Raw genomic sequence first — 58,500 nt, forward strand, 5'->3', positions numbered from 1 at the left:
ACGTTTTATGGATCCTTTGAAGATGAGCTTTTGAATATCTTGAATTGTTCCCTTCAGACGGGTACTATCCCTGCTGCCCTTAAAACAGCAGTAGTGAGACCCCTTTTGAAGAAGAACAATTTGGATCCTAATGTTCTTAATAACTACAGACCAGTGTCCAACTTACCATTTTTAAGTAAAATTTTAGAAAAAACTTGATTTTATTCAGTTGAATGATTTTTTAAATCGCCGCTCTGTTTTTGAGAAATTTCAATCTGGATTTAGGACGAACCACAGTACAGAGACTGCGCTACTGAAAATTGTTAATGATCTTAGGTGTAACTTGGACTCACACAAGCTTACAGTCCTTGTGCTACTGGATCTAAGTCCTGCTTTTGATACAGTTGATCACCCGTTTCTTTTAAATAGACTAAGACACCTGGTCAGTGGCGATTCTAGAGTCTGTGGGGGCCCCAAGCAAAAAAATTGTGGTAATAAATTTAAGTAATAATCCTAAGGAGAGATATGAAAGAGATGCTTAATTGTTCTGCTTTATATAGCTTTCATTCTTCATTGCATCAACGCATTCACTTAACGCTAGCTGCTATTCAATTCTGTCTCTCCTTTAGTTTACAAAGTATTTTTCAATAACAGTCATTTACTGTTAATGTTATGCTTAAATCATTATCTGCTCCACTTACCACTGTCTTTCTTTCTATTAGCTTCTTCTTATTTTTTCTCATTCTTTTCACTGCCAGATGGATAGGTCCTCTTCATTTTCCATCAGCTTATTTTCCGATTCAACGTCACTAACTGTCATTTTCGAAACTGTGAAGTTATCCGGGCTGGATTTTGACTGGGTAAAGCCAATGTCAATCAATCAACATCGAATCCAATCAGAATTTTGATATGCAGTCGCGTAGCGCTCTATGATCCTTGATAGGTTATCTACGTTGGCACTTGATATTCGCCTGTTGCTATTTATCTACCGGGTGTAGCTGGCCATCCAATAATAATTGTGTTCATTTAAAGATTCTTTGTGACAAGTAAAGCTGTTCATGATATCGATTTCATAATTATGGTTTTTATTTTCCACTAGCCTTGAATTTCCGGCGAACGTTGCCAACAATCGCAAACACTCTGAGGGGCTAGTTCTCCGCGAACATAGCCTACAGTGGAACTTGACGTGAGTTTGACGAAGTCAACAATGCAATTATGGAATTATAGAATGGCATGTTAACTAGACAATCTTTGACTAAATCATTTAAATTTAACTGTTCAAAGAAAACATGTTCACCACGAACGTTCGCCACTGTTTGAGACAGTTTATAAAGTAACTAGACAATCTTTGATTGAATGCACCTCAGCTCTCGGGGGCCCCCTTGTGGCTCGGGGCTCCAAGCAGTTGCCCGCCTTGCCTGTTGACAAGGTGCGCCTCTGCACCTGGTTGCCTCTCTGGTACTGCACTCCAATGGTTTAGTTCGATCTCACAGATCGAAAATTCCTCGTGAGTTTTAACACATGCTCCTCAAGGATCCATGAAATTAAATGTGGTTTGCCCCAAGGCTCAATTCTAAGCCCCATACTTTTTAATTTGTACATGCTCCCACTCGGAAATGTCATCAGGAGGCATGGTATCAATTTCCACAGCTATGCGGATGACACACAGCTATACATATCCATGTCTCCTGATGACACAGGGCCAATTGATGCGCTTTTTAAATGTATTTAAGACATCAATTCCTGGATGGCAGAAAACTTCTTACAGCTCAACCAGGACAAGACTGAGGTTTTAATTATCGATCCGATGGCTCAGAGAGAGAAACTTTTGTCAAAACTGCAAACACTGTCTTTAAATCCTTCCAATCAGGTAAAGAATCTGGGTGTTATCTTTGACTCTGAGCTCAACTTTATTCCACATATTAAGCAGTTAACAAAAACAGGATTTTATCACTTAAAGAATATAGCCAGAGTCCGCCCCTTTCTCTCTCGTGCTAACACAGAGACACTAATGCATGCTTTTATTTCAAGTCGTATTGACTACTGTAACGCCCTGCTTTCTGGTCTTCCAAAAAGAAACATTTCAGGTTTACAACTTTTACAGAACTCAGCAGCATGTGTGCTGACGAAAACCAGAAAGTGGGCCTTTGTAGTTTTATGTTCTTGTTCCATATTCCCAGTGTTTCTTCGGTGGGGGCCGTCTGTGCTGGGGGCTGTGATCGACTCTGGCTGGGATGTCTATAGCCCCTTTCACACTGCGACCCGCTACCTTAGCGGGTCCAAATTGCACCTTCGACCCGCGTCGAGCAATATGAACGCTTGGCGTGTTGGTGACCCGTGTTGCCTGAAGCCGAGTTCAGGGGGCGTTGCCTAGTGGCAGAGCGTCACACGAAACACATAAAATGCTGGGCGTGTACAATGACGTAGGCACAAGCCATGCGTCGGAGGTAGGGTTAAATACACCTTGAGGACTCGTTTTTGCAATTGTATATGCAGTTCATGGAGATGTTATTTTACGGGGTGTGGATGGTTACAACGTGGGATGCCGCCGAAGAACATATGCGGAGAATACAAGAGCACTATAGTCCCCGAAATGTGGCGGTAAATAACGTCCTCTGCTTGGAGGCTGAGGAGCTCGCGGACCTCCTTGTCTCCCCAGTTGGCCATATTAAAAAATGTCTCCAACTTGATGTAGGCTAAAACAGAGTAAAACTTGTCCTCACCTGTCGCTGTTGTTCTGAATCAGCTGTCTATTCTGTCTTTTAAACTCCTCACGTCACACCACGCCCACGTCCGACCCGCGTCGATTGCGTTCACACCAAACTCCACTCGGCAAAAAGACTAGGGTCCGACGCGGGTCGAAAGGCGAGTCGAGTTGACGCGGCAGCCCGGGTCAGCAGTGTGAATGCAACAGCGGACACGCTAAATTCGCGGATTAAACGCGGGTTATTCGGCAGTGTGAAAGGGGCTTCTGACTCGTGGTGAACATTGGCTTAGCCAGGTGGGGGGGTCTGCGGCAGTGCTCCACTGCTGTGGGAGAAGAGGCAGGCTCTTTGACTAACTAAGCCACAGCACCTTTGAACCCTTCTTCACCAGTTTTTGCTGCTGACTGTTGTTCTCAGGTAAGCACTGTTCCTCTGGCAACCGCCAAAGCCAGACTCTTCCATCAGATTGCCAGAAAAAGAAGCGTGATTCGTCACTCCAGAAAACATATCTCCACTGCTCCAGAGTCCAGTGGCAGCGTGCTTTACACCACGACATCCGACGATTTGCATTGCACTTGGTGATGTATGGCTTGCATGCAGCTGCTCAGCCATGGAAACCCATTCCATGGAGCTCTCTTCACACTATTCTTGAGCTAATCTGAGGACACATGAAGTTTGGAAGTCTGTAGTGATTGACTCTGCAGAAAGTTGGCGACCTCTGCGCCTCAGCATCCGCTGACCCCGCGCTGTCATTTTACGGGGCCTACCTCTTTGTGGCTGAGTTGCTGTCGTTCCCAATCGCTCCCACTTTGTTAAAACAGCACTGACAGTAGACTGTGGAATATTTTGTATCGATGATATTTCACGACTAGACTTGTTGCACAGGTGGCATCCTATCATGGTACCACGCTGGAATTCACTGAGTTCCTCAGAGCGACCCATTCTTTCACAAATTTTTGAAAAAGCAGTCTGCATGCCTAGGTGCTTGAATTTCTACACCTGTGGCCATGGAACACCGGAATTAACTTATTTGGATGGTTGAGTGAATATGTTTGGCAATATAGTGTATATAGAACTTTATTGATCCCTCAGTAGGTTCCTTTTGGGAAATTAAGGAAAAAGCTCTAAGGCACTGCTGGGATTTTAACCCAGGACCCCCTGTGTACTAGACAGGCACTTTGACCAACTAAGCCACAGCACCTTTAAACCTGTCCTGAACAGCTTTTGCTGCTGACTGTTGTTCTCTCACTTGAGCAGGTGTTGCCTCATCAATGGCAGACTGTATGTTCAATATTGTTAAGATCGGTATTTTCACCTGACTCCACAACAGGGCTCACGCTCCTCATACTGATGAAGTCAAAAAAATGAGGGTGTGCTGCCTTCAGGCAGATATAAATAATTTGGGACCTTTATTCAATGTGAAATGCATGTGACAGGAAGATAGACTTTTATTTTGACGAATATGTCTTAGTTAGAAACAGGAAGTGGGGAGTTGCTAGTTAGTTGGAGCAAGGCAAGCTGTTAAGATGCTGTGGAAAGGCTCATGAACAAAAGCGATTTCATTTACCCCAGCAGAGGCATCACTTGTTGGTATTCCTTTGGTAATGTTATTAGACTAAGTTGTAATTTGTAACTTCATAGTTTATGTCGAATTTATGTTCTTAAAAAGAGTTATAAAAGTAAATGGTGGATGATAGATTAAAAAAAACGATTTCTGAAGATGCTAAAATGTTAGCTAAATAGCTAGTTATAGGTCAGTTTAGGCACTGCTATTTACAGTGAATGTGAAGGTCATTAGCTTAGCTTGTTTAGTTGATGTATGTTAACCTTCTTAGCTTGTATAGAAACGAAGTAGATCCTAATTATCAATGGCGGTTCTACACGGGGGCCTGGGGTAGCCCGTGCCCCCGTAGACATGTCCCTGGCCACCCCTGTGGCCACCCCGTGCTGACCAAATAAAAAAATAAATATGAATTTATTATGATTTTACACCCGAGCACCAAAAGTGGAACTAATGCGACGCGACGTTCTACAAGCGTAATAGGAGGGTTTCACTTGACGTCACTTCCGTATTTTCTAAGCGCGCAAACCTAAGTGGTGGGCAACTGAAGCTGGATCCCATTGAAAACACTGTGTTTTGTCTGCCACTTTTTGCCCAAAATACCTCAGTTTTGTGCCGTTTTTGGATGTAGCAATCAGTCTAACCGAGAGAAGGGAAAGGGTTACTATCGAGTACCTAAGGTAATCGCCCATAGAGGTGAGAAATGGAAAAAAATAATAAAACAACGCCGCAAAAAGTGGATAGCTAACCTACGTTTACAGACTGGAGGAGCCGAATCTGCAAATGCTCGTGTCTGCGGCGACCACTTCGTCAAAGGTATGTGCGAAATCTAACTGTTTAGTAGTAGTAGTGCAGTAAAGTATTATGTTGTTAAATGCCAATCAACAGTAATGTAATACGGGCTACGTTTGGGCTTTGTTTTGAAGGCTGTCCCAGCGCGTTGTTAGCTACTGAGTCAATGGACTGGGCTCCGACGGTCAAGCTGGGTTACCAAAACACAGAGCTAAGACACCGTCATCGGTGTTTCATGCGATCTCTGAGAGTGGTTGATCTAAACAAAACAAATTTGTCACGTCGTCACAATCTTCACGTTTCAGTAGTATCCACGAAGTGCTTAAGTGCTAACAGGGCACATTAGCTCCCAAGTTCTTGACAACAGAATCGCTCGCTCGCTCTCTCTCTGCCTTGTGCATTAGGCTAACAAAGACACAATGTTAGCATTTGGATATTTGGATCTCGGCATTTTATCAAAACATAAACATTTTTTATTGTTATTTGAGTGCCAACATTCACAGCTCGCATTCAACATTTTAAGTTCTGCTTTACTGCCCAGCCCTGCACTACACACTGCATTTTCCATTGGGATAATGCACCATAAACAACACAGAAAACAAACTTACCCTGGCGAACACCAAAACACAATAATTCTGTAGAAGTTTTACTCCGAGTTTGCTGATCCATCCGCTGTGATAATACTTGTATGCCTCCAAACTTTTGTGGGCCTTCATCTGTTGCTTGGTATAGTAAGAAGTCTTAATATTCGGCAAATCGTTCCGGTCTTGCGAAAAATCGGACACTTTCATTAAAGGAGAACTCCGGGGCATTGGAAGCGCAATCCCATCGCTAGAAGTTGTCAAATACTGACAGTAGGACACAGACTGGTGCAAATCGGCGCTCCCTGTGCGGCGATTGCGCTGTTTGCGCAGCCTGTCATGCTAGCCAAATACGTGGTGGCCAAGGGGCAAATTCTAAACCTTCCATGTAAAACAACAACTTGCACACTGCAGAAACGTCACACCACTTTATAAACCATCCGACAATAAAGTCACAAGCCTTACCATCAAAACCATATGCATGGTTCTCACATTACTGGCATGGGGACGTTACAAAACAACTTTATGAACAGCATGTCACTTACCTGTTGTTGGTATGCGCGCGCATGTGAAAGCCCAAAACAGTCAATGGACGATACTCCCATATACAAAGCAATTATCTTCTCTAGAAAAACTGCGTTCAAGTATTTAACGACAATACCATATACTGCTAGGTTAGCATTACTTCATGTTGTTTCATGCCCAGTAATATTGTTGTAATGTTTTAAATAGTTTATCATGGCTGTTCTAGAGAAGATAATTGCTTTAAGTATGGGTCTCGCCCAATGTATTTCCCTTCTAACGCCAAATACCTTTGCCGGCTCCAAACCACTACAATATTCACTCATCTCCATGTTGTTGCTATGCTGTATTCAAGCTTCCTGCCCACCAAGTTAAATTTGCGCGCTCCCGTGATGACGTAACTGAAACCCAGCTATAAAACTGGGGCACCCAAGCACTGTAGTCTGTCACGTTTTTGGCTCGTGGTGAATAACAGTGCAGCAAGTAGCCTACTATTGGGGAGAGGAGCGACGATTTCTCCTGTTGCAAGAGTCGGTAAGGTAAGCAAAACGATTTCATCTCAAGTGACTTGATGTTCTTGCACTTAACCGTGTTACTCTTGTTCTTCACACTGATAACGAAATCAAGTTTGTAAATGTCTGGTCTCGATATGTTTAGAAACTAAATCATATTTTAGCAAACACATCAAAACAGAAGCTAATATCCAAACGTCAGTAGCCTATCCTTGCTGTCTGCACAATCTGCCCGTGTTAAGTAGGGAAGGATGGTTAGGCAACGAAATGTAATGCATGCCCCAACGGGTTTTTCTTCTAATTCTAGTTATCATGAAACAAGGACGGGACATAGCGTCCTTTTTTGCCCCAGTAAACAAAAGAGTGAGAGAAACAAATCAAGGTGTTGAGAGCTGAGGAGCAGGAAGACGGAGAGCCAGAGGAGTCGGTGGAGGTTGGAGTGAGAGCATGTGATGAAACTGAGGGCTCTGACACAGAGAGGGAAATTCCAGAGGGTGAGGAGCATGAGGAAGAGGGTGAGGAGCATGAGGAAGAGGGTGAGGAGCATGAAGAAGAGGGTGAGGAGCATGAGGAAGAGGGTGAGGAGCATGAGGAAGAGGGTGAGGAGCATGAGGAAGAGGGTGAGGAGCATGAAGAAGAGGGTGAGGAGCATGAAAACATACAGGGACAGAGAGAAGAACAGCCAGAGGGACAGCAAGTGCATCCATGTGGATCAAGTACTGCACCATCAGATTTGTGATTAAGAAGGTTCTTACTATTTGCATAGCAGTGCAATTACAATTTCATTGTAGGTATTCTGCTGCAAATTATTTTTTGTGTCAATATGGCTCTAACGTTTCTTTTTTTTTTAAGTAAATACTTGGCCTACATTTTGAAATATATGCAGATATGCATGCATAAGCAGGGCTCTCAAGTTTTCAAGTTTGCTTGGAGTGAGATTAGGGCGGGGCAGGGGCCGGGCCGTGTGCGCGGGGGGGGGGGGCTCTTCCACCTCCAGCTCGTCTACAACCTCTGCACGTGTGCTTGCCGCTGAAAGCTATTTCAGACCTCATCCGGCAACAAGAAATTCTATTTTGTGATTTGCTGATGGGTTTCTAAATCAAGACAGCTGTACCAGAGCTGGGTTCTGAGCTGTACGAGCGCACAGTAACCTGCCATTGACTCGTTTATAGTATCGACCATTAGAATTTCTGTGCGACGAAGTTGATCATTTCTCAGCGTGAGAAATGGCATGTGTGGCGTGTGAGCGTGTGAACTTGTTGAAATGCGTGTGTCTCACGCTCATTGCGTGAGACTTGAGAGCCCTGTGCATAAGTAAAGACATGTTGTGGTTGTGCCTTATGTGTACTGTACATCTTCCTACAGATATCAGCAAGTCCAAGAATGATGTACCAGTACAGCCCAAATTGAATATGTTCCCCACCACGTTGATGGGGGACAGAAGGCGGAGCTTCAGGCCAATCTGGTATACTCTTCATCCATGGCTTGAGTATTCTGTCATGATGGACTGTACATACTGCTATGCATGTAGACATTTTAGCACACCAAATGCCCCAGACACTGTTTTTGTTTCATCACCTGGTTTTAGAAACTGGAAAAAAGCAACTATGAGAGATGCAGGGTTTTCAGTACATGCAAAATCTGATCGACACAAGTGTGCAATGATAGCTTGGCGGGATTATCAGAGAGCTATTAAAACGGATGCAACACTAGCAAATCTCCTTGACAAAGAACACACAAAACAAGTACAAGAAAATTGGGCATACATTAAAACAGTTGGGGAAGTGCTGTTACTTACCGCTACACAAAACATAGCACAAAGAGGACATGATGAATCTGATGCCTCCAATAACAAAGGAAACTTCAGGGAAATTCTTAGCACAGTTGCTAACCACGATCCACTTGTTAAGAGAAGATTGAATTCCATCCATAATGCAAAGTACACTAGCAAGATCATCCAGAATGAGGTTTTGGGTTGTTTGGCAGAAATGGTTAGGTCTGAAATCATTGAAGAAGTGAAGAACAGTGAAGTTTTTAGTATTATGGCTGATGAAACAAAGGATATTTCCAAAAAAGAGCAGATTTCTTTCACACTCAGGTACTATTATAATGGGGCCATTAAGGAGAGTTTTCTCCATTTTGAATCTGCAGAGAGGTTAGATGCAGCAGGGCTCACTGGACAAATAGTGCACTTGCTAGAACGTTATGGCCTGAACTACAAAAATAACCTCATAGGCCAAGCGTACGATGGCGCTGCTGTTATGAGCGGTAAGCATTCAGGGGTTCAGGCAAGGATCAGAGAACAGGCTAAATTTGCCTTCTACATCCATTGCAGTGCACATTGTCTGAATTTAGTGCTAGTTGATGTAGTCAAAAGTGTCCCAGAAACAGAGGAGTTTTTTTCTTTGTTACAGAGTCTTTATATTTTTACCTCTGCCTCAAGTGTACATCCAAAATGGCTGTCTCTCCAAAGAGAAATGTTTGACAGAACAAGAGAGCTGCAACGTTTAAGTGACACACGTTGGGCATGCCGATATCTAGCTCTACGTACTATTTTGGACACCCTACCTGCCCTTAAACGACTACTGCAAGAAATTGCTCTTGAACGCCATGGTGATAAAACTGTTGAGGCCAGAGGTCTTCTGGCTCAAATTGACCTGGAATGTGCGTCTGGTTACTCTACGTAACTTGTTTGGGGAGACAAAGCTACTGTCTGACATGTTACAGTCACAAACTGTTGACCTGTCAAGAGCTGTTGACTTAGTAAATGCTTTAGTCCAGACATTGAAAGACCACAGGCAGGAGTCATTCTTTGATAAGTTGTGGGATGAAGCATTGAATGTTTGTGAGCAGTGTGATTCTGCAACGACGTCAGTGGGGAAACGTCAGAGAAGTCTGAGCTCTAGACTCAGTGGCTACTGCACACTAAGCACTGTTGGTCAGAGGGAGGTAGAACGTGACAAAGATATGTTTCGCACGTCATTTTTCTATCCTGTAATTGACAGCATATTCAATGAGTTGGACAGGCGTTTCTCCAATACCAACTGTGAGCTCATGAGAAGCTTACAGTCTCTCAGCCCCCAGAGTGATTCCTTTTTAAAGGAGAGCAATGTTTTTTTCATTTGGCCGTTTGTACAATGCAGATATTGATGATTTAGGGCATGAGCTCCATCAATTCAAGAGAGTTTTGGACAGAAAGGTACAGAGTTGTGAAGTTAAAAGGCCATGCAGTACAGTTGAGCTGATTTGTTTTATGGAGCCATACAGGGAGGTTTTCTTTGAGCTCTTCAGACTGTGCAAGATTGCTGTAACCCTTCCTGTAAGCTCAGCCTCTTGCGAACGCAGTTTCTCCACACTGAAACTGATAAAAACCTTCCTGCGGTCCACCACTACTGATGAGAGACTCAGTGATCTTGGTGTCCTGAGCATAGAGTCCAGAAGGGCCAAGGCTCTGGATCAAAAATGGTCTAGAACCACCACTGCTAATTATATTCATTGTTGTTTTATTTTTAGTTTCACTTTCCTGACTTTGTGATTGAGGATTCTACATGTGAAGGATTTCAATAAAACTTTTCATCACGGATAAAGGAAAGTTTAACTTACTGTCTAGCCTGGTTCCTACACCATAGTGAGGACAGTACAGAGGGTGTCCAGGAGTGTATGGTTCTGGGAAATTGGCAATAGATAATTTAAACTGTGTTGGTTGGGGGTCTTTGAGGATCCCCACAAATGTTTTCACATCTTGTCACATTTGGTATCTGCCTTAGACTCCTTGTGGAGCTCTTTAGATAGACAGTTAGAACTTTTTTGAACTCTCAGGTGGTTCCCTATGTGAAATCAAGGAAGAAGCTTTCAGGTATTGCTGGGATTTGAACCCAGGATCTCCTGTTTACTAGACAGTCACTTTGACCAACTAAGCCACAGTGCCTTTGAAACCTTGCTGATCAGTTTTTGCTGCTGGCTGTTGTTCTCTCACTTGAGCAGGCGTTGCCTCATCAATGGCAGACTGCATGTTCTTCCAGCAATGGATTTGGCATCTCTCACTAAGTGACACTGCAAATTTGACTGGGGACTTATCAAAGAATGGAAACCTTTCAACTTTTCAATCTTTCATAATGTGCCTGTTCAATAATGAACTTTTCTGTCCTTTCTGGTTGAACAAAAACACTTTTATTCTGTCATTTTAACTACATTATTTTTCTCATTCTCATTAACTTTCTTTTTAAAAATCCATCATGAAGGACATGATTAACCTGCAAAAGATAAATGGCAGATCGTTTTCTAAATATTTTCATTTGTATATAGCACAACTTCAAATAAGCACGATGGAAATAATGTAATGATAAAGGCTCTTAAAACACCTGAAGACTAATTGATCATTTGATATCAAATCATTTCAGCATTTGCTGATTAACAAAGCGATCGATACATTAAAGCTGTATCTGTGTTATTGCAGTCTTAACTCATACTGTATGTTTAGCAATACCTGAAATCCCAGTTGACCTGTGTGATTGCACAATACTACAACCATACTGTCAATAAAAAAGAGGATGAATAGTCTATATGTGTTGAAGGTTATGCTTTACAACAGGACTCTTCAAATCTCTGTTTAATCTACCACGTCAGAAGTTTCCCAATGAAAGGTATAAACTTAAAGAAGGAATCAGCAGAGATACTTTAATTCATGATCATTTTTTACCATGATTTCCCTTTAAATGATAATATGATCTCTTACTTTGGCTTACAGGACAGTATATTTCATAAAGCAGTATTTTTTATAACATTTGTGCGGTTTAAATCTGTAAAACATGTTCTGCAGCTGATACTAAACAACATGTTTTTTTTGTTTGTTTTTTCCTTGTCCTGTCCAGCATTATGGCAGCAGAATTGTAATCTGAATACCATTTATGCTAAACACATTTGCTATGTCAAGGGAAGCTTTATGAATGTAAAGCTCCCCTTGACGCCCATCAACTCCTCATTTTTATTTATTTATTTTTGTTACAATATTTAACATGATATGATAATAGTGCCGAACCGGACCGGGGGACAGAGAGAGAGGGAAAGCGAAGAAGAGAAAAAAAGAACAGAAACATGAAGAGACAAACATAAAAAACAATGAAAAATCCGACAACCAGCTGCTACACCTGTAAAAACAAAACTGAAGACGATTCACGGCTTTTGTGGGGAATCCAACCTTAGAAGCACCAGGAGCACCTGTAAGCAGACAAGCAGAGAACAAACACACAAACAAAAAAACACAAGCAGCAACAATCTCATATAATACACAGGTGACCTAAAACCACAGGACAGCACAACAACTGCTTAGTGAGCATAGTGAGCATGCTACTGGGCTAATGAATGTGTGAGTGTGTGTGTGAGTGTGTGTGTGTGCGCGTGTGTGTGTGTGTGTGTGTGTGCGTGTGTGTGTGTGTGTGTGTGTGTGTGTGTGTGTGTGTGTGTGTGTGTGTGTGTGTGTGCATGAACATGCAATACACATAGATGGTCCCACATAATAACCATGCTTAAATATCAGTGTATAGTGTCACAATCCCCCCCCCCCCAGCAATCAGAAGCAGGCCGAGAGGGCCCCCAGACCCAGGCCACCAACAGCCCCCAAGGAGCACAGAACCCCGGAAGCCCACCATAGGGACAACCACGCATCCCCCCAGAAGACAGCAGAGGAAGCTCCCGGACAGAGTCCCCACAAGCATCGGGCAGAGCCCCCCCGGCGACCAGAGGCGGCAGCCTACCAGCCCCGCCAGGCCCCCACCACCCAGACATGGGCCGCTCGCCGGAACCGGCCCCTGCGAGCCCGAGCGCCACCAAAACCCCCCGTCAGGGGCCCCGCCCAACACCCGAGAGGGCCAGGCGCCCCAGACAGCCAACCGCAGTGGGCCAGCGCCTGCCCCAGTGCCCCTGGGCAAGCGCCCCGGGCAAGACGTGCCCACAGGTGGATGAGGCCGCGAGCAGCGGGGAGAAGCAATGCCCCCCCCAATCAGGAACAGCACAAGCAGGCCAGAGGACAGCAGGACCCAGACCCAGACCCAGTCACCCCCATAAATCGTATAAGAGAAAAAATAAAATAAAATAAAATAATAATAATAATAATAATAATAAAATAAATAAATAAATAAATACATACATACATACATAAAGAAAAAAAAAAAAAAACACATCCACAAACACTCGCACGGCACATGCATCCATCCCCCACCTCTGCTGGAGTGTGGCAAAGCGGGCACATCCAGGGGCCAGCAGCCCCCCAGCCACCACAGACCCCGAACCAGCAGGACAACTCCTCCTCCTGGCCCCAGGCAGCAACCAGGCAACAGGGGTGCGGAAAGACCCCTCCCCTCTCCCCTCTGGCTCTTTGATATTTTCTAATAGTGAGCATTTAAAATTGAGGGGCAAGCAACCTTGTGGAACTGGGAGCGTGGCCCTCCGGGCAGCCTACATACCCAAAGAGCCCCGCCCACCAGATACCACTCAGTGCTATCGCCCCCCAAAACCTAACGTGTGTGTGCGTGTGTCTCATGATTAGTAATGTCTAAGGTGTAATTAAAACAAGGGCGGGGGGCTGCAGAGTGCAGCAAAGGGGACCACCTACGTGGACCCATCCGCTGCCCCCCACAGAACATACCCGCCCTCAAACCCTATGTGTGTGAATGTGTGCTGTGTACAGGAGCCAGAAGGGAGAGGGGTATGGGGATCTAGAAGACCGGGGGGGAGAGGCTCCCCCGGAGAGGGCAGCCAAGGAATGGCTGCAACAGGCACCCCTGTTTCCTGGGATCCGCCACAGAGCAGGAGGGCTCGATGTTCACCAGGTCCAGGGCCCGCAGCGTATTCGGGGAGCCACTTGGCAACCCGAAGGCACCCACCCGCCCCACCCAAGACGGCCCCTACAAATAAAGAAAAGAACAAAACAAAACAAACAAAACAGAACACAACAAACAAACACAAAACTAAACAACATGTTTAATATAGAAAATCAAATGAACAGCCAGTTCTCTGAGAGTTTTGAAACGTTTCTTACAGTGGCATTCCATAATAAGTCAACCAGCGAAAATTATTCAAAGCATTTCAGGACTTTCATTTTTTCTTTTTTTCTTTTTTAATATATAAGATAGAGAAATATTAAATATTGGTGCTAAGATAGAATTATCCATCAAGTTACAGCATGGTGTAACTACAAACTAGAAATGCATTATGCCCTTATTCTGAATTTCTGTCTGAATTCTCAGAGTTTTTATCCCAGTTAGTGCTGAGTACAGATAAAGTCATTGTAGTGGGTGACTTTAATATTCATGTAGATGTTGAAAATGACAGCCTGAATATGAACTTTAATTCTATATTGGACTCTATTGGATTTTCTCAGAGTGTTCACGGACCGACTCACTGCCTTAATCACACCCTTGATCTTGTGCTGACTTATGGCATTGAGAGTGAACAGTTAACAGTGTTCCCTCATAACCCTGTCTTATCTGACCATTTTCTGATAACCTTTGAGTTTACATTACTTGACTATACAGTTTCTGAGAAGAAATTTACGTATAGAAGGTGTCTATCAGAGGATGCTGTAACCAGATTTAAAGAATTAATTCCATCATCCTTTTCTTCACTGCCATGTGCAGATATGACAGAGGACGACTACCTAAACTTTACTCCAGCAGCACTTGACTCTCTTGTTGACAGCACTATAGTTTCAATGCGTACAGCACTGGACAATGTTGCCCCTCTGAAAAGGAAGGTAATCAGTCAGAAGAGGTTGGCTCCTTGGTATAATTCACAGCTGCGTGCTTTAAGGCAGACTGCAAGAAAGCTGGAGAGACAGTGGCGTTCCTCTAATTTAGAAGAGTCAGTTAGTCTGGAAAGATAGTTTAACAATGTATAAGAAAGCCCTTCGTAAAGCTAGAACTGCTTATTATTCATCATTGATAGAAGAGAATAAGAATAATCCCAGGTTTCTTTTCAGCACTGTAGCCAGTCTGACTAAGAGTCCGAGCTCTGCTGAGCCAGTTATTCCTTTAACTCTCAGCAGTGATGATTTCATGAGCTTCTTTATTAATAAAATTGTTTCTATCAGAGAGAAGATTGATGGAGTCCTTCCCACTATTATCAGTGATGTATCATCAAGTACAGCAGCTTTAGAAGTATCTTTAGAACCTGATTTGTATTTAGACGGCTTCTGCCCAGTTGATCTCTCTGAACTAACAACAGCAATAGTCTCTTCTAAACCATCAACTTGTGTTTTAGACCCAATCCCAGCCAGACTGTTCAAGGAGGTTTTCCCATTAATTGACACTTCCATATTGGATTTGATCAATCTGTCTTTGTTGACAGGATATGTACCTCAGACTTATAAGGTTGCTGTAATTAAACCTTTACTTAAAAAACCTACTCTTGATTCAGAAGTGTTGGCTCATTATAGACCTATATCCAATCTCCCTTTTATGTCTAAAGTTCTTAAAAAAATAGTTGCAGCTCAGCTTTGTGATCACTTACACAGAAATAATCTGTTTGAAGAGTTTCAGTCAGGATTCAGAGTGCATCATAGCACAGAAACTGCACTGCTGAAAGTTACCAATGATCTCCTCTTAGCCTCTGATAGCGGACTTGTGTCTGTGCTTGTCCTGTTGGATCTCAGTGCTGCATTTGATACGGTCGATCACAGTATCTTATTACACAGACTTGAACATGTTATTGGGATTAAAGGAACTGCATTAGGCTGGTTTAAGTCATATTTATCTGATAGATTTCAGTTTGTTCTTGTAAATGAAGAATCTTCCTCACACACCAGAGTAAGTCATGGAGTTCCCCAGGGTTCTGTGCTTGGACCGATTCTTTTCACTTTATACATGCTTCCATTAGGTAACATTATTAGACAGCATGGCATAAATTTCCATTGCTATGCTGATGATACTCAGCTGTACTTCTCTATAAAACCAGATGAACCCAATAGGTTGGTCAGACTACTAGCATGTCTTAAAGACATAAAGACCTGGATGACTCAGAACTGTCTGCTTCTAAATTCAGACAAAACTGAAGTCGTTATCTTTGGACCTGAGCGTTTCAGGGAGAAATTGTCTAGCTATATAGTTACTCTAGATGGTATTTCCTTGGCTTCTAGTTCTACAGTGAGGAACCTTGGAGTTATTTTTGACCAGAACTTATCATTTGACTCGCATATAAAACAGGTTTCTAGGACTGCCTTCTTTCATCTTCGTAATATTGTTAAAATCAGGAACATCTTGTCTCAGAGTGATGCAGAAAAACTAATTCATGCATTTGTTACTTCAAGATTGGACTACTGTAATTCTTTATTATTGGGCTGTCCCACATATTCTCTGAAAAGCCTTCAGTTGATCCAAAATGCTGCAGCCAGAGTTTTGATGAGAACTAACAGGAGAGATCATATTTCTCCAGTTTTAGCTTCTCTTCATTGGCTCCCTGTTAAATTCAGAATAGAATTTAAGATTCTTCTCCTTACATATAAAGCTCTTAATGACCGAGCTCCATCATATCTTAAAGATCTCATTGTAAGATATTTTCCTAACAGAGCACTTCGTTCCCAAACTGCAGGTTTACTTGAGGTTCCCAGAGTTTCTAAAAGTAGAATGGGAGGCAGAGCCTTCAGTTATCAGGCCCCTCTCTTGTGGAATAAGCTGCCAGTAAATGTCCGGGAAGCAGACACCCTTTCCACTTTTAAGACCAGGCTTAAAACTTTCCTTTTTTATAAAGCTTATAGTTAGGTCTGTTGAATCTGATAGTGTGTCTGCTAGTGTGTCTTGTTCTGCCTCCACCTCTGGCACCCTCTATACTTTCATTACCCCCTACCCGAACCAGGGTTTGAATCCCATTCCCGCTTATCTTACCTCTTTTATTTCTCCCCCTACCCGAACCAGGGTTTGCATCCCCACCCCGCTGTGACTGGTGTGCAGTTGGTGAGAGGCTGAGGTAGCTTGTGGCTGTAAAAAGATGGTTGTTGTGGTGTGAGGAGCAGATCTATATAGGGAGTATAGGGAATTACTCTCTGAGTCTGGTCCTTTATTTTATTATTTATTTTTTCGTTAGCACAAGTTTCTTGTGTTTACCTTGAATAGGGATGGCTCAGGTAATCCTGAAACATCCCATAGTTAAGCTGCTATAGGCCTAGACTGCTGGGGGCCTCATCTGTCACACCTTTCCTCACTTTACTCTCTTTATGTATATGTGATATTATTGTAGTCATTAACTCGTGTTTCCCTGTTCCAACAGATATCCTTTGAATGGTGTTACAGTGCCACCGCCGCTGCGGCCCTCCCCCCCTTTCTGTCTTCTCAAACCCCAGCTGGTCGAGGCGGATGGCCACCCTTCCTGAGTCTGGTTCTGCCAGAGGTTTCTTCCTGTTAAAAGGGAGTCGTTTTTCTCATCAGTCACCTCAGGCACGCTCAGGCCGGGAGATTTGACCGAAATACAAAAAGTTTTCAGTGCAATCTGTTGGTTTTCTTAGCTAGGAAATTGTTTTTGAATTGGCTCTATATGAACGAATTGGATTATTTTATGAATTATGATTATTATTAATTAATTGAATTCCAATTGGCTTGAATTGGACTTACTATCTAAGTGCCTTGAGATGACATTTGTTGTATTTGGCGCTATATAAATAAAAATGAATTGAATTGAATTGAATAAACAGGAAAAATATGCCAATTTTTCTTTTTACTAAACGAACACTAAATAATCTTTTCGATGTAGGAAATCTCGTCACACAGCAAGATGATGTGTTTTTCTCATATTTGTAACTGAACTAAGAAATGTATAAAGTGTTTCAGACATCAAGTCCTCCAACTGAAATGATCATATGAGTTGTTTGTTCATACCTTTCAATAAGAAATATAACAATGTCCCTTAACGTATCGTCCTTACAAATGGTAGAAGTGTATCCTCATCAGAGCAGATGTTATTATTGTTCAAATGAGCCAATAAAGTCCTCACAAGGGAAAGGAGGGAGGGTGGATGGAGCAGTCGAGCACCGTGCTTTCAAACATGATCTTTTGTGTGATCAAAGACTGAGACCAACATACGTTCCATTAATAACACGACAACAGTTTAATGAAGCACTTTTATCACTTGCTGCTTGAGTTTAGGATATAACATGACTTGGTTATGATGAGGAAACGACTACTTCCACGCTTTTTTTGTTAGTAAGATTGAACTTTTTTGAGCAAACACTCTGTAGCATCTGCAGATATTTAGCAGAGTTGGGATGATTCACTCAGAACATGAATTGCAATGTGCATAAATCCACTCACATCCTCAGATATTTACAACCACAACAACAATTCTAATAAACAAAGGGCTTTATTAAAACTTTTTCAACAAATAAAAGTCTTGTGATTGTTGAAGGAGCTCCAGGCTGATGCAGGACTCCTCAGAAATCGCAGCAGACACCACAACCACTCATGCCGCAGCAGTTACAGCAAAATTTGCATTTAGCAGCAGCGAGGCGCTTCTGTCTGATTCCATACGGCATCTGTGTGGGACAAGAAGAAGGTTTTCATCACAGTGTGATCAGTCACTCTCCTTCTCCTCTTTATGAAACAACAGAGCACCAGGACTCTTCACAGTAACAACCCATTCATTCACATTATAGATGATATTTCAATTCATTCATTGGGTTAACTAAAGATGCCTTCCAAAATTCCACTGGCATCTCCTGATTTCCAGCAACTGGACTGTCCTCGGCCATCTCCTCCACCCTATCATGCACCTGTTAAAGAACGTGTCAGATTCAGGAATAAAGTCTTGACATGTTGAAAACATTTTCATTGCACTGAAAGGGTTTAAATCGAGCTCTTACTTCAGAGCTCGGAGCAGCAGAGCTCTCCTGAATACAGATAAATGTGAGCACGACGGCCACTGCAACTGCAACGCTGAATGTCTTCATCTTAGGAGGGTTTAAGATCCTGAAAAAAGCAGATTTCTTCTGATCTTGATGACTTTTGGGAGCTCCTTCGACTGATGCTGTCTGATAGTAGAATGTGAGAAATGTGCTGGTATTTATACTAACTTGGACAGCTGTTGCCTCATCACTGTCAGCAAATACTGAATTCACTGGGAAAATCTCTCTGTGTAATGCTGGGAGTGTGAGTGGGAAATTTCAAAAGAATGGAGAATTCAGAGTCCTTGGATGTGTTTTTTCATCTCAATGCCAGTCAAATCATTAACTTGTTCTTTCCTCATGGTTTAGAAAGAACATGGTGCAGTGGCAGACCCTGTCAGCTGCTGAATATGCACAGTGTTCTCTCAAAGTGATCAAAGATATTTCCCAAATCAGAGCACAGTTTCTTGTCTTTTTAAGCTATATGGATGGTATTTTTGAGGTGATGAAGGCCTGGTAATGCTGTATGCAGTTTTAATTGACTTTACATTTTTATTGTTAATGTAGGGATATCAAACACTTTCAAACAATGGTGGTGCTACCACCATGTGATGCAGAGTTGAAGATCTCAGTTGTTTATATATCTTAGAAAGACCAGGGGCCTGTGGTAAAAAGTAGGATGACTGTATTAAACAAGATTCTAAATGTTGTTACTGTTGACATTATACTGACAAAATTGAATTGAATCAAATTATTACATTACATTACATCACATTCCGGTCATTTTGCAGACGCTTTTATCCAAAGCGACTTACAATAAGTGCGTTCTACATCGCTAGGCAAAAGAACTTCAGGTCACAAGAAATCACTAGTGGATTTTTTTCCAAAACCAAACAGCTAAGAGCATAACTAGTGCTAGAGTAAGTGCGATAAGTCAGGTACCTAGACACATGGGAAGACAATTTAGAAAACAAAGACAATTTAGGAAACAAATAAGTGCGTAAGGAACTAGGACGAAGCAGGTGATGTCCTAAGAGGGCGGATCAGGGTAGTACTGTTTCCTGAAGAGATGGGTTTTCAGCCTGTGGCGAAAGATGGGCAGCGACTCAGCTGTCCTGACATCAGTCGGGAGATCGTTCCAGAACAGAGAAAAGCCGTGACCGTGTCGATCGTGCGCAGGGACCACTGAGTGGGGGAGCAGCCAGGCGCCTGGAGGCCGCAGAGCGAAGTGGTCGGGCGGGGGTGTAGGGCTTGACCATAGCCTGGAAGTATGAAGGAGCTGTTCCTTCCACTGCCCTGTAGGCTAGCACCAGAGTCTTAAACTGGATGCGATGGATGCCTCCACTTGGGTGTCAGAAGGGGGAAAAGACAGAATCAGCTGGGTGTCGTCTGCATAGCAGTGGTAGGAAAAGTTATGGGAGTGGATAACAGAACCAAGAGATGATGTGTAGAGGGAGAAAAGAAGAGGACCCAAGACCGAACCTTGGGGAACCCCAGTGGTGAGCCTACGTGGCTTCGACACAGACCCTCTCAGTGTAACCTGGTAGGAGCGATCTGTCAGGTAGGATGAGAACATGGAGAGTGCAGAGCCAGAAACACCCATTCCCTCCAGGGTAGAGAAAAGGATGTGGTGGTTCACTGTGTCAAATGCGGCAGACAGGTCCAGGAGAATCAAGACAGAGGAGAGAGAGTTAGCTCGAGCAGTTTGGAGTGACTCAGTTACTGCAAGGAGGGCCGTGTCAGTTGAGTGGCCCACCTTGAACCCGGACTGGTAGGGATCCAAGAGGTTGTTTTGGTGGAGGTATGAGGACAGTTGTTTAAAGACAGCACGTTCAAGAGTTTTTGGACAGAACGGGTAGAAGGGATACCGGTCTGTAATTCTTGATCTCTGAACGGTCAAGAGCTGGTTTCTTTAGAAGAGGAGTGACTCTGGCACTCTTGAAAGCAGAAGGAAAAGAGCCTGATGTCAAAGATGTGTTATTGAGGTGGGTCAGGTAAGGAAGAAGAAGATCAGGTGCAGCAGAATGAAGGAGAGGGGAAGGGACTGGGTCAAGGGAACATGTGGTGGGGCGGCTAGATGTCACAAGGTGAAGGACCTCATTTGCAGAGATTGGATATGAAGAAGTAAGAAGATCATTGGACGACAATACCACCCTTTTTAAACCCTTTTTTTATCTATCCATTTAAACATTTACACATTTTGCTTGAGTTTTGTTTCTGGACCCTGTATTGTGAGTATTTATACAAATAGAAATGCCATTTATCTTTTGTTTGTTAATCATGTCCTTAATAATGGATTTTTTAAAAGAAAGCTAATGAGAATGAGAAACAAATGTAGTTAAAATGACAGAATAAAAGTGTTTTCTGTTCAAGCAGGAAGGACAGAAAAGTTCATCATTGAACAGGCACATTATGAAAGATTGAAAAGTTGAAAGGTTTCCATTCTTTTATAAGTCCCCAGTCACATTTGCAGTGTCAGTTAGTGAGAGATGCCAAATCCATTGCTGGAAGAACATGCAGTCTGCCATTGATGAGGCAACACGTACTCAAGTGAGAGATCAACAGTCAGCAGCAAAAGCTGTTCAGGAAGGGTTCAAAGGTGCTGTTGCTTAGTTGGTCAAAGTGCCTGTCTAGTAAACAGGAGATCCTGGGTTCAAATCCAAGGAGTGCCTGGGAGCTTTTTCCATAATTTCCCAGAGGAAATCACCCGAGGGATCAATAAAGTTATAACTGTCTATCTAAAGAACTCAGCAAGGAGTCTGAGGCAGTCACCTGGCTTCCAAACTCACAGATACCAGATGATCAGGCAGCTGTGAATTATAACAAGAAGCATGCTTCTTCTGACTTATTGCCTTGATTTTCAGAGGGGCAACATTGTCCGATGTTGTACGAGTTGAAATTGTAGTGCTGTCAACGAGACAATCAAGTTCTGCAGGAGTAAAATTTAGTTAGCTCTCCTCTGTTGTTGCACACGGCAGTGAAGAAAATTAAATAATTCTTTAGACTTGGTTATCGCATTCTCTGATAGACACTCACTATAAATTGATTCAATTTCTTCTCAGATACTGTGTAGTCAAGTAATGTAAACTCAAAAGTTATCAAAAAATGCTCAGATAAGACAGGGTTGTGGGGAAATACCGTTCACACTCATTTCCATAAGTCTGCACAATGACTTTATCTGTACTTAGCACTAAACGAGATAAAAACTCTGAGAATTCAGACAGAAACTCAGAATAAGGGCCAGGTGGACAATACACAACAACAAATAGCAGAGGTTTTTGTGATTTCCACTTTGGGTGGGAAAAACTGAGAATCAGAGATTCAAGAGAACTAAAACTAGTCTTGGTGTTTGGGACCGATTAGTAACTCTGATCTGAAGATAGCTGCCACTCCTGCCCGTCTGCCTGTGGTTCGAGGAACGTGAACATTTAAATAGTCAGAGGGAGTTGATTCATTCATGCTAACCAGGTTTCTGTAAGACAACATATAGCAATATGATGATAACCAATCAAGTCATTCACTAACAGAGACTTGGAAAGGAGAGATCTAACTTTCAGCAAACAACATTTTAATTGTTTTATGTTTTTGTTCAGTTAAATTTTTTTGTCTGAATTTTTTTAGGATTTCCGGATTTGCTCCTCTTAGGTTCATTGATTTATTTAATTTGGGTGGTGTGGGAGCAGATACAGTCATTATAGGGTTTTTTGGGGGGGGGGGGTTAGCAGCAGGTGGGAAGCTGCAGACAAGTGTGTAAGACTAAAACACGGCATCCTGGTCTCAAACCTGGGTTGTCATGTTTTAGGGTGACAAAAAAATTTGTCCATATTTCTAGAAATGAGAGCCGCTCCATTCCAAAGTGGGATGGATGCCGTCTCTCCTAATCAGACTGGGTTTTCCCCAGAAAGATTTCCAATTATCTCAGTAGCCCAAGTTGTTTACTGGATGCCATCTGGACAGCCAGCGGTTGAAGGGGGACATGTGGATAAACATGTCATCACTGGTCAGATTTGGCAGGGGTCCAGAGAAAACTACAGAGTCCGACATTGTTTGGCATTTTACACATTGACAGAACATTAATTTTTCTGACCTCCGATAGGCATAAACGGGTGTCATTACGTCAATGTGAATAACTATTTTACTGTATTTACACTTATCTTTTGTCAGCAGTTTTGAATAGGATTCTACGTCGCCCGCTCTGGCCCCTGGAATGCATTTGACTGTGGTCACTGGTGTCTCTAATGCCACGTTTCTGACTATTGAGCTGCCAGTTAGCAGGGTTTTTTCCTCAGCGGGTGTGTCGCTGAGTGGGGAAATTCTATTAAAAACGCTGACAGGTTGGTGGTGAACCACGGGCTTGACTTTAGGGCTTTCCCTTCTCTTCCTGACCGAATTCATTTTTGGATTTTGCGTACAAATGCGATTAATCGTGATTAATCAGGGAAATCATGTGATTAATTAGATTCAAATTTTTAATCGTTGCCCAGCCCTAGATAAAACTGAACTCCTTTTAGTTGGCACCAAATCCACCTGATCTCCTCTCCATTGTCATCCCCTCTCGCTCCCTGAAGTCTTCCTCCTCCCTCCACCTCTGTGTGCCCTCTGCCCGTCTCAGCACCATGGGGAGCAGAGCTTTCAGGTCGCTCTGCTCCCCAACTCTGGAACTCACTCCCACCAGACATCCGCAAACATTGAGTCTTTACCCCTCTTCAAATCAAAACTCAAAACCCATCTGTTCCAAGCTGCATTCTCCCTCTACTCTCATTGTTCTTTTTAACTTGTGTTATTTTATTTATTGTGTTTGTAATGTGTTGTAAAGTGTCCTTGAGTGTTAAGAAAGGCGCTTTTTTAAATAATTAATGTATTACTATTATTATTGTTAAACTTGGAAATGGTTGCATTCATGTGTATCAGGACTTAATTCTTGCTTTTCCTCCTTTGTTTTTCCCTCCTTCATTGCCTGGCTGTTGGTACTTCAGTCGGGAGTTAGTGAGACTTTTTGACACAATACTGGGAACTTTGCCAAAACATGTGTAGCACAGGCAGAAAATCCAATGCAAGAGCAATGTAATTAGTCCTATAAATGTTTTCACTTGGATGTGTTAGAAACAAAGCAGGCTTATGACGACGTGCATAGGTTTTATTGTGTGAGCTTGTAAGCGGATGATGTCTTCTGCACGGAGTCAAAGGCCACTGCTTTTCTGTGGCAATTAAATGATTTAACAGGAGCTCCTGAACCAACAAAACCTGTGTTCTGCTTCTGTAGACACAAAGAATAGTTAAGCTGCTCTTGTATTTCCTCATTTGAGGATGTAATAAACTAATCTATGAATTTCGCTTTGATTTCAGTTCTTTTTATCCCTTTTTTCTGGCTCTTATAAAAACATATGAATAACAGACACCAATGCAACAGCATGCTTTTTTAATTTACTTTAATTATCTTCTAAGTAAAATGGATGCTTATAACTTTCATTGAATCTGGGACAAAGCACTTATCCTTGCATGAAACATCCATAAAAGTTGCTCGGTGAAGCTGTTTAAACCGAATTACAGAGCTTCTGAAACTGTTTACAGTGTTTCATACGGTGGAGCAGACTGCCGTGCTCGTTACTAAGCACCGGCCCAGAACACATTTTGTAACCTGTAATATCTCCGCTTCTCAGAGGCACACACACACTTCTGATGGCCCTGCATGCTTTTAATGGGCCGAGGCTTCCACTCAGGGCCCTGAAAGTTCCAGTGATAGATGTGGCTTTCCAGAGGGCGTTAGTGGGAGACTGTAGGGGGCAGTAAGGCCATCAGTCAACTTCACCACTGGCTGTCAAGTTGTTACTCAATGAATGACATCTCAATTGTCTGCTTGTGATTCAGGAAGTGTAAGGATGAGGATGTAATGGAAGTTTTCTGGAAAAGTGGGAGAACTAAGTTTTGGGAGGAAAATAGGATACTAAACACGAGTGCATTAAACAAGATAACTGGGTGTTCAATACGACAACAATGTGTGATATGATTGGAGGCCATTTGCACTGTGGTTGCAGGGCGGTAATGCCTACAAAGTACCCAATGAAAGACCCTCCACCGGCCTCTAATTTGCTTCAGCTGGGTCCTGTGTTTGTTAATTAATACACAAGATAGCCAGTCAGACTCGAGGGTTTCTTTGCTGCTTCCTGGGAGGCGATATATTTAGCTGTCTCGTGTGGGCCTTCGGGGTGGTTGTTTTGAGGTAACTGAGCTGTCTGTTGCGGCCTGCTCGGTCGCAGCCTGTTACGCCTGTAAAAGTGTTTGTGAAGTGAAAAACCCAGAAAACTGTGGTGTTGTGCCAAAAGAGGGTCCTCAGTCGCTCTCAGACTGTAATGACAGAGCAGCACAGGTCGCGCTCTGCGGCGGTCTTGTGAATATTGGCCGTCTCTGAAGTCACTTGGCCTTTGAGTGGTACGCAAACTTCTTTTCTATTCTTTATCAACCTTCACGGCAGAGAGTAAACACCAGTGGGGCTGTGAACATATTTGTGAATTACCCATCTTCCGTGCAGATCTCAATAAAATTACCTAGACTATAATTAGCATGGAATCTTAATTTGCCTGGAAAGTTAATTAATCCATATAACTTTCAAGGAAGGCTCGTAAAAACCTACACTCATATGGCTGTAATACGTTATTGGAGGCATTTGCAATGGAAATGCTTAGTCTTCCAGCCACCCAGGAGTATTTAGTAAGCAAAATAGCCTTTTCAACACCGCATCTTGTCCCCTTTTTTGAATTTCTTAACGCCCATTACTTATTCCAAGCAGGCGATCAAAAATGGAATGGAATGGAAATTGCTCCTGTTTTATCCATGTCGCTTTACGCCCCGCTTTTATAACGTAACGTGGCAAGCATTACACGACGAGGGACTAATGATATATTTTCTCAGCTGGAACGTGGGAATTGTACCGCGGACCCAAAGCAGTGTTGATTCTCAGTAAATTAGTGTGCACCACTAAATGAAACGTGAACAGCTTGCCAGAGCCGTGCAGGCTCAGGCTCCATAGGGAACCCACTGTACAATATTGATGGAGGGAGAGCTGCAGGAGATAGTGAATGTATGGGAAAAGGAAACCCACAGCCAGCGGGAACCCAGCAAGAGTCTTTGCAAATGCAGACTTCACCGACTGACAGCTCGGAAATATTCTTTTTAATAAGGGGGAAAAGTGGATTTGGCCAGACATCTTTATTCCTCCCATGGAAAGTCATCTGTCCTGGTGTGAGGCGACACCCTCAGCAACTTCTAACTACAGGCTCGAGCTTTGCCGAATTCTGCAGACCAGTAGGCCCCAAAGGATGAAAAGCAATTTGGTTTTCTTTTTTTATTTTAGAGAAATTCATTTCAAACTCACTTTGTATCAACTTAGCAATGTGTAAATAAAATAAATGAGCTACTTATCAAGTTAGTTGTAAAAGCTACAGGTCGCCGCTTAAAAACTGGTAATATGAACCTAGTTACAGCTACTCACACATTGGACTGTGTCTCAGAGGAACTGCTCCATGTCTAGACAAAAATAGCTTGTTAAAGTAACCTCCACAATGCTTATATTAATGTTTGACCACATTAATGAAAACAGTTTATTGAATATTTCATTGCACTTTTACACTTTTACCAAAAGATCCCCTTTAAAGCAGGACACAGGACAAAGTACTTGTTTGGATATATCTTTTCATTGTTTCCATCATTCTTCAGGGGAAAATTATTCACAAGTGAAAAACAATCAAGACAGTTGCCAATCCTCCCAAGTCCAAACAGTGGGAGTACCAGCAAGTTCACCCCAAGGTCAGACTGTGCAATGCTCAGTGGAACTGCAAACAACCTAAATACTACATCTTAGACTCTAAGGACCTCATTTAGCATGTTAAATTTTAAGTTTCATGACAGGACAATTAGAAAAAGAATGAACAAGCACAGTTTGTTTGGAATGGTTGCCAGGAGAAAGCTATTTTTCTCTCGGGCACCAAGCCGACAATCAGCTGTTGAGCACATGTGGAGCATTGGTGAACGTCTGTCTCTTTTTTCAGTGAGTACGCCCCGTTGCAATTATCTGATTCAGTTGACATCTTTTTTTCTGGCGACTGATTGTGTGGAACTGACTGGTTGTTCAGCACAGAGAATACGAGCGCGAGAAAGGAGGCGGCAGCGATGACAGAAGGTGAAGGGCCAACTTAACATGTCTAACACACTTCATTTCCCAAAAACAAGCCACATGCTAGCAACAGCATGACCGTGTAGAGTGAAGACACTGAAAATCAAAAGATTATCATGACTTCAGAGTACTACATTAACCAAACAAACAAAAAACTCAAAGCACATGCTTCTGAGTTTGCTTGTTCATTTGCAAACTTTTGGTTTCCCTTACTGTATAATCTACACACTTCCACTCCCTTCTCTTGCTCTGGTGTATTATGTATTATTGTGTAGGCGTATATTTTAAGTCCTGGCTGGCTGCTGGAAGGCATCATTCCAATCAGCACAAACACCTCGTACCAATTGTCATGCATGGTAGTAGAGAAATAATGATTTGGGCTTGTTTTACAGCCACAGGACCTGGGCGCCTGTGTTCTCCTCTGGATACCAAAGTATTCTAGTGTCAAATCTGAGGCCATTTGCTGAAGCTTGGCTGTAAATGGGTCATGCAACAGAACAATGGTCCCATGCAGAGCTGCAAATCTACTGTATAACAGAAGGGAGTCCAGATCTCAACCCAATTTAAATGCTCGGGTGAACTTTAATAAGAAAGCTTTCTCTTTCACGACTGTATTTCTGAGGAGTAAGGAATTGTTTGAATCTAAAGCAATATGTTTATTTTTGGACTTTCCACATTTGCCAGTGTCAACAATTTCTTAGTAGGCTTTGTGGAAAAACACAACTTATGGTAACTCAAATTTGTTTTCAGTGACTCACAACTGATTTCATTGGCCAATATGCTTTGTAAACTGTCCTTCAGTCTTGTTTAATAAAGGCTTTTCCCTGGACGTAACACTTGGTCAAAAGGGCAAGCACGCAGTGTTCAGAGAACTGCAACTATCTGCCAGTTACTTGTACAACAACTAGAATTCTTTCAATAAGAATATATTTGTTACAGAAAATCGGTGGGTTAATGGTTGTTTAATCTCTTTCTCTCAAAGATTTATTCCACCGGGAACTGCAAAAAAATCCTCACAAAGGCCTCAACTCTACACTGGTTAACTTAAATTTGAAATGTTTAGGAGAGCCACATTAGCTTTTTTATGATTTTGATTATAATGGGGTCTTATTTAAAACACATGGATGTTGTAATATTCAGCAGCTGCACAGCTTTGCCTCTGGGGCACTCTTTGTTCAGCTAGGAGGAAGGGAAAAAAGGGAAAAGGAAAACTTCCACATGCTAACATTTACACAGTGATTTCTTTTAATTGCACTCCACTTTTTAATTTGCCCTGGACTAATGCTTTTAAAAGTAGGACTGGAGGTATTTTATTGAAGTCATGCCTTGTGCCGGACCAAGTTTTCCTGATTGCTGTAGCCTCACAGCCTGGCTCTTTCCTACCTGACAACCTGTGTTATTCCTTTCATTTGCTATGTCAAACATGCCACACAGCATTTGGACTTGGAAAGGCGAAGGGAACACACTGGCTGGGTCAGCTTCCTCCAGGTCCACTCTTCAAAGGGTTACGATAAACTACGGGTTTTTTTCACTGGGTGAGGGGCATATAGTTGAGAAGAATCGTGTTTAAAAGCGTGGTTGAACTGGAAATACAGATGGCCAGATAGATAGATAGATAGATAGATAGATAGATAGATAGATAGATAGATAGACATTGCTTTTTGAAGGGAAGGAGAAGAATGTAAAACTGATCCTAATCTAAGCAGCCAGAGGACAAGCCTAATATTTAGTTAAACACTTCCAGTCATAATAGAACATGTGTCCAACCAGTGAAAACACACCCCAAGTGGAGGAGCTTCTCATATGCTTTGGGCTGTGTCACATCTTGCTTCTTCTGACACCGCGGAGGGAAGACACATCCCGTTAAAAGGCTGATCAGCTGCAACCACCTAAAACTTGATCCAAACATGTCCACGTTTAATGTCCTAATACAACACCCTCTGACTTTTCCTCCACTGGAGAAAAACACCCTTACCCTGATGAGAAAAGCAACAGTGAATTTTCCCTCCTGAAATTTATGATTATGAGCTGTCAGTTGCTTTGGCATTATATCTCCTCTGTCTGGCTCCCTGCACTCCGGCAGCCGGGCTGTGTGTGGACAGCCTGGCAAAGCCGAGTGTAGCAGTAAAACAAGCCTGTGTCTGGACTGCGTGACAGCGGCCTCTTCTAGCGTTACGTGTTTTCAAACAGACACAACCAGGGGAGACCAAACACGGTCACATTTGCAAGGTTAATTGCAGCAAAATGCTTGAAAATGTCTGGTTAACAAAAAAATTTGATCAGATCCTCCCCTGATCCCTGAAGCTACAGTCTTACCTTATGCTGCTGAAATCACTCAGTTTCTGAAGTATAACGCCTCTACATCTTATTGCAAGGCTATAAGTGTGTTTAGTGCGTGTGTGTGTGTGTGCAAGACTGGAATATACTAATTAGAAGATGTGATCAAATCTTATAGTAGTTGCTTCATTATTTCTCTCTTTGCTTTTGAAAACAGCTTCAGAGGTGACCTGTAATACATGCAGTCACATTCATCCATCTATTCCAGATCAATCTAAGTGGATTATCTACCCACTAAGTAAAGGTACAATACCTCATTTTGATAGATTTTTTTACTCATCACCCAAACAAACACACTTCTTCCATCAATGGACCTTCAGGGTCTTGGCCCCCCTAATTTAATAAAGAGAAACACTCCAGGCTTACAAGAGGTTGAAGACAAACATTATGCGGCATCATACGCATAATGTGCAAGCACATAACCAGCATCCAAAAAATGAGCTGTTTACATTGATGACCCATACAAGACTCTGTAGCTAAGCTAACTTGTAGCTAGGCTAAGAAGAAGGGTGAAATCTAGCATGACATAACAAATATGGCTTCAATCAAATCCACTCCACTTTGGAATCTTTTTGCACTCAGTCACTGTTTCCTCGCACCCTCTCTTAGCATATTGATGCTGTTTTACACATTACAAACTACTTGGTTATGGCTCGGTATCAAAAACGAGGTGGTTGTGGTGAGGGATACATCATGGCTCGCAGTAAAATAGATCCTATAATAATGCATCACAACAAAATGTCCTTCCCTTGCACTGATGTCTGAGTCGTGACTTCTCAGCTAAATACACAACACATGCTGAACACACAAAGCAGACATCCTGATGAAGTATAGGATGGTGCTGTAAACCCCCCCGCCCCCTGTTTCCACTTTGGTGGCTGGCTCTAATAGACAGTATGACATACATACACAAATGGAAAGCTAGTTGATCACAGGGAGATATTGACTGATTTGAACTAAAAATGTCTTGGAAAAGAATATCAAATAAATTATTCATCCATTACCAATTCTTCATTTTGCTGGTCTACCTGCTGTTGTTCCACTCGGATAACAGATCACCTAAGATGATGTCATACTGCATGCTTTATTCTTGTCTGAAATAAACATAGAACCAACTCAATAAAGCATGATTGTTATCATTACCGAACAGTTGAGCGACAACAGAAACGTATCGGTGCTGAGAGAATATATTATTGTTTTTTTTAAATGTGTCAGGTCTCCAAGAAGCTAACAATGAGGAATTGTCTTCAGCAACCTGGAGGGGATTTGTTCACATTGCGTATTTTTAGGCTGGATAATTCCGCATGGCTGAAAGTGTCTCAAACAGGTGGTTTAACTCAGGTTTGTGAGCATAGTCACACAGGTTGAGTCCTGCAGTGAACCCTGACACTGTCAGGTCCAGCCTTGATCTTCGGAAAGATAACTGTCATTAAGGAATATACAGTTTTGTATCTAACTTTAAATGGCACTCAATCTCAGTGGAAACACGAGGAAAAAAAACATACGAAGAGTGTCAGAAGTTATATCAACACAAGTAAAATGATGTTGTATGTAGTCAGAAGCAAACAAATATTAGTCCTTACAGGGTATTCTTCCATTTGTGATTTGACAAGTGCTTAATTGCATCATCTTCGCCTGCATGATGATTATAATCCACTCGACACCTCATATTCCCATAATAGTATGGGAAAGAGAGCCACATTAAATTGAGTTTTCCTTTTTTGTGATTACTGGAAAACATCTTACAAGTTTTCGCGATATTTAGACGGAAACATGGTGCCGTACCAACCTAGATAAACAAGATGTTTCGTTACCCTGCTCCAGTTAACTGAACACACATATTGTATTTGTTAACATCCTTCATCAAGCCAACAAAATAATCCAAACAGATATGAAGGGTGCTAAACACTCTGAGAGCGGATGCTGTTCCTCTGATGGATCGGTTGCTCGGAATAAACAGGAACGCTTCATTAGAGGGGTAAATGGAAAAGTGAGTGTTTATGATCCCAATTACCACCTTAGCTTTAGTGCCTGCTTTAATCATAGCCATATCCTTCTTCCTCTCTCAACAGTACAAAGCCTCCACTACAATCCCGCACACGCACGTTTACACTCAGATAAAACACAAAAGCAGCAAAGTTAAACACTTATGCAGATCTTGGGTCTGAGTTACTGCTGGTTTTACGTTGTTTGAATAAACACAATTCAAGTTTATTTGTTGACCGCGCATAATCTCTGTGCGATATTACATCCAAATAGAAAAGGGTTATCCTCTCTGTGTCGAGCACTCACGTACGTAGTCAAATAACCTGTGGCACAAAACCTTTCACCATGATGATCATCATTATAGTTAATCACCATTCATTTCCAGTTTCACAAGAGCCCACAAGATCAAACATGGAGTATTTTGAGCATGTTCTTATGGCATGGCCTGGAACAACAGTTTGCAGTAATTGAAACAATATGCAGCATAACAACACTCCCAGTTACTGAACCATCACCACAGGCTGCAGTTATCGTGAAAATCATGTGAGCTTGTTTTCTCTAAGCTGCTGCCACAATAACTGGCACTGCAGCTCCGTCAGCTGTCTGGTACGCCAGCACCGCCATCTTGTGGACGTAACGGGTAAACTCCCTCAAAAGCAGCCATCGATCCAGCAGGGTTGGTCTACAAACACTGGGACCTGTGGTGAACAACGGTGTTTCCTGAAAACTGTCACAAATGAATACACATTAAACTGCAGTTGTCACTAAAATGTTGGCTGCGATCTGATGCTGAGGTTGCATCAACTCAACACTTTTCCCGGGGGGGGGCGACAACAGCAGGGCTGCCTCGATCTCTTAAAATCTCTCCCACACGTTACCCACAGACGCTCTCCTCCATTATGGCCAGCATTTGATCTCTTCTTATTTCCCGGATTTGATACAGTTTCACAGATACAGTTTTAACATGTTTCTCATTTCTTCCTTTTTCATGTCGTGCACGCCAGCAGCAAAGAATGGACCCCTTGTATGGTGAGATGCGACAGTTCAAAACAGTGTGGTTCATTAAAGGCATCCTGTTGGCTTCAAGAGGGAACCAGAGCCCAAATCAGCCTGCTGCTGCTCCGGTCTGCCCTCTAAACCCACACTGGCCAGACCACATCAGCGCTCAAGCTGGAAATCACTTGACAAGTGTGGTCAACCATACACACAATACCATTTCCATTTGTCATTTTTTTCCTGCACAATGTTGGTACAGCGTAGATTGTTGCTCCAGGGTGCCGGTAAGCTGTGCAGATGGCGCTCTGTGATGTTTAATGTCACGTTTGTAGTGGCACAACTGTCTCAGAAGCCTCAAATACAGATTCATTAAGCCCTCACTTTACTGTACTTTACATAATGCTGTATTTTCATTTAATGGGACAGACTGAGTTCAAAGTCAGTGTAATAATAGGGAGCAATCGCTGGCTTTGACTAATGGCATTCAGAGGAAACAAGCATCTCATAGGGCAGAAAGAGAGTTTGGGTTTGGGTAAGATATGTTGTAATGAGCTGAAGGAGTCACCTACTCGGTTGACTCACAGGAAGAAAACGGAAAGCTGAGGTTGGATGAGAAAACGCTGGGTTTATTTGGAAAAAGCAAACAGAAGAAGAAGGAAAGAAAGAAAAGGAGACTCGTGACCCATGGACAGCATCCGCTGCCCTCATTGTGGACAGTGCAGTTGACATCTATTTAGGAAACAGTGGTCACAGTTGCCGAGAAAACAAACTTGCAGAGATGAATTCATGTTGTGTCCTTAACATACACACAGTCTCTGCTTCTGTCCCAACAGTCAGTTAGATTTAAAATAAAATCTAAGTCTGTTTTTTTAGTTGTGACGGATTATCACAGTGTTTTTGTTTTGTAGCAAAAAAATTGACTCAAATCAGGAAATCAGGCACAAAAACACTGAGCTAAAAGTTCTGAAATGGTGAAAACTGCAAAACTGTGACTTTTCTACAGAAAAATGACACAATGGTTTATGTGTCAAGTAGGCATTACAAACTATATTAAAAGGGTTCCAGGTTCAACTCCCGGCTGGGGCATTTCTGTGTGGAGTTTGCATGTTCTCCCCGTGTATGCGTGGGTTCTCTCTGGGTACTCCGGCTTCCTCCCACTGTCCAAAAAACATGCATGTTAGGTTCATTGGTGTCTCTAAAATAGTCCCTGTGAGTGTGAGTGTGTGTGTGGTTGTTTGTCTCTGTGTGGCCCTGTGATGGACGGGCGACCTGTCCAGGGTGTTCCCCGCTTCTTGCCCAATGACTGCTGGGATAGGCTCCAGCCCCCCCGCGACCCGACCGACGGATTAAGCGGGTATAGAAAATGGATGGAGTCATATTTGAGAGTTTGGACAAATGGGTTATACTTTCATTATATCCAAGTCGAGATATTTCTCCTGTTGTCTGTAGGGGCACTTATTTGGGATTTTGCTCTAATTTAGAGATGATTAAGATGAGTAAGAGCAATTTACCAAAACAAACCCAGGCTAAACTGAAATCAAAAGAGGTACGGCTTCTTTTATAGCTCCGAAATCTCTGTCTCAGATTGAGCTCACCAGTTTGAACTTCAATCTCATTCTCTTTAAGGCAGTTATTCCAACTGCAGAACATTGTTTATTTGGAAAGAAAGCAAGAACGTCACTTCTTCACATAGTAAATAGTTGTTTGCTGTAGCGATAGTTTTGAAATATCGTAAATGACCGCTTTAACTTTGCATAGTATAAGGTTGTATGTTTGGAGGGCTCATATTCAAAACACTTTGTGTCAGTTTGAGCTCTGCCTCTGATGTTACACAGTTTTTGGACCTATTAACAATGCAGATTTGATGATTTTTTTCAGCTTTTACCATTTGGTTGGATAGTCTGCTTTGAAATCAGTGACGTTTTACTTTTTCCAGTCTTCACAAAGAGAAACCCATTTTTGTGCAGTTACCGACTTGGCCACTCAAGAACATACAGCATTTCCACCACAGAACACCTTGTACCATTCTTGCATTGTTCGATATTGTCATGAACACACTTGAAGTCAGGAGTTTGAATGGGTAGGTATGTTCATACTTGAAGAAACAATAGCAAACCATAAACACGTCACAGAGAAATGGATTTAGCAGAAGAACTTCTTAATGGCAAAGCAGGAAGTCTCACTTTGCAGAGCAAATAGACTGAAGGCTTTTGAATTGTTTAACTGCACAAACAATACATTACTTGTAAACGCTGTGAGAGTAAAATACTACGAACTATAAGCAGGGCTGCAGTTAAACAGCTTGAATAAGTCAAAGTGTTCATGCATGTGTGTGTGTGTGTGTGTGTGTGGTGCAATACAGTAGCTGCGTACCCGGGGCAACCATCCAAACAGCTGGTACCCATCTGTTTCTTCTTCTGCTCCTGCGGCCTGTGGCTCAGAGAGCGAGGTGCACTGGCATGCGGTGTCTGGGCCCTGACCAGTAGCGGGGAGGTATGCACTGCAGGAGCGAGCGTGTGCGTATGAATGCGGTTTTTCTACTGAGCGGGTGCTCCTGTGTGCATATGCGGTTTCACACTCAACTCTATGTCTGTGTGGACACGCACCTTTGGCTGCCTACTGCACGTCCATGTGGTGTGACTGTGTGTGTGCGAATGTGTTTGGCAGTTAGTAATAATCACATTATACATCCACTTTAATTCTGTTGATATACAGTCATACCTTGCAGCAACCGTATCTCAAAGCCCTCTGCAGCCCTCTTACTGCCTGAACAAACTCTGCCATGATGCAGTCTGCTCCAAAAGTGACTCATTGCGGAGAGGCGTTCAGTCTTTCCATTTGTTGTTTATGTAAATCATATAGACTGAATCTAACGCTTGCCAAAGTGTTCCAAATTTCCGTCATTACTTAATGGCTTTATTGGTGTGATTGCTCGCTGAAAAATGTGCTTTCCATCACAAAAACACTCACATAAAAAAGAATCTATGATTTTTTTCTGCTGAATAAGGCTTACACCAATTAAGGTGGTATTTCCCTTGGCCGTTGTAGAAGCCTGGAGAATTTTCAGTGCTTGAAAAATAAGATGATCTCCACTGATGTGGCAAATGTTATGTCTGAGGCTTTGTGAATAAAACAAAGTCTCTTCCAATAGATTTAAAAAGACTGTTCTCACAAAGAATTTGTCAAATCATCCATGATTAGACTTGAACTCAGCCCCAGTTTCAATAGCGTTTTGAAGGTTTTGTCTTCCAGAATTTCACTGGAGGGCAGTGTTGAACTGCTGCAGCTGAGTTTCTTGCTGCTGCAGGTGAAAGAGAGTGTGACGGTGTGCAAGTCATTGGGAACACCGTCATGTCAAGCGATGTCTGCCTCGTTTGCTACCCCAGTCTTCTCAGTGAGCAACAAAAAGGATTGCTGAGCTGATCAAACTTGGAAAGCAACTATCAAGGGACAGAAGCGATGCAAAATAACTTCAAAAAGACAAAAACACAAGAAGAGACTGGATGCAAAAAAAGATGCAAACAGGCCACAAGGAAAGAATAGATGAAATATGATGACGAGTACATGCCAAACAACTGCAGTTATTTTTCTATGAACTAAGCCATTCAGAAGAAGGTAAACATTCTGAATGGGTTGGTTAGGGTGAGGTCAGTTTGTTCTGGACAGACCTCAGCTTGTTGTGGTTGAACTGAAGTGGCATCTGTCTGATCCCAGGGATCCCTGTTCTGCATTAAACAATATGACAACTCATCTCTGAATGCTTGTGGCACTGAGGGACACCTGACTGCTGAGCTGTGTTGACTTTGATCATGTTGGACAGAGAGCCCAGCTGCCAAACTGTGCAGAATGTAAGGGGAGGAACCAGGAGAAGGCATGCAAGGACTGTCAGGATTATCAGATCGTATTTACCTTGGGTTATTGTGCGTTTTTTCTCTTTAGTCTCGAACTGAATTGCACCCAAAGTATACCTCGACCTTCAAAGAGCAGGCAGACAGTTATGGATGCCTATACAAACATATCATGGATTTCTGTTGATATCAGTATGCATAACTGTACAAAAGTGTACAAAAAGAACACGTTTCATGGACAGTGAGAAGGCAACCAGGTAAACATAGAAGATCTTCAAGGCCTGACATCAACCACAATAGTCAATTTAGAAATGGGCAGAACTCAGTTATGAACAAAGAATACCGGATCAAAAGCAAATGTTGGAAGTACCAATAATATAAATTCAATTAAACTGATAAACAAACTTAAAATACACGTTTTTCTTTCTGATCCTATTCAAGTACGCTACTGACTCCGCCCCTTTGCCATAAATTCCAATTTGCACATTTACATTCCCAATTCTAAAAAGGTTGGGACAAAAAGGTTGTGCAAAATATAAATTAAAAGAGAATACAATGATTTCACAGAAATTAGAAAATACAAAACAAAATGGTGAAAGCGAGACAGAAATATCACTAATATAGAAGAAAGCGCCCGGCCTGCCTGCACTCCAGACCTTTCACCAATTAAAAAGATTTGGTGCAACACGAAACGAGAATTAATTTCATTATCCGATATCAGAGAAGGATGAAAAAAATAATCCTCTCCCAAAGGTCCAACATCTGGTCACATCAGTTCCCAGATGTTCACGGACTGTTGTTAAAAGAGATGGGACTACTCTACATGGCCCTGTCCCAGCTTTATTGAGATAAGTTGCTGCCATCAAGTTCAAGAGGAGCTAATCCTTTTTATGAAACAGTAAAATGTCTCATTTCAACATTTGAATATTTTCCATGTTCTACTGCATTGACATTTGCAAATTATTGCATTGCTTAATCTTAATTTCTTCATTGTCATAGTAATCTAGCTCATTTGTAACCCCTCTTTGATGCAAAATATTTATAACAAATATTCTGAACACAGACTTAGTGAACAGACTGTACAGTGTGATCACAACTGCACACAGTAATGCAGCTTATCTCTTCCTTTGCACGGTGCCATTCAAGGGCACAACACGCATGCCCTTTCCAGTTGACTGCACATCTGTGACATCGGTGCACATCTGGCTCTGAGGGAAAAGTGAGACATTTATCACTGAGAAGGTAATAGAGTTTTCGTTGACACGCAGAGGTGAATGTGCATGCTGACAACTTGTCCTCATAGCAGCAATCCCTGCCAACCAAGGCAGGCTGAGTTTCAGGCACGCCACCGAACACAAAACAGACAAGAAAAGGCTATTTGTTTCTGTTTGTTTGCTGAGAGTTTCAGTACCAAACACTGGCTTTAGAGCTGGCGTTTTGATTTCTTTGCATTTTTAGGGGTTTCTCTCCGAAGGGGAGGGTTGACGTTCAGTTGGCTGCAGTCTGATGTTTTGCCACTAGATGTCACCATGTCCCACACAATGGACCTATTATATTATTGAGTCAAGGATGGTCAGTGGATAAAAATCTTATATCTCCGTATACATATATTTATTTCTTACCTTTACCTTTCTTACCCCAGCATATATATCTTGTATTCAAATGACGACCAAAGATAGCTTGACTAAAGTGCTCTTTGAATTGCAGAGGTATCACAGTTTATCACAGTAATTATTTTTTTTTTTGGTGAAGCACTATTCATGAAACAGCTGTTTTTTTTCTTAAGGATTGTGCCAAAAATGAGATCTACGACTTGACCTCTGCCTCTGAGATTTGACTCTGTCTGGAGTTCTCAGTGCCTTTTCCATTAAGCAGCACTAATGGGCCTTGTACTGCAGTGTGGTGTTAAAATATATCTGCTGGGGATGCTGGGAGGGTTTAAAGCATTGTGATAACTGAGGTGATTAACAGTTTGTGTTCACTGGGAGGAAATCCATAAAGTATGAAGCTGCAAATGCATATTTAATTCCTAAGTGTATTTTCTTTAACTTACATTTGCAATAAAAAAAAAATGTAAATGAAGGGGGGGGGGGGGGGGGTAACTTAAAACTAAAAATTGAGAACATGAAGGCATGAAAAAACATCTGCAATAATATGGACCAAGTGAGATTGAAGGCAATTTTTTCATATACTTGTTTTTCATCCAGAGGAGTCACCTCCTACAGGCTGTGAGAAAGAATGCCACCTTATGGCACACTCCCATGCTACATGTTGGCCATCTTATTCAAAATGGTAGTGTACATAAACATTTCCATGCAGATTATCAGCCGCACACGCAGATAAAATCCACTGAACCCCACTGCCTCGCTCAACTCAAGGTCATCTCACAAATCGGGTCCTCTCTTTCAGCTGATTGACTAAAGAATATTCACACTTTTGTCCATTCTCCCATAGATTGCCTCTATTCACTGTACTCAGATCTCAGTCAGGGCTTTCTCCACCGTCTTCAGTTGGTTCAAAACATCATAGCTGGACTCATTAATGAGACTAAAAAGCACAAACACATCACCATTGCATGTCTGCACTGTCTCTATGTTGGATTTCATATTGATTTTAAGATCATATTGCTCACCTTCAAAGCCTTAAATAGCCTTGTGCCTAAATACATTTCAGACTTATTGATTTGGTTTGTACTCACTCGATCACTGACATCTGTGGGTAGCATGTTGCTAACTATTCTCAGGTCACAGTTTGTGAGAAAGGGAGATTTAACCTTCCGAGCCACTTTTTATTGGACTGTCTTGCCACCAATCTATCCCAATTCCTTTCTCTTGGCCCTAATGCTCGGTTTTTCAGGGATAAAGAACCCCTTTTCCTTTGGGGTTCAAGGAGAAGTGGTCATCTATCCATCCAGATAGTCCCCAACACCCTGGTTAAAGGGTTAAATGACCAGTACTTCTTGATCCCACCTTATCTGTGCAAACCAAAGGGGTATGGGTAAGTTGTTGGGCCAATTCTACTACTCGAGTTTCTACTTACTTTCAAATTCCTCCTTAAAACATCTTCTTGATGAAAGCCTTTGGCAATATCTGACCTACAGTACGTATCAGACATTTATCATTGTAGTCCTATGAACGCCCATTTGTCCTCATTCGCATTATCCCTGCACTTTGTAACAATGTTAAGAAATGGGCTGTACAAAAAGCATTTGAATGTGTTTTTTATCATGGCACTTTCACACTGGTTTCCAGAGTCTGAACTTGATTTGTTGTCTGCGTTGCCAAAGCATGAGGGTGATTCTATTTTTTTGGGGGTCCTAGCAGCGAAGCTGCAGGAACCCATTGTGTTAGTAGCTTTTCTTATTATTTGGGGGTCCTAGCAGCGAAGCTGCAGGAACCCATTGTGTTAGTAGCTTTTCCTATTATTATTATTGGGGGTCCTAGCAGCGAAGCTGCAGGAACCCATTGAGTTAGTAGCTTTTCCTATTATTATTAATCCGTTTCTGCTGCAATTGAAGTCTATGGCAGCCCCATGAACGCTATGGTAAAAAGTTGTGAAATTTGGCACACGTAATCAGCCAAGTGCCAAAGCCAATATCAAGAATTTTCATGCCCCAAGAGCTTACTCTCTAGCGCCACCAACAAGCCAAAGTTCAAAGTGCATTCAGCCTAATAACTTTTGAATACTTGACCCAAATTTCACAAACAAGACATCATTGGAATCCTTGGATCATGACGAGTCCAACGCACCCTATGACGTCAATTTGCGTATACTTAGATTTTCCGCCATTTTGAATTTTATCAAAAAGCTTAAAAAAGCATTTCAGGTCACAGAGATTGTCCAATTTTCACGAAACTTGGCACATAGACTCTTAAGACCAAGCCGCACAAAAGTTATCGTGTGGAATTTTTAATTAGGCTTCCATTTTTCCATAAAAGCCAATCAAACTCGAGGTTGACGCCCCCAAACCGGAAGTGAGGTCATATCTTGGCAACCATTTGATATCATGACGTCAAACTTATAACACAGACTCAAGACTGCTAAGGTAAGAGGCCCAAGAAGTTTGGTGACGTTCGGCCTATAGGTGGCGCTATATGTATCAAAAATGCATTTTTGCTGATAACTTTGGACCCCTTGGTCCACATTTCACAAATGAGGTACCAGTAGAATCCCTGGATAAGGACGAGGTCAACACACTTTATGACGTCATTTGCGCCATCTTGGATTGTCCGCCATTTTGAATTTAATCAAAAACCTTCAAAACGCATTTCAGGCCACTAAGATTGTCCAATCTCCACGAGACTTGGCACATAGAATCTTCAGACCAAGCCGCACATAAGTTATTATGTGGATTTTTTTATTTCACTTCCGTGTAACCGCGGCAGCCAATCAAACTCCATGCCGACACGCAAATGGGACATTTGGCCGTATCTCTGCGATGCATTGATGTATCGATGCCAAACTTGGTGCATGGACTCACGACGCCTTCCTGAGCAGCCCAAGCCTTCCCTATTGTGCCATTCTGCTAGGACCCCCACATTGCTGCTTGCAGCTATATTTGGGGGTCCTAGCAGCGAAGCTGCAGGAACCCATTGAGTTAGTAGCTTTTCCTATTATTATTGGGGGTCCTAGCAGCGAAGCTGCAGGAACCCATTGTGTTAGTAGCTTTTCCTATTATTATTATTGGGGGTCCTAGCAGCGAAGCTGCAGGAACCCATTGAGTTAGTAGCTTTTCCTATTATTATTATTATTATTATTATTCCTCTACTTTCTGCTGCAATTGAAGTCTATGGCAGCCACATGAACGCAATGGTAAAAAGTTGTGAAATTTGGCACACTTAATCAGCCAAGTGCCAAAAGCAAACTCAAGAATTTTCATGGCCCAAGAGCTTACTCTCTAGCGCCACCAACACGTCAAAGTTCAAAGTGCATTCAGCCTAATAACTTTTGAATACTTGGCCCAAATTTCAAAAACAAGACATCATTGGAATCCTTGGATCATGACGAGTCCAACGCACCCTATGACGTCAATTTGCGTATACTTAGATTTTCCGCCATTTTGAATTTTATCAAAAAGCTTAAAAAAGCATTTCAGGCCACAGAGATTGTCCAATTTTCACGAAACAAGGCACATAGACTCTTAAGACCAAGCCGCACAAAAGTTATCGTGTGGAATTTTTAATTAGGCTTCCATTTTTCCATAAAAGCCAATCAAACTCGAGGTTGACGCCCCCAAACCGGAAGTGAGGTCATATCTTGGCAACCATTTGATATCATGACGTCAAACTTATAACACAAACTCATTACTGCGAAGGTAAGAGGCCCAAGAAGTTTGGTGACGTTCGGCCTATAGGTGGCGCTATATGTAGCAAAAATGCATTTTTGCTCATATCTTTGGACCCCTTGGTCCATATTTCACAAATGAGGTACCAGTAGAATCCCTGGATAAGGACGAGGTCAACACACTTAATGACGTCATTTGCGCCATCTTGGATTGTCCGCCATTTTGAATTTAATCAAAAACCTTCAAAACGCATTTCAGGCCACTAAGATTGTCCAATCTCCACGAGACTTGGCACATAGAATCTTCAGACCAAGCCGCAAATAAGTTATTATGTGGATTTTTTTATTTAACTTCCGTGTAACCGCGGCAGCCAATCAAACTCCATGCCGACGCGCAAATGGCACATTTGGCCGTATCTCTGCGATGCATTGATGTATCGATGCCAAACTTGGTGCATGAACTCACGACGCCTTCCTGAGCAGCCCAAGCCTTGCCTATTGTGCCATTCTGCTAGGACCCCCACATCGCTGCTTGCAGCTATATTTATTCCTCTACTTTCTGCTGCAATTGAAGTCTATGGCAGCCCCATGAACGCTATGGTAAAAAGTTGTGAAATTTGGCACACGTAATTAGCCAAGTGCCAAAGCCAAAGTCAAGAATTTTCATGCCCCAAGAGCTTACTCTCTAGCGCCACCAACACGCCAAAGTTCAAAGTGCATTCAGCCTAATAACTTTGGACTACTTGGTCCAAATTTCACAAATGAGGCATCATTGGAATCCTTGGATCATGACGAGTCCAACGCACCCTATGACGTCAATTTGCGTATACTCAGATTTTCCGCCATTTTGAATTTTATCAAAAAGCTTAAAAAAGCATTTCAGGTCACAGAGATTGTCCAATTATCACGAAACTTGGCACATAGACTCTTAAGACCAAGCCGCACAAAAGTTATCGTGTGGAATTTTTAATTAGGCTTCAATTTTTCCATAAAAGCCAATCAAACTCGAGGTTGACGCCCCCAAACCGGAAGTGAGGTCATATCTTGGCAACCATTTGATATCATGACGTCAAACTTATAACACAGACTCAAGACTGCTAAGGTAAGATGCCCAAGAAGTTTGGTGACGTTCGGCCTATAGGTGGCGCTATATGTATCAAAAATGCATTTTTAATCATATCTTTTGACACGTTGGTCCACATTTCACAAATGAGGTACCAGTAGAATCCCTGGATACAGACGAGGTCAACACACTTAATGACGTCATTTGCGCCATCTTGGATTGTCCGCCATTTTGAATTTAATCAAAAACCTTCAAAACGCATTTCAGGCCACTAAGATTGTCCAATCTCCACGAGACTTGGCACATAGAATCTTCAGACCAAGCCGCACATAAGTTATTATGTGGATTTTTTTATTTAACTTCCGTGTAACCGCGGCAGCCAATCAAACTCCACGCCGACGCGCAAATGGGACATTTGGCCGTATCTCTGCGATGCATTGATGTATCGATGCCAAACTTGGTGCATGAACTCACGACGCCATCCTGAGCAGCCCAAGCCTTGCCTATTGTGCCATTCTGCTAGGACCCCCACATCGCTGCTTGCAGCTATATTTGGGGGTCCTAGCAGCGAAGCTGCAGGAACCCATTGAGTTAGTAGCTTTTCCTATTATTATTATTATTATTATTATTAATCCGTTTCCGCTGCAATTGAAGTCTATGGCAGCCCCATGAACGCTATGGTAAAAAGTTGTGAAATTTGGCACACCTAATCAGCCAAGTGCCAAAACCAAAGTCAAGAATTTTCATGCCCCAAGAGCTTACTCTCTAGCGCCACCAACACGTCAAAGTTCAAAGTGCATTAAGCCTAATAACTTTGGACTACTTGGTTCAAATTTCACAAATGAGGCATCGTTGGAATCCTTGGATCATGACGAGTCCAACGCATCCTATGACGTCAATTTGCGTATACCTAGATTTTCCGCCATTTTGAATTTTATCAAAAAGCTTAAAAAAGCATTTCAGGTCACAGAGATTGTCCAATTTTCACGAAACTTGGCACATAGACTCCTAAGACCAAGCCGCACAAAAGTTATCCAAGGGAATTTTTAATTAGGCTTCCATTTTTCCATAAAAGCCAATCAAATTCGAGGTTGACGCCCCCAAACCGGAAGTGAGGCCATATCTTGGTAACCATTTGATGTTATGACGTCAAACTTATAACACAGACTTAAGACCAAGATGGTAAGAGGCCCAAGAAGTTTGGTGACGTTCGGCCTATAGGTGGCGCTATATGTAGCCAAAATGCATTTTTGCTCATATCTTTGGACCCCTTGGTCCACATTTCACAAATGAGGTACCAGTAGAATCCCTGGATAAGGACGAGGTCATTACACTTAATGACGTCATTTGCGCCATCTTGGATTGTCCGCCATTTTGAATTTAATCACAAACCTTCAAAACGCATTTCAGGCCACTAAGATTGTCCAATCTCCACGAGACTTGGCACATAGAATCTTCAGACCAAGCCGCACATAAGTTATTATGTGGATTTTTTTTATTTAACTTCCGTGTAACCGCGGCAGCCAATCAAACTCCATGCCGACGTGCAAATGGGACATTTGGCCGTATCTCTGCGATGCATTGATGTATCGATGCCAAACTTGGTGTATGGACTCACAACGCCTTCCTGAGCAGCCCAAGCCTTCCCTATTGTGTCATTCTGCTAGGACCCCCACATCGCTGCTTGCAGCTATATTTATTCCTCTACTTTCTGCTGCAATTGAAGTCTATGGCAGCCCCATGAACGCTATGGTAAAAAGTTGTGAAATTTGGCACACGTAATCAGCCAAGTGCCAAAACCAAAGTCAAGAAATTTCATGCCCCAAGAGCTTACTCTCTAGCGCCACCAACACGCCAAAGTTCAAAGTGCATTAAGCCTAATAACTTTGGACTACTTGGTCTAAATTTCACAAATGAGGCATTGTTGGAATCCTTGGATCATGACGAGTCCAACGCACCCTATGACGTCAATTTGCGTATACTTAGATTTTCCGCCATTTTGGATTTTATCAAAAAGCTTAAAAAAGCATTTCAGGTCACAGAGATTGTCCAATTATCACGAAACTTGGCACATAGACTCTTAAGACCAAGCCGCACAAAAGTTATCGTGTGGAATTTTTAATTAGGCTTCAATTTTTCCATAAAAGCCAATCAAACTTGAAGTTGACGCCCCCAAACCGGAAGTGAGGTCATATCTTGGCAACCATTTGATATCATGACGTCAAACTTATAACACAGACTCAAGACTGCTAAGGTAAGAGGCCCAAGAAGTTTGGTGACGTTCGGCCTATAGGTGGCGCTATATGTAGCAAAAATGCATTTTTGCTCATATCTTTTGACCCGTTGGTCCACATTTCACAAATGAGGTACCAGTAGAATCCCTGGATACAGACGAGGTCAACACACTCAATGACGTCATTTGCGCCATCTTGGATTTTCCGCCATTTTGAATTTAATCAAAAACCTTCAAAACGCATTTCAGGCCACTAAGATTGTCCAATCTCCACGAGACTTGGCACATAGAATCTTCAGACCAAGCCGCATATAAGTTATTATGTGGATTTTTTTATTTAACTTCCGTGTAACCGCGGCAGCCAATCAAACTCCATGCCGACGCGCAAATGGGACATTTGGCCGTATCTCTGCGATGCATTGATGTATCGATGCCAAACTTGGTGCATGGACTCACGACGCCTTCCTGAGCAGCCCAAGCCTTCCCTATTGTGCCATTCTGCTAGGACCCCCACATCGCTGCTTGCAGCTATATTTATTATTATTATTATTATTGATCTACTTTCTGCTGCAATTGAAGTCTATGGCAGCCCCATGAACGCTATGGTAAAAAGTTGTGAAATTTGGCACACGTAATTAGCCAAGTGCCAATCACAAACTCAAGAATTTTCATGGCCCAAGAGCTCACTCTCTAGCGCCACCAACACGCCAAAGTTCAAAGTGCATTCAGCCTAATAACTTTTGAATACTTGGCCCAAATTTCACAAACAAGACATCATTGGAATCCTTGGATCATGACGAGTCCAACGGACCCTATGACGTCAATTTGCGTATACTTAGATTTTCCGCCATTTTGAATTTTATCAAAAAGCTTAAAAAAGCATTTCAGGTCACAGAGATTGTCCAATTATCACGAAACTTGGCACATAGACTCTTAAGACCAAGCCGCACAAAAGTTATCGTGTGGAATTTTTAATTAGGCTTCCATTTTTCCATAAAAGCCAATCAAACTCGAGGTTGACGCCCCCAAACCGGAAGTGAGGTCATATCTTGGCAACCATTTGATGTTATGACGTCAAACTTATAACACAGACTCAAGACTGCAAAGGTAAGAGGCCCAAGAAGTTTGGTGACGTTCGGCCTATAGGTGGCGCTATATGTAGCCAAAATGCATTTTTGCCAATATCTTTAGACCACTTGGTCTAAATGTCACAAATGAGGTACCAATGGAATCCCTGGATGAAGCCGAGGTCAATGCATATCATGACGTCATCAGCGCCATCTTGGAATGTCCGGCATTTTGAATTTAATCAAAAACCTTCAAAAAGCATTTCAGGCCTCTGAGAGTGTCCAATCTCGACGGAACTTGGCAAATAGAATCTTCATACCAAGCCGCACAAAAGCTATCATGTGGATTTTTTCATTTCACTTCCGTGTAACCGCGGCAGCCAATCAAACTCCACGCCGACGCGCAAATGGGACATTTGGCCGTATCTCTGTGATGCATTGATGTATCGATGCCAAACTTGGTGCATGAACTCACGACGCCTTCCTGAGCAGCCCAAGCCTTGCCTATTGTGCCATTCTGCTAGGACCCCCACATCGCTGCTTGCAGCTATATTTATTCCTCTACTTTCTGCTGCAATTGAAGTCTATGGCAGCCCCATGAACGCTATGGTAAAAAGTTGTGAAATTTGGCACACTTAATCAGCCAAGTGCCAAAGCCAATATCAAGAATTTTCATGCCCCAAGAGCTTACTCTCTAGCGCCACCAACACGCCAAAGTTCAAAGTGCATTCAGCCTAATAACTTTGGACTACTTGGTCCAAATTTCACAAATGAGGCATCGTTGGAATCCTTGGATCATGACGAGTCCAACGCACCCTATGACGTCAATTTGCGTATACTTAGATTTTCCGCCATTTTGAATTTTATCAAAAAGCTTAAAAAAGCATTTCAGGTCACAGAGATTATCCAATTATCACGAAACTTTGCACATAGACTCTTAAGACCAAGCCGCACAAAAGTTATCCAAGGGAATTTTTAATTAGGCTTCCATTTTTCCATAAAAGCCAATCAAACTTGAGGTTGACGCCCCCAAACCGGAAGTGAGGTCATATCTTGGCAACTATTTGATATCTTGACGTCAAACTTATAACACAAACTCAAGACTGCTAAGGTAAGAGGCCCAAGAAGTTTGGTGACGTTCGGCCTATAGGTGGCGCTATAAGTAGCAAAAATGCATTTTTGCTCATATCTTTGGACCCCTTGGTCCACATTTCACAAATGAGGTACCAGTAGAATCCCTGGATAAGGACGAGGTCAACACACTTAATGACGTCATCTGCGCCATCTTGGATTGTCCGCCATTTTGAATTTAATCAAAAACCTTCAAAACGCATTTCAGGCCACTAAGATTGTCCAATCTCCACGGGACTTGGCACATAGAATCTTCAGACCAAGCCGCACATAAGTTGTTATGTGGATTTTTTTATTTAAATTCCGTGTAACCGCGGCAACCAATCAAACTCCATGCCGACGCACAAATCGGACATTTGGCCGTATCTCTGTGATGCATTGATGTATCGATGCCAAACTTGGTGCATGGACTCACGAAGCCTTCCTGAGCGGCCCAAGCCTTCCCTATTGTGCCATTCTGCTAGGACCCCCACATCGCTGCTTGCAGCTATATTTGGGGGTCCTAGCAGCGAAGCTGCAGGAACCCATTGTGTTAGTAGCTTTTCTTATTATTATTGGGGGTCCTAGCAGCGAAGCTGCAGGAACCCATTGAGTTAGTAGCTATTCCTATTATTATTATTATTGTTCAGTTTCTGCTGCAATGTAAGTCTATGGCAGCCCCATGAACGCTATGGTAAAAAGTTGTGAAATTTGGCACACGTAATTAGCCAAGTGCCAATCACAAACTCAAGAATTTTCATGGCCCAAGAGCTTACTCTGTAGCGCCACCAACACGCCAAAGTTCAAAGTGCATTCACTCTAATAACTTTGGACTACATGGTCCAAATTTCACAAATGAGGCATCGTTGGAATCCTTGGATCATGACGAGTCCAACGCACCCTATGACGTCAATTTGCGTATACTTAGATTTTCCGCCATTTTGAATTTGATCAAAAAGCTTAAAAAAGCATTTCAGGTCACACAGATTGTCAAATCTTCACGAAACTTGGCACATAGACTCTTAAGACCAAGCCGCACAAAAGTTATCCAAGGGAATTTTTAATTAGGCTTCAATTTTTCCATAAAAGCCAATCAAACTCAAGGTTGACGCCCCCAAACCGGAAGTGAGGCCATATCTTGGAAACCATTTGATGTTATGACGTCAAACGTCTAACACAGACTCAAGTCTGCAAAGGTAAGAGGCAGAAGAAGTTTGGTGACGTTTGGCCAATAGGTGGCGCAATATGTAGCAAAAATGCATATTTGCTCATATCTTTGGACCCCTTGTGCCAAATTTCACAAATGAGGTACCGTTGGAATCCCTGAATGCAGACGAGGTCAACGCAACAAATAATGTCATATGCGCCATCTTGGATTGTCCGCCATTTTGAATTTAATCGAAAACCTTCAAAAAGTATTTCAAGCCACTAAGATTGTCCAATCTCCACGAGACTTGGCACATAGAATCTTCAGACCAAGCCGCAAACAAGTTATTATGTGGATTTTTTTATTTCACTTCCGTGTAACCGCGGGAGCCAATCAAACTCCATGCCGACGAGCAAATGGGACATTTGGCCGTATCTCTGCGATGCATTGATGTATCGATGCCAAACTTGGTGCATGGACTCACGACGCCTTCCTAAGCAGCCCAAGCCTTCCCTATTGTGCCATTCTGCTAGGACCCCCACATTGCTGCTTGCAGCTATATTTATTATTATTATTATTATTCTACTTTCTGCTGCAATGTAAGTCTATGGCAGCCCCATGAACGCTATGGTAAAAAGTTGTGAAATTTGGCACACGTAATTAGCCAAGTGCCAATCACAAACTCAAGAATTTTCATGGCCCAAGAGCTTACTCTCTAGCGCCACCAACACGCCAAAGTTCAAAGTGCATTCAGCCTAATAACTTTTGACTACTTGGTCCAAATTTCACAAACAAGACATCATTGGAATCCTTGGATCATGTCGAGTCCAACGCACCCTATGACGTCAATTTGCGTATACCTAGATTTTCCGCCATTTTGAATTTTATCAAAAAGCTTAAAAAAGCATTTCAGGTCACAGAGATTGTCCAATTATCACGAAACTTGGCACATAGACTCTTAAGTCCAAGCCGCACAAAAGATATCATGTGGAATTTTTAATTAGGCTTCCATTTTTCCCTAAAAGCCAATCAAACTCGAGGTTGACGCCCCCAAACCGGAAGTGAGGTCATATCTTGGCAACCATTTGATGTTATGACGTCAAACTTATGACACAGACTCAAGACTGCAAAGGTAAGAGGCCCAAGAAGTTTGGTGACGTTCCGCTTATAGGTGGCGCTATATGTAGCCAAAATGCATTTTTGCCCATATCTTTGGACCACTTGGTCTAAATGTCACAAATGAGGTACTAATGGAATCCCTGGATGAAGCCAAGGTCAATGCATATCATGACGTCATCAGCGCCATCTTGGAATGTCCGTCATTTTGAATTTAATCGAAAACCTTCAAAAAGCATTTCAGGCCTCTGAGATTGTCCAATCTCGACGGAACTTGGCAAATAGAGTCTTCAGACCAAGCCGCACATAAGTTATCATGTGGATTTTTTTATTTCACTTCCGTGTAACCGCGGCAGCCAATCAAACTCCACGCCGACGCGCAAATGGGACATTTGGCCGTATCTCTGCGATGCATTGATGTATCGATGCCAAACTTGGTCCATGAACTCACGACGCCTTCCTGAGCAGCCCAAGCCTTGCCTATTGTGCCATTCTGCTAGGACCCCCACATCGCTGCTTGCAGCTATATTTGGGGGTCCTAGCAGCGAAGCTGCAGGAACCCATTGAGTTAGTAGCTATTCCTATTATTATTATTATTGTTCAGTTTCTGCTGCAATGTAAGTCTATGGCAGCCCCATGAACGCAATGGTAAAAAGTTGTGAAATTTGGCACACGTAATTAGCCAAGTGCCAATCACAAACTCAAGAATTTTCATGGCCCAAGAGCTTACTCTCTAGCGCCACCAACACGCCAAAGTTCAAAGTGCATTCAGCCTAATAACTTTGGACTACATTGTCCAAATTTCAAAAACAAGGCATCGTTGGAATCCTTGGATCATGACGAGTCCAACGCACCCTATGACGTCAATTTGCGTATACTTAGATTTTCCGCCATTTTGAATTTGATCAAAAAGCTTAAAAAAGCATTTCAGGTCACACAGATTGTCAAAACTTCACGAAACTTGGCACATAGACTCTTAAGACCAAGCCGCACAAAAGTTATCCAAGGGAACTTTTAATTAGGCTTCCGTTTCTCCATAAAAGCCAATCAAACTCAAGGTTGACGCCCCCAAACCGGAAGTGAGGCCATATCTTTGCAACCATTTGATGTTATGACGTCATTCTTGTAACACAGACTCAAGACCGTTAAGGGAAGTGGCCGAAGAAGTTTGATGACATTTGGCCAATAGGTGGCGCTATAAGCAGCAAAAATGCATTATTGCTATTATCTTTGGACCCCTTGGTCCAAATTTCACAAATGAGGTATCATTGGAATCCCTTGATATAGACGAGGTCAACGCACCTCATGACGTCATCAGCGCCATCTTGGATTGTCCGCCATTTTGAATTGAATCTAAAACCTTAAAACAGCATTTCAGGCCACGCAGATTGCCTAATCATCACAGGACTTGGCACATAGAATCTAAAGACCAAGCCGCACATAAGTTATTACGTGGATTTTTTTATTACACTTCCGTTTAACCGCGGCACCCAATCAAACTCTACGCCGACACGCAAAGGGGACATTTGGCCGTATCTCTATGATGCATTGATGTATCGATGCCAAACTTGGTGCATGGACTCATGACGCCATCCTGAGCAGCCCAAGCCTTCCCTATTGTGCCGTTCTGCTAGGACCCCCACATCGCTGCTTGCAGCTATATTTGGGGGTCCTAGCAGCGAAGCTGCAGGAACCCATTGTGTTAGTAGCTTTTCCTATTATTATTATTATTATTATTGATCTACTTTCTGCTGCAATTGAAGTCTATGGCAGCCCCATGAACGCTATGGTAAAAAGTTGTGAAATTTGGCACACTTAATCAGCCAAGTGCCAAAGCCAATGTCAAGAATTTTCATGCCCCAAAAGCTTACTCTCTAGCGCCACCAACACGCCAAAGTTCAAAGTGCATTCAGCCTAATAACTTTTGAATACTTGGCCCAAATTTCATAAACAAGACATCATTGGAATCCTTGGATCATGACGAGTCCAACGCACCCTATGACGTCAATTTGCGTATACTTAGATTTTCCGCCATTTTGAATTTTATCAAAAAGCTTAAAAAAGCATTTCAGGTCACAGAGATTGTCCAATTATCACGAAACTTGGCACATAGACTCTTAAGACCAAGCCGCACAAAAGTTATACAAGGGAATTTTTAATTAGGCTTCCATTTTTCCATAAAACCCAATCAAACTCGAGGTTGACGCCCCCAAACCGGAAGTGAGGTCATATCTTGGCAACCATTTGATGTTATGACGTCAAACTTATAACACAGACTCAAAACTGCAAAGGTAAGAGGACCAAGAAGTTTGGTGACGTTCGGCCTATAGGTGGCGCTATATGTAGCCAAAATGCATTTTTGCCCATATCTTTGGACCACTTGGTCCAAATGTCACAAATGAGCTACCAATGGAATCCCTGGATGAAGCCTAGGTCAATGCACATCATGACGTCATCAGCGCCATCTTGGAATGTCCGCCATTTTGAATTTAATCGAAAACCTTCAAAAAGCATTTCAGGCCTCTGAGAGTGTCCAATCTCGACGGAACTTGGCAAATAGAATCTTCAGACCAAGCCGCATATAAGTTATCATGTGGATTTTTTTATTTCACTTCCGTGTAACCGCGGCAGCCAATCAAACTCCATGCCGACGCGCAAATGGGACATTTGGCCGTATCTCTGCGATGCATTGATGTATCGATGCCAAACTTGGTGCATGGACTCACGACGCCTTCCTGAGCAGCCCAACCCTTGCCTATTGTGCCATTCTGCTAGGACCCCCACATCGCTGCTTGCAGCTATATTTGGGGGTCCTAGCAGCGAAGCTGCAGGAACCCATTGTGTTAGTAGCTTTTCTTATTATTATTATTATTGGGGGTCCTAGCAGCGAAGCTGCAGGAACCCATTGAGTTAGTAGCTTTTCCTATTATTATTAATCCGTTTCTGCTGCAATTGAAGTCTATGGCAGCCCCATGAACGCTATGGTAAAAAGTTGTGAAATTTGGCACACGTAATCAGCTAAGTGCCAAAGCTAATATCAAGAATTTTCATGCCCCAAGAGCTTACTCTCTAGCGCCACCAACACGCCAAAGTTCAAAGTGCATTCAGCCTAATAACTTTTGACTACTTGGTCCAAATTTCACATACAAGGTATCGTTGGAATCCTCTGATCATGACGAGTCCAACGCACCCTATGACGTCAATTTGCGTATGCCTAGATTTTCCGCCATTTTGAATTTTATCAAAAAGCTTAAAAAAGCATTTCAGGTCACAGAGATTGTCCAATTATCACGAAACTTGGCACATAGACTCTTAAGACGAAGCCGCACAAAAGTTATCGTGTGGAATTTTTAATTAGGCTTCCATTTTTCCATAAAAGCCAATCAAACTCGAGGTTGACGCCCCCAAACCGGAAGTGAGGTCATATCTTGGCAACCATTTGATATCATGACGTCAAACTTATAACACAGACTCAAGACTGCAAATGTAAGAGGCCCAAGAAGTTTGGTGATGTTCGGCCTATAGGTGGCGCTATATGTAGCCAAAATGCATTTTTGCCCATATCTTTGGACCACTTGGTCCAAATGTCACAAATGAGATACCAATGGAATTCCTGGATGCAGCCGAGGTCAATGCACATCATGACGTCATCAGCGCCATCTTGGAATGTCCGCCATTTTGAATTTAATCGAAAACCTTCAAAAAGCATTTCAGGCCTCTGAGAGTGTCCAATCTCGACGGAACTTGGCAAATAGAATCTTCAGACCAAGCCGCACATAAGTTATCATGTGGATTTTTTTATTTCACTTCCGTGTAACCGCGGCAACCAATCAAACTCCACGCCGACGCGCAAATGGGACATTTGGCCGTATCTCTGCGATGCATTGATGTATCGATGCCAAACTTGGTGCATGGACTCACGACGCCTTCCTGAGCAGCCCAAGCCTTCCCTATTGTGCCATTCTGCTAGGACCCCCACATCGCTGCTTGCAGCTATATTTATTATTATTCTTCTACTTTCTGCTGCAATTGAAGTCTATGGCAGCCCCATGAACGCTACGGTAAAAAGTTGTGAAATTTGGCACACGTAATTAGCCAAGTGCCAATCACAAACTCAAGAATTTTCATGGCCCAAGAGCTTACTCTCTAGCGCCACCAACACGCCAAAGTTCAAAGTGCATTCAGCCTAATAACTTTTGAATACTTGGCCCAAATTTCACAAACAAGACATCATTGGAATCCTTGGATCATGACGAGTCCAACGCACCCTATGACGTCAATTTGCGTATACTTAGATTTTCCGCCATTTTGAATTTTATCAAAAAGCTTAAAAAAGCATTTCAGGTCACAGAGATTGTCCAATTATCACGAAACTTGGCACATAGACTCTTAAGACCAAGCCGCACAAAAGTTATTGTGTGGAATTTTTAATTAGGCTTCCATTTTTCCATAAAAGCCAATCAAACTCGAGGTTGACGCCCCCAAACCGGAAGTGAGGTCATATCTTGGCAACCATTTAATGTTATGACGTCAAACTTATAACACAGACTTAAGACTGCAAAGGTAAGAGGCCCAAGAAGTTTGGTGACGTTTGGCCTATAGGTGGCGCTATATGTAGCCAAAATGCATTTTTGCCCATATCTTTGGACAACTTGGTCTAAATGTCACAAATGAGGTACCAATGGAATCCCTGGATGAAGCCGAGGTCAATGCACATCATGACGTCATCAGCGCCATCTTGGAATGTCCGCCATTTTGAATTTAATCAAAAACCTTCAAAACGCATTTCAGGCCTCTGAGAGTGTCCAATCTCGACGGAACTTGGCAAATAGAATCTTCAGACCAAGCCGCACATAAGTTATCATGTGGATTTTTTTATTTCACTACCGTGTAACCGCGGCAGCCAATCAAACTCCATGCCGAAGCGCAAATGGGACATTTGGCCGTATCGCTGCGATGCATTGATGTATCGATGCCAAACTTGGTGCATGGACTCACGAAGCCTTCCTGAGCGGCCCAAGCCTTCCCTATTGTGCCATTCTGCTAGGACCCCCACATTGCTGCTTGCAGCTATATTTATTCCTCTACTTTCTGCTGCAATTGAAGTCTATGGCAGCCCCATGAACGCTATGGTAAAAAGTTGTGAAATTTGGCACACTTAATCAGCCAAGTGCCAAAAGCAAACTCAAGAATTTTCATGGCCCAAGACCTTACTCTCTAGCGCCACCAACACGTCAAAGTTCAAAGTGCATTCAGCCTAATAACTTTTGAATACTTGGCCCAAATTTCACAAACAAGACATCATTGGAATCCTTGGATCATGACGAGTCCAACGCACCCTATGCCATCAATTTGCGTATACTTAGATTTTCCGCCATTTTGAATTTTATCAAAAAGCTTAAAAAAGCATTTCAGGTCACAGAGATTGTCCAATTATCACGAAACTTGGCACATAGACTCTTATGACCAAGCCGCACAAAAGTTATCGTGTGGAATTTTTAATTAGGCTTCAATTTTTCAATAGAAGCCAATCAAACTCGAGGTTGACGCCCCAAACCGGAAGTGAGGTCATATCTTGGCTACCATTTGATATCATGACGTCAAACTTATGACACAGATTCAAGACTGCTAAGGTAAGAGGCCCAAGAAGTTTGGTGACGTTCGGCCTATAGGTGGCGCTATATGTAGCAAAAATGCATTTTTGCTCATATCTTTGGACCCCTTGGTCCAAATTTCACAAATGAGGTATCAATAGAATCCCTGGATAAGGTCGAGGTCAACACACTTAATGACGTCATTTGCGCCATCTTGGATTGTCCGCCATTTTGAATTTAATCAAAAACCTTCAAAACACATTTCAGGCCACTAAGATTGTCCAATCTCCACGAGACTTGGCACATAGAATCTTCAGACCAAGCCGCACATAAGTAATTATGTGGATTTTTTTATTTAACTTCCGTGTAACCGCGGCAGCCAATCAAACTCCATGCCGACGCGCAAATGGGACATTTGGCCGTATCTCTGCGATGCATTGATGTATCGATGCCAAACTTGGTGCATGGACTCACGACGCCTTCCTGAGCAGCCCAAGCCTTGCCTATTGGGCCATTCTGCTAGGACCCCCACATTGCTGCTTGCAGCTATATTGATCTACTTTCTTCTGCAATTGAAGTCTATGGCAGCCCCATGAACGCTATGGTAAAAAGTTGTGAAATTTGGCACACGTAATCAGCCAAGTGCCAAAACCAAAGTCAAGAAATTTCATGCCCCAAGAGCTTACTCTCTAGCGCCACCAACACGTCAAAGTTCAAAGTACATTAAGCCTAATAACTTTGGACTACTTGGTTCAAATTTCACAAATGAGGTATCGTTGGAATCCTTGGATCATGACGAGTCCAACGCACCCTATGACGTCAATTTGCGTATGCTTAGATTTTCCGCCATTTTGAATTTTATCAAAAAGCTAAAAAAAGCATTTCAGGTCACAGAGATTGTCCAATTTTCACGAAACTTGGCACATAGACTCTTAAGACCAAGCCGCACAAAAGTTATCCAAGGGAATTTTTAATTAGGCTTCCATTTTTCCATAAAAGCCAATCAAACTCGAGGTTGATGCCCCCAAACCGGAAGTGAGGTCATATCTTGGCAACCATATGATATCATGACGTCAAACTTATAACACAGACTCAAGACTGCAAAGGTAAGAGGCCCAAGAAGTTTGGTGACGTTCGGCCTGTAGGTGGCGCTATAAGTAGCCAAAATGCATTTTTGCTGATAACTTTGGACCCCTTGGTCCACATTTCACAAATGAGGTACCAGTAGAATCCCTGGATAAGGACGAGGTCAACACACTTAATGACGTCATTTGCGCCATCTTGGATTGTCCGCCATTTTGAATTTAATCAAAAACCTTCAAAACGCATTTCAGGCCACTAAGATTGTCCAATCTCCACGAGACTTGGCACATAGAATCTTCAGACCAAGCCGCACATAAGTTATTATATGGATTTTTTTATTTAACTTCCGTCTAACCGCAGCAGCCAATCAAACTCCATGCCGACGCGCAAATGGGACATTTGGCCGTATCTCTGCGATGCATTGATGTATCGATGCCAAACTTGGTGCATGGACTCACGACGCCTTCCTGAGCAGCCCAAGCCTTGCCTATTGTGCCATTCTGCTAGGACCCCCACATCGCTGCTTGCAGCTATATTTTATTTTGTTTTATTTTAGTAAAATTATTCTGGACATATTTATAATGTCACCAGTAATATGACAGTAAGTATTTGTATAGAATCATTCACACAAAATATCAGGTAAGGAAATGCTGGCCTTGTGGGGAGTCCCAAAGGATATCATTTGAAACTGTATGCATTTTGCTTAACAGACTCACATGTGTTGTTTCCATATGAGATGGTCAGCCTGGGGCTTAGCTCAGTCTAATAGATCACTGTGTGAGATCCTACCACCCAGACTTTTTGGAGGTTCCTAAATACAGGTGTTAACATCTATGTGAAAACAGCTAATTAATTCATGAGAAATCTATAAACAACCTGTTGTATTCTCATTAACCAAAGCTTCATCCCAGGCCAAAGTCCAACAGTCTGTTAGTCTGCGTCTGCAAAGGCCTGCAGACACAACAATGCTCTGCCCGGGACAAGCAGGCAAACTAATCGAACAGTGAGTCATGCAGCTTTTCACCGCAGCACCAGACCCTGCTGCCGGAGACACACCGTTTATTGCTCAGAATCGGCACAGATGCCCCAAAGGACGCGTGCTTCCTCAATTTTTCTGCAGCAGGTAAGATTAAAAGCTGCCAGTCGCAGGTTTTGGGGTGACAATTGACGAATTTAGGGGAAACAAATTAGCGGCCTTTTAATTCAGACGAGTCGCCATGCGAGGAGGGACGCTGGATGGGGAATATCGAGCAAGGAGAGGGAAACATCACAGATGACTGCGGATTCTTCCCGGCAGGTCGTTTCTGCAGCCTCCTCCAGCAACCCTGCATTCCGTAAAAGGAGTGGCTACTTCAATCGGCAGCGGCACACGCGTGCAATGCGCTGTCACACACGCGGGACCTCAGAGACTTATTTTGTTTTGGTTGGCGATATCGCACAGGACTCAGAGTGAAGCACCGGCATTCATGGCCGTTTGACAGGCTTTTACGCACTGATCCAGCTCCGCAGAAAGGTAAGGTGACGCACAGTCTCACCGGTCTGCGGTATAGGTAGAGCTAACGATTCCACAACTGGTAGATTACACTGACAGCAGAAAAGTCACTATAGCCTAATGAGAACGCTTTCACTTACTGAGCCATCTTTTGCGGTGTGCGTTTTGGTTGAGGTTGGTGCACGCGCATACGGCCAATTAATTGTTCACAAAGGAGAATAACTTTTTGGGATTTATTGCTGGCGCAATTCTAGACTTGAGTTAACATCGGAAATGAGTAAAAATAATTTCTTATCATATGCGGATGGGGGGGGCTGCAAGTGCTGCTTACAGGGAGACATCTGATCTGCAGTTTTTCTTTCTTAATTGTTAATTTTATTATTATATATAACCATAATATAAGCTGATTGAGCAATGTTGACATCGTACAGATATTTTCATCCAGACAGAGACACAGGCGTCATTGGAATGATGCCAAAACACACACTCACACACTTCTATGGTGATTTTACAGGCAATGATATCTCAGATATTGTTTTTCAGTTCTTGCCAGTATTAACTCTCAGCTCATGTAAAATAAAAACAGAGTGACTTCCACTCCAGGGCCAATATTTCCTATAACCATTATGGAAACAAATGGATTTATTAACACCTCCATGATGAATAGATTTGCAGTTAATTTATGTCTGAGTTCCTGGGTGCCATTCCCCTTTTTGCAGTGGCATTATCATGATGCAAAATGCCTGATGGACTGTCATAAATTTACATGGGCTGAATGATAACTTCTCAGAGGAGTGAACTCTGCACTCGGATCAGCTGTGACAACAACAAGGCATGTCATACCCCTCTGTGACAGTGCTGGGCGGCAGGTCCCGTGTGGTGATTATCCCTCTGAGTGGGTGCGGCTCACGCACAACACCGGCCTCAAAAAGTATTTCTCATTATATGCCATGTTTTTTGGGTCCATGAAATTTGCTGACAGAAAGTTGAGTGATACATATCCCCGTGTGTGAGAGAAAGTGAAAGGAGGTGTCACCTCAGGAAAACACCTCAGTTTATGAGTGCAGATGACTCATTTCACCTCTCTGTGTTTACTGAGCTCTTTCCCAGTCTTCAGCCTTACTTAAGTAAGCACCCATTACTCAGGGGTTTGTATCACCCTGTGATATTAACCTTGGTGTCTGCGTTTGTTTAGGATGCTTTCACTGATTGCTTTATTTAATAGCTGCATTTTACACTCCTGAAAAAGTGTTCACAGACAGATTAAGCTGTTAAATCATATAAGATCATTTACACTTCTGCTTATAACTGATGCTGCTTTGAACTGGTAAATCTTTAACCCCGTGGTAAAGGTCTGGGCCTGAACAAGTAGTCTGAGTCTGGTGATTATCAGCATTTTTACACTCCAAAATTTTTCTAGTTAAGGACGTATGAACATACCTTTTCATGTTCACAGTGTG

The 58,500-nt window shown here is 42.5% G+C and overlaps 2 non-coding genes and 1 pseudogene across 2 annotated transcripts; all 3 read right to left on the minus strand.

Annotated features, from left to right (window-relative positions):
• Positions 1-3,811: 3,811 nt before the first annotated feature.
• On the minus strand, positions 3,812-3,885 carry trnat-agu (transfer RNA threonine (anticodon AGU)). Its single transcript has one exon. It is a non-coding gene; the product is annotated as a tRNA-Thr (tRNA).
• A 6,621-nt stretch (positions 3,886-10,506) lies between these two features.
• Positions 10,507-10,580, minus strand: trnat-agu (transfer RNA threonine (anticodon AGU)). Its single transcript has one exon. It is a non-coding gene; the product is annotated as a tRNA-Thr (tRNA).
• Positions 10,581-22,306: 11,726 nt separating this feature from the next.
• Positions 22,307-22,910, minus strand: LOC142380563 (uncharacterized; annotated as a pseudogene).
• Positions 22,911-58,500: the final 35,590 nt, after the last annotated feature.

The sequence above is a fragment of the Odontesthes bonariensis genome, chromosome 5, assembly GCF_027942865.1.
Source record: "Odontesthes bonariensis isolate fOdoBon6 chromosome 5, fOdoBon6.hap1, whole genome shotgun sequence".
In the NCBI taxonomy this organism is placed as follows: domain Eukaryota; kingdom Metazoa; phylum Chordata; class Actinopteri; order Atheriniformes; family Atherinopsidae; genus Odontesthes; species Odontesthes bonariensis.